This window comes from Calonectris borealis, chromosome 5, assembly GCF_964195595.1.
Source record: "Calonectris borealis chromosome 5, bCalBor7.hap1.2, whole genome shotgun sequence".
In the NCBI taxonomy this organism is placed as follows: domain Eukaryota; kingdom Metazoa; phylum Chordata; class Aves; order Procellariiformes; family Procellariidae; genus Calonectris; species Calonectris borealis.
The window spans coordinates 42,279,572-42,341,650 of NC_134316.1; the positions used below are offsets into that span (position 1 = coordinate 42,279,572).

The following is a 62,079-nucleotide window of genomic DNA, read 5'->3' on the forward strand; positions in this document are numbered from 1 at the left end:
CTTGTTGCTCCATCCTAATCTTACTTCATGCTAAATTTTGACACTCTGCTTTTCCCCATCTTACACACCAGTGGGGCACCTGAACTAACTGAGGTAGCGTCGGTCTCCTGTTGATGCTCACCACACTTTGCAAAGCACTTTTAGATTCATGGTTAAAAAAATCCATATAGAATAAAAGGATCGCGGCTCTTCTGGGGTATAAGCCACAGAAAGAGAGGAGCAAATGCTTTGGCTGGCTGCCTAAGAGAGGTAATGTTAGTAGAGATGGGTAAAGTATACATTGTCATTACTTTCCTCTGTAAACAGCAGTTGTCCTCAGATGTTACATTCACTAGAAAACATTGGGAATTACTGAACAACTTCCCTGACAATAAACCACTGCAGTCAATTCGCATACGCTGCTGGATTATTCAGAGCTCCCGATTTGTACCCGCGTTGCTGGGACGGCACAAGCTAATATTCCTCCTGGGGCTGCAAGGGAGGAGTGCTAAGGCAGGTTGTCACGCTTACACTGTTTGCATTCTTGCTTTCCAGGATAAAGGATTTGATTTATATGCGAAGGCAGAAGACTGGTAAGAGACTTGGCCACTCTTGGAGGCTAATTCATCCTTAGCTGAACTCTCACCCTTGGCTCTTTACTGGGGAGGAGGCACTCACAGTAGGACAGTAGGTTGTGTGACCAAGCAATGTGGAATTCACATGAGCTGAAAGCAAACCGCATGTGTAAAATTAACAGTACATGTAGATAATCCATACTGAGACATGAATAATGAAAAAGATGCATAAAATAGAAGAAATAGTATTACAAGCCAATTATGCTAGTCAGTGTTATGCTCAGCAGAGTCTTTAACCTTTTCTTTAACACTGTATGAGGGTGCAGCTGATCACCTGGTACTGTTGATGACGAAGTAGGTAAACTTTGCTGCCTACTTCAAGACAAATGTGAGAAGTTTTTCCCACAGCTCTCAGTGCACGCTAAAGTATGAGAGAATCCAGATGTCTCAGAAATTATCTGCAGGAACGTCTTCCCTTAGGTTTTCTTTTGATAACTGCTTAGAAATTTAGCAGTCCCTTTTTCTATCATTCTTTCATGCATCATTGTATACCTGCTTGGGAGTGTAGGAAAAGTTCCTCCTGCAAATGCGGTACTTTGTGGATCTGGTTTATTCCTTGTATTGGAAACTCTGAGCTTGTCTACCAATAATAAAATGGAATATTCTTCTTTCCTGATCTCTGCTCCAGCCCGGACCACCTTGATGTGCGTTTAGGGTTTGACCTCTGTGTGCAGGAGCAAGACTTTCTACGCAAAAGGCAGAAGTATGTTGCTCCTGCTCTGAAGAAGGTCCTGCAGCTGGAACAGGATCTGCTGGACCATGAGGTCTGTTGGGCAAACATTCAAAACACCTAATGAGTGCTTAGCAGTGGGGGCATAACAGCACAATATGATCTCTTTTTCTTCCCAGATAATTTTTTTCCTGCTCTTTCCTCATCTTTAAACTTATGTACACTTCCAATACTCCCCCATACCTCTAATCTCACCATGCCGTTTGTGTCCTTTGCAGTTGCTATCCTGAGTTTAACTCTTCTCCTGCTACACCTTCATTGCAAGCCAGGCTAGGTATTCCTTATATAGAAATGGCTTCTTCCACAGTCTTTACCCTATGATTGTTATCCTTGTTGATAATCCTTCCTCCTCTCTTTGACCGGTGAGATGTCTTTCTAATTCCTACCTTTGCAATTGATTTTTTCTCTCTTTGAATTAATGCATTTTCATTTTTTTTTTTACCAAACATTTGTGTTGAACACATTGGAGACAAGTGTCAGTTATCTAAGCAAAAATCGTCATTACTTTTATTCCTGTTCTCCTTTATAAAATAAATGGTATCTTATGTTTCAGTAGAAAGCATTTGGAAAGAAGTCTGTGTCTGGGCACGTGTGGTGGTGTCAGGAGTTGTGTAGTAGGAGGTCTCTGCTGAGAGCCACAGTCAGCCGCAGTCCGCTGTCTGACACCAGCCCTTTCTGTTCCTGTGTTGCACAGACCCCAGTGGTGGCCATCATGACTACGGGAGGGGGGATGAGATCTTTGACCGCGCTGTATGGCAGTCTGCAGGGGCTCAAGAAACTCAATGTCTTGGACTGTGCCACGTACCTGACTGGCTTGTCTGGTACTACATGGTAAGTAGGACTGGGCAGCTCTTGGCTGGAGTCTTCCTGATGACACCGATGCGCTGAAGTAGGGTGGGGCTGACATGCAGTAGTCTACCTATAACACCTTCTCAGCAGTCTTATTTTTTTGATCTTCTTCCAAAATTGACAGAGTAAAGTCTTTCATGAGGTAAAGTCACATAATTTGTAATAGCATGAAAACAAGTGTTTTTCTGAGAACAGTTTACGGAAAATTGCTCAAGCCATTTTGATAGGGACTGTCAATGATGTGACACTGTCAATGACTACGACTTCAAAGGGAACAGGATAGTTTCTTAGGGAATTGAAGACAGGAAACCTTTACTTAATTTCAAATCAAGAACTTAAAATAGAAACATAAAATGTAGCCATTGCCTGCTTCAAACCTTGGTGTGGTTTTTTCCCTCTTCAATATGTATTTCCTCTTCCTAGGACCATGTCAAACTTGTACAGAGATGCTGACTGGTCACAAAAGGATCTCGACAAGCAAATCAGCGAGGCTCGAAAACATATGACAAAATGCAAAATAAATTCCCTTTCCTTGGAGTATTTGAAGTATTACAAAAAGCAGCTGTGTCAACGGAAAAGAGAGGGCCGCAAAACATCTTTTATAGATCTCTGGGGGCTTGTCCTGGAATCTTTGTTGCATGATGGGGTACAGTATGTCATAAAGCAGCGTTTACAGTGGCTTACAATTTTCTGAAAATTAATTTCTGGAGAAGATATTTTTCTGTTTGTTCTGAGAGAAGTAGTTTATTATGAGACTGTGTGTATGCAAATGCACAGCCATTTCCAAAACATTTGATGGCAGTCTTTTAGATATCTAATCATGGTGGAAATCAGCATTCTTGATTGTGCATTTTTGCATATGTTTTTCTGAGAAAACTCCAAGATTAACATTTTGAAAAAGCATTACATTTTAAGATTTTTTTTTGGCATATTCTGCAAGTATTTTATTTAGAAATAGCAAAATTACAGATATTATCTTAATGCCCATAAGAAGTATTAACAAACGGACCTGCAGACTTTTGAAATATGTGAGAGGTCTTACATAAACTTACAGCATAATGCATTAAGCTGGTTTATCTGCTTTTCATCATTTCCTTCCATTTTCATCCTAATGGGTCATCAAATAATCTGGCATCAGATTGGATGCCTGCAGATATTTCATTAACAGAACGTTTACAGGAATTCTGAAAAATATGGAATATTTCAGAATTTAAACCCAGCATGCTTTATACATTAGAGGCAGAAATTTTTCTGCCCTACAAGCTTAGATGCAGAGAAAACATTCCTGTGCTAATTTTCGTCTCAGTGTAACCGTATTTCTGGAATCACAGAAAGACAACCATAGACTCTCTGATCAGCAACGGGCCATTGATCGTGGTCAGAACCCATTGCCTATCTATACTGCAGTCAATGTCAAGAACAACTATAGCACTCTGGATTTCAAAGGTAATTATGAGACTTCTGAGAGTCATTTGTCTTTATATTCAAGTTGGTAAATCCTGGGACAGTCTTTTTAGATAGTCTAAAAAAAACCTTCTCATTTAAAGACCAGAATCTCAGCTGATGTATATTCATATAATGCCCTTGTGGTCAGGTGAAAGTTTGACTGCCTATGCAACAGACTCAGAAATATTCCAAAGACTTTTCATGTTCATGAGTTTTCATTTGTACCATGCTTATAATCAATTGCTATTGGTCTGAAATATTAGACTTAATGCAGAAATTTTTTTAATTTTTAACTTCTTTCATTCCCATGATAGCAACATCATTTTTATCTACAGCTAAGGGGCTGTAGTCAAACATTGTTCTCTTCTTTGTGTTCCTTTTCACAGAATGGGTGGAGTTCACCCCTTATGAGGTGGGATTGCAAAAATATGGAGCTTTTGTTCGCGTTGAGGATTTTGGCAGTGAGTTCTTCATGGGTCGGTTGATGAAGAAGGTCCCAGAATCCCGGATCTGCTTCTTAGAAGGTAAGCTCTTAGAAACATCTGAATGATTTTTTTGTTTGTTTGTTTGTTTTTAATTGTGAGCCATATAAACTAAGCACTAATAAAGCACTGGTGTATGACCGACAGGGCAGTTTCACCAGAAAGGGTAAATATCTCATCACTGAATTAATACTTACTATAATGGGTTCAGTTTACTGCAAAAAAGAAAATTCAAAGTGACAGACAAATAGTAATTTTCATTTTTAAAGCTAGTTTTGAATAAAAACATAGTATCGTTTCCAGTCCAACAATAAAATTCAGGTCCCTGGGAACCCACAGTTCGGCTCATGCTGTTCCAGAAAGCTGAAGTCCAGAGCCTCTTGCCTGTCTCACAGGTAGTCAGTAATTTGTGTGCTTCCTATAGAGAGTTTACATGAGCCTTCATGCTGATTCTCCACTGCATTGGGGTGTGTTTGAGCACGCCAGGTCCCCCCTGCTCCAGAGAGCCTGCTTTGGCCACACGTTGCTGGCTCCAGTTTCCACATTGCCTGGGCAAGCCTGGGGGGAAAACAGCGCAGTCACATCCAGAGGCATTTTTGCTATTGACTGAAGTGGAGCATGGATATGTGTTTTCCAGACAAAGAGACAAGCTGTCAACTTGTGACTGGTTCGAGATGCAAACTTTTTTTCAACTGGCCGTTTCACTTAGAGTGAGGGAGACACTGTACTATTTTAGCCTAAGCCTATGGTGGATGTGCATACATTTGCCCTTCCTGAACCAAAAAACAGCGAGAACTTGTGCCCTAAGGGATAACTGTCCTGGTTCCAGCTGGGACAGGGTTAACTTTCTTCCCAGTAGCTTGGGGGGTGTGCTGTGTTTTGGGTTCGGTGTGAAAGGAGCGTTGATGGCCCATTGATGCTTTGGCTGTTGCTGGGTAATGCTTGCACCGGGAGGGGGGAGCACAGCCGGGGTGGTGGACCCAGCTGGCCAATGGGGTATTCTATACCATGTGACATCATGCTCAGTATAAAAACCAGGTGTGTGGAGGGGGGCCTCGCCCCCCGTTCGTGACACGCGGTCGGCGGTCGGTGAGCGGTTGCGTTGTGCATTGCCTGCTTTGTGTATTCTGTTGTTGTTGTTGTTCTCATTGTTATTATTGCTGTTCTGCTTAGTTTTATTTCAATTATTAAACTGTTTTTATCTCAACCCGGGACCTTTCCTACTTGTGCCCTCCCGATTCTCTCCCCCATCCCACCGGGGGGGGGGGGGTAATCGAGCGGCTGCGTGGCGTTTATTTTTGCTGGCTGGGGTTAAACCACGACAATAACCAAATAAATTGTTTCTCAGGCTCAAAAATGCATGGTCAAAACTGATCCCTCGGTGTGTTAAGAGGCTTATTCTCAAAAAGGGAAACCTGCAAATGCAGAGGCTGTAAGATTACATTGTAGTTAGACCCTTATCAATATAATTCCCCATCAAATCTCTCAGATTGCAAACTTTCATCCTTTCTTTTTATACAAGCCTTGTGAAACTTGGTTTTTTTCCTGAAAATCCAAGCTCCTTAAATCATACTAATTCACAAAAATCTCACAATTTGTTAAAATATATATTCAGCCCTAAGTACCATAAGACAAAAACTGGATACCGAAATAAGGTTTAAAAACCAGCAGCCAAATAAAAATGACACATCATCCATTTAAAACAAACTAAGGAAAAGCATAAACCTTGTGAATTTCATCTCATGATAGCAGTTTTGTGATTCATGGTGTGTGAATGTTTGAGTTTGAAAGCTCTTTCCTTTTACAGGCATATGGAGTAGTTTATTTTCATTGAATGTGTTATATATCTGGAATTTGTCCCATTCATCAGAAGATTTCTGGCACAGGTGGACCCGGGACAAAATTGACAATATAGGTAAATTATCATACTACTTCTTTATTGTGTATTTATTGTTAGATAGAGTTAATGTTAGGTGAACCATCACACCCATCTGCTATGTGAGATGTGCACAATATACTTGGCATTTGGGGGAGTTTTTCTTCAAAGGCCACATTGCCTTTCTGGAATGAATTGGATTCAAAGTCTTATACTGCAAAACATAATCGGATAATTTAAAAACTCTCCAGTCCTATGTGCTCACTGAGGGCTCAACACTGATGGTGGCAGATGAGTAAAATGTTCAGGAATAATAAGATTGATCTGTAAATGATTAATAAAGCAAAAAGATTTTGACTACATTAAGTAGTCAACTGTAGTCTACTGTAGTCTACTACTTGTAGTCAAGTAGTCTACTGTAATACAAGTAAGTACAACAGTTATCCTTTTCCAACGCTTGCATTCAGTCTGTTGCACAAGTGTGCGTATGTCTGGTGCAGATTTTTATTGCTGCCTGATACTGGGTCTTGTTTTTTATCCAAGTTTGGACTGTGTAAGGAAATGGTATTTGGCTGGTAAGAGTAGCGTTTTATTTTCTTTTTCATTTGGTCACTTGTGCTCCTAGAGTTTTTTCATCCTAGGCCTTTTAATAAAGAAAACATTAATTTTTCTTACTTACCTTGACATCTTGGGGGATGACCTTGCTCTAGGCAGGTAGAATTTAACAGCCTTTCCCTGTGCAGAGGAGGAACCCCTCCTACCGCTGAAGCCGCACGAGCTGAGGACTCGCCTGTTCACCCCTCCTGGCCCCCTCGGCAGCGCCCTTCGCGGCGCTCTCACCGACCGCCCCTGCGTTGCCCAGGAGCACAACTTTCTAAAGGGTTTCCAGATGCATAATGACTACCTGAAGAGCAAGCACTTCTGCAGATGGAAAGGTAAGAGAAGACCTGTGTGCCCGGGGAGAGAATAAACAAGCAGAACACAACGAAAACTCAGATTTTATATTAAACCCATTCTCCAAGGTTAGAGGCCATGTTTGAGCAGAATCACTACTAGATCAATCAGTGTGGCACACCGGGATGTAGCACGGCATGGTGGTGAGCTCCATGCCCACGGTTTGCTGGTGGCGCACACCTCCTGAGGCAGGAGCACCAGGTCCTGATGGTGGTGCTCCCTTTCTCTGTTTGAAGACACACTCGGTGGGGAGGTGCAAGAAACCCCCTTCATGAATGTTGCCACTGCAGGTCCAAAACTGCATGTGGCTGGAGTTGGGAGGGCAGAAGAGAATCTCCCTTCCCCGAAGACGGTAACCAGTTAGGGCTTTGTGGCCATGGTGTAAGAGTGGAAGACAGGCTAACCGGTTTTACACTATTGCACTTACAGCAAGAAAAATCTTTCCTTTTAGATACTGTGTTAGACACATTTCCCAACCAGCTGACACAATCAGAGGAATTCCTGTCTCTGGTAGATACGGGATTTTTCATCAATACAAGCATCATGCCACTTTTAAAACCAGAGAGAAAGGTGGACGTCATCCTGCATTTAAATTACAGCGCAGGATCCCAGATACAGGTGAGAGGAATTGAAGCAGTCTCTATTTCTTCTTCAACAGTTGTATACCTGGAAGTTTTTAACACTTAGGTGCTTTCTATATTGCTCCTACTGAAAGTTTTAAACACTAGCATTTTTAGCTTAATGCTGCGGTGTGATTCTTCATTTATAGGCTGTACGTATTCTCATTTGTTTTTCTTGTATGATACAACTGTTCTGTGCTAAGAACTCAGGGAAAACAAAAACCTTCTCTCCAATGACACAGTGCTTTCCAGTAAGGGTTTCGGAGCTTTTACACAGCTAGGTTGGAAAATGCCCCTTTGTTACTGGACTCCAAGAAAACCTGAGCCCTGAAGTCCTCTTTAAATCTTAGTCCTATTCTGTTCATTGATCCAGGCTCTGGACCAGACCTGCAAGTACTGCTCGGAACAGGGAATCCTTTTTCCTAGGGTGGACTTGAGTGAAGACGACAGGAAAAACCTAAAGGAGTGTTACCTCTTTGACGGGGCTGAGACTCCAGGAGCGCCAGTACTGCTATTTTTCCCATTGATTAATGATACCTTCCAAAAATACAAAGCACCAGGTAAGTAACCAAACATGTTAAAAAAAGGTTGACAATCATGGCCAGCCTATTAAAGGGAGTATACTTAATACTCCAACCCTTGAACTTCACTGTTGGCTCATTTCAATACATCAAACCTCTCTGTTTCTTAAAGTTACTTTTTTTGCCACGTCAGATTTGATGCCATGGCTGTGCTGTTTCAATCCCTAAGCTAGTTAGTTTGCAGATAACTTTGATGTACCTACATGAGCTACAGGTACAGCTCAGAACTGGGGTGTAGACCCACGTAAGAGGAATAATAACCATCTTTCCCCCCTCATCATGTGGAGCAGCTGATATCCACCTGAGCCAGGGACTGAGCTGTCAGTTTGAAAAAAAATTATTTGTTTAAAGAAATTTTTTTAAACTCACAAGAGTAATTTAGATGATGAACTCTCTCTGTGGAGAGACATCTCCTTTCCCTGCTCTGTTAAGAGTTTGCTTGCTTATGACCAGAGTGACCCCTATCTCTCAGCAGTGATTTGTCACCCCTTCCTCCTAGGTCAGAAGCGCTCAGAGTCAGAGATGGAAGATGGCAAAGTTGATCTTTATGGCTGCTGTTCCCCTTATTCAACATATTCAATTCAATACACTGAGAAGGCGTATGACCGGCTGGTTCAGCTGGGTGAATACAACATCCTGAATAACAGTGACCTCATTATGCAGGCCTTGCACGCAGCAGTGGCACGGAAAAGGCAAAAAAAGAAATAATGATATCAGACAAGGGAGGATGCTTTTGTGTCCCTTAACCTGCCAAGAGACTGAAGCTCCCTTACGATCAGCCAGCAGGCTTCAAGGGATTCCTGCTCAATCCCGCTAAATGGGAATCTCAGATGAGCAAAGAAGAGACTGAAGAGAAACGTTTTTTCTCCAGAGAATTTCACTGCAGCAATTCATTGCAATTCAGCTACAACAGTGGAGTACAGGTCACTGTACGGTACAGAGGACAGGCAGCCACGAAGAAGAAGGTGCTAAGATGATAATGAGCATGGTGCTTGTTGCCTTGAGAAAGAGTTTGAGATGTTAAGTCTAACATGTTCAGGGCAGACCACATTAAAAGCATATTTTATTAACTTGGTTTGTGTTTTGTGTTTGCGAGGTGGTGGTGAGGCAAGCAGCAGCTTGTGGGCCAGATTTGTGCCTGTGGGACCATGGCACATTGTAGGCAACTGTTTAGAGAAAGAAAGACACGTCATATGGCATCCTGTGAGCACAGATCATCTCCAAGGGAAGCTTTGGACAGAGGCAAAGGAGACACAGGCCATGGGTACCAGATCAATCGAGAAAGCAAGAGAGTGTTGATGAAGTTCTCCACTGCTTGACTGCCAAGCTCCTCCGTGCACTTCCTCACTGCTTCTTGGCTACCCATCTCTCTTCCCACTCCTGGTGTGAGCAGTAGTAGTGTAGTAACTAGAAATACAGGTTGAACAGAATAACACTCTGCTGGCTTTAAATGCCCTCAAAACAAGAACAAGGATTTGCAGGCCCTTGAATTCATCAGCTCCACCTGCCCTTGCTGTTGGCTGGGTCTTGCATGAACTTGGCACCTGCAGAATTAGGAGGCACCCACATGGGGGAGAAAGGGCTTTACATGGTCTCAGTGCAAGAAAGAAGATTTTGTGTTTTGCAGTAGGCATCTAAAGAGGAAATCCTTCTCCAGGAATGTTATTTTTCCCTCTTGAGATAGCAAAAATTTATTTTAACTATAGTGTTCCTGTGAGCTTTGTGCCAGCTGTGAAGAAGACAAGAAAGGTGCAGACCTATAGAGATCCCTGGAAGCTCTGGGAAGGTTTGCTATAGCAAGTACATCCTTCTGCATGGCAAGCCTCCTGAGCTGTAATTTCTCTTGGCCTAGCTCTGCACCAAGCCCAGCACAGACATGAGCACACATGGCATAATTTGCCCATTTGGGCCAAATGTGCTGTGGTGAGAGGTTGTCTAACCTAGACTTCTGTCACTGTTCCAGGAGGGAAGAGACAGAGGAGCGCTTTGCTTGCACCCATAGCAAAGATCCTTCAGCTCCTTTTGCATGCCTCTCACTGCCTGATTTGTTCCCTAGGGTTAAGATGCTTTACTTGGTCATTGAAAAAAAAACAGTAGAGAAATAGCCTCATGAGATTAAAAAACATGCAAACCTGGATCAGACAGTCATAGTAATATGGGAATGCAAGAGTATTGCTTTCCAAACACAGAAATAAGCTTATTTTGATTAAGTTCATTGCAGGTAACCCTTGCTCTAGGTTGAATTAATAACATAAAACACACTAATACTTTATAGATCAAATGAGTTATTTTGTGTTTCTCCCAGAGCATTCAGTTCTCAGTTACTAACAGACGGTAGAAATTCCCTGATTCTTCATAGGTATCTATTTTATTAACCAAAGTAATATTGAAAGCAATAATAAAAATAGGACCATCCTTTTTTTACAGCATGTGACAAATATCTCAAAATAAGTAAAGCCTACTCAACATAAGCATGCATTTTTTTTTTTTTATGCTGTAGTACTTTTAGAAGGTTAGGTTGGAAGATGAAGCTTAGGTTGTGTTGAGTTTCTCAGTGTACGTAACAGCAGAGCATCTACAATTTGTAACCTACTAAAACCACCTGTGGTTACATTTCAGTGTTAAAAATCTTTGGATTGCAGAAAGAATAGAACAGAACAGCATAGGCTATTTCAGTTGGAAGGGACCTACAACGATCATCTAGTCCAACTGCCTGACCACTTCAGGGCTGAACAAAAGTTAAGCATGTCATTAAGGGCATTGTCAAAACGCCTCTTAAACACTGACGGGCTTGGGGCATCGACCACCTCTCTAGGGAGCCTCTCGGTAAAGAAATGCTTCCTCATGTCCAGTCTAACCCTCCCCTGGTGCAGCTCTGAGCCATTCCCAACGTCCTATCACTGGATCCCAGGGAGAAGAGACCAGCACCTCCCTCTCCCCTTCCCCTCCTCAGGGAGCTGTAGAGAGCAATGAGGTTGCCCCTCAGCCTCCTTTTCTCCAAACTAGACAAGCCCAAAGTCCTAGCTGCTCCTCATTCCTTCCAGCCCTTTCACCAGCTTTGTTGCCCTCCTCTGGATGCATTCAAGGACCTTCACATCCTTCTTAAATGGTGGGGCCCAGAACTGCACGCAGAATTCAAGGTGAGGCCGCACCAACGCTGAATACAGCGGGATAATCCCCTCTTTTGACCGGCTGGTTATGCTATTTGATGCACCCCAGATGCGGTTTGCCCTCTGGGCTGCCAGGGCACACTGCTGACTATTGAGCTGGCTGTTGACCAGCACCCCCAGATCCCTTCCTGCAGGGCTGCTCTCCAGCCATTCCTCTCCCAATTTTTACTTGTGCCTGGTGTACAGGACTCTGTACTGGGTTTACATGGTGAGGTTTTGGTAGCAGGGTGGGGTGCTGCTGGGGTGGCCTCTGTAGCTTCCAGCCACATTTCAAGGCTCATATGAAGGATTTTATCTTTACTTTCCAAATGAGTAGATAAAGGTATCCACAGTGTGCTTGGCTGAGTCATGTCACTCTGAAGCTTTAAATAGCATTATCGGAGCCTGGTAGAGGGAGCAGGACACAGTGTTTCTGTAATGACGTGCCAGCCAAGGACAAAAGTGCTCTGTGCAGCTCCCTATTTTAAGATATAGAGGAGGAGGAGTGTCAGTGGCTGGGAGGGGTGTCTGTGAAATGCCTGCCTTGGTCCTGTAAAGGAGCTCTCTGGATATGGTCACGCTTTTATTTCTGTACTGCTGAAAAGTTGTAGCTTTAGGAGTGTGGTTCGTCCAGGGTAGATTCTCAGAAGATATTTTTTGTGAATTATGGACAGGTTCCGGCTCTCAGCTCTTCTTCACTTTGCATTTATCCTTCCAGAATGAAACTCTGAGAGTTGGTCTTCTTGTAGTCAGCCTGGACTTATTTTTCTCATGACCACTTGGCTTTCTTTGCACAGGCAGTGTGAACATCTCACTGTGTTCTTACAGCTACAAACAGGTCAGACGTAATTTCCTGACGGAGTATCACTAGTGCTTCCAGGTTCAACCATTCACACGTCAGTGGGGAACTGATATCTCCCACATGGTTTTGTGCTCGCCTTTTCTTCCCGGATGCCCCCCAAATAGACAGGTTATTTTAAATGACTGTGGTCATTTGCAAACTGTCTCATTTTAGACATTTTCTGGGATATGGTTTTGCTCAGTCAGGCCTAACTCAAGATTCAACAAGCTTTAAGGAGGCTTTTTACACCTTTCACGTGTGAGACCAAAACAAGAGGTTCAGCAAGGAGCAACAGTAGGCTGCAGTAAATAAGACTGGAAGGTCTTAGGAGATGTGAGGAAGGCCTGCAAAGCTCTTGGAGGCTAAAGCTAAGCCTGGAGGAATATTTAGGTTGTTTGCATCCTTTGCCCTTGCAATCCTTGTTTGCAAGTACATAATGATAAGCCTTTAGCAAAACGTTGAGGGACAGTTTTCCAGGGCATGGTTTTCTCACTGTTGCTTACTAAATGGTCCTACCAGCTTGCACTTCTTTAATAAGTCCATTTTATAACTGTACAGAGCTCTTGAATTGTTTAGCTCTGGTTAGCTTCTATTAGGCTGTGGAAGAACAAAGTAAAACAGCAAATAAAGTTTTGTATTTTTACCAGATTATTCATCTTATTTCTTCCCATAGACTTATAAAAGCCAGAAGTACCATCAGATCATCTTGTTAGACTTGTTAGATGTCAGACCTCTTATGTGCCATGCAGTTACATAAATGTTAAACCTGATGACCTGTGGCTGACCAAAGTTCATCTTGAAGAAAAATGACCCCTCTTCTTTTAAAGATATCAGGAATGGTGAAGTCACCACATTTCATGGAAGTATGTTCTAGTGGGTGATCATCTTCCAGCAGTAAGTATGCACCTTGTTTCTAGCCTCATTTAGTTTGGCCAGAGCCCAGACACTAGTTCTTGTTAAATCTTTTCCTAGTAAATTAAAAGCCATTGCATAATCACTGTTTCTTCATTAGGGTCGATTTTATAAAATATACCAAAGTTACATCACAGTCTTCTTTTTGTTAAACCAGTAGATTCAGCCCTTCAAGTTCTCATTATAAAAAAAAAAACTTTATTTGCTATATCCAGCTGTATCTCTGTTCTTGCACTCCCTCCAACTCTTCATTGTCCCTTTATCAAATGCAGACTCCTGTACCCTTCTCGCTATTGCTACACACTGAGATGAACATTGCCTTGTTATACTTATATTCTTACGTATAAATGACTTCCCCGTTTCTATATACAGAATCCAGTTGTCCTCATTTGCCATTAGAGACTTCAGCTGAGTTGTTTGTCTTCCATAAGCTGGTGAGTTAGTGTTTTCCGCACTACAGACTTCCTTTTCATAAGGGGGAGTAAACCATAACATACATTTGTCATTCCTTTAATCATAACTTCACATTTTATTGCGTTAGAATTAACTGTGATTAATCAGGCCAGTTTATCAAGCAGGTCAGATCATCCTGTACGATTGCCCTGTCCTCAATATTACTCAGCACTCCATTAATCTTTGTTCTACTGCAAATCTGGCCAGTCAGGATGTCATGTTTATTTCCAAATCACTCATGAAAATGTTGAATAGAGTTTGAGATCGGTAAACTCTTAAAAACTCCTCAGAAGAAAACTTTTTTCAGTGGTGTTTCTCACTGAGGACTAATTCTGAAATCAGTTAGCTAACAAATTCTTAACCTTAGTAAAACAATACTTTTTTTCAATCTTTGCATAACAAAATCTTACTACCTTTGCACAATAGACTATAAGTAAAAAAACCCTCCAGTTGCAGGGTAGAACAAAATCAGTTTCTTCTTATTTAAAAACCCACTATTTTATGCTGACTGGCTTCCAGAAGGTAGCTCAGGGCTTACCAAAACTGCCCATCACCTTACAGGGAACCTCTGGCTAATGCTAACCCCAGAAAGATTTCTTTTCCATGCAGTCACCTTGCATCACCATTTTACTATCCCATGCACCTTACTGGTGGAACACCCTGTAATTGCTTTGACATCCTTTACAGCTTTATTGCACTCTGGTCACTGAAAGACAGCTCCAGTACCCTGGTTTGCAAGATCAATGCATCCATAGGAACAGCACACTTCAGTTTTGGCAGTACACTGGCATCACCTCTAGTAAATACCTAAGACAAGGAAATTAAAGAAGAATTTCTGTGCGTAATCCAAATATAAGTAAGACTTTTGCAAAGAGTCTTAATAGACTCTTTTGCAAAGAGTTTCTTAATAGAAATAGATTTTTAAAAAAAAGAAAAGAAGAAAAAGAAATGCACAATTATATCTACCTTTATTAAGATCAGCTCCCAACAGCTTTCCTGTCCTTTTTTCCTGTCCTTTTATTTCCCAGCTATATAGTTCTTAAGTTCTTTATCAAACCATATGGCTAGGCATTCAGTTCATATGCAAGTCGGGTAGGTCCCTTATTTCTGCCTTCATGGAAAGGGTTTCAGAAATAATTTTTACTCCAAATCTCCCCAGGTGTTTTTATACATACATATATACACACACACACACACATACACACATATATGCGCATACACACACACACACACACACACACACACATACACATGGAATTTGACTGGGTGGAACCATTTGCTGTCCAGACAGTAAATTGTACTAGTTAATGACTGTCCTAAGGCTAACTAATTACACGTCATCAATCTTTTTTGGGGAAAACACTCCCTTGTGTGGTGGAGTGCAGTTTTCAGTATATAATTGCTTTGTATGCTGAAACTTGTATTTAATATAAACATGCATATATTAACAAATGCTGTACAAAACATATGAAACATAAATGAGAAGAATGTGTGTAACTTTAAACTAACTAGGCATTGCTATTAACTATTTCAGGGATGATGGAGCATTTGGTGTGTATGACTCCCAGCCCACATTTTGAGGAATAGCAAGAAAACCAAGAGTGATAATATATGATAATAGATTTTTAATTAACCAGATAGTGTGCCCACTATTGCAATGGCAGCCAGGGTAACCAATCTACTGGCACCTTACCACATCCCTCTTGCTACTTTTGAAAGTTGGCACAATATTCACTTTCTTTCAATTTCTGCAGTTCTGCAGTATCCCAAGAATTAAAATAGCTGAACCATAGACAGTCAAGAATCCTTCTAGACTACGCTTTTGGAACTAATTGGTAAGAATGATCTCTCTTCTGTCTTAATATGTGTTGTATGGCTATGTGTTGCGAAGCAGTTCATAATATTTGTCGATGAAACATAAAAAGTTTCTTCCTTCCCAACACAGAACACAAGTGTTTTATTAGCATTCCTGCTTTAGCTGCATCATTAATAATTATTTTGCTACTTCTATGAGGTAATAAATCCTTTGATAGGATTTTGTTTTCTCCTCCTACATTTGCTTTATATTTGCATATATACATATGTATATATATGCTTCCTATTGTCGCCCTTGGAAACCATGTTTTTTCTATATTCTGTAAGTTTTCATTTATGTTGAAAGTTTCATATTTCCCATTTTCCCAGGTACTGTGCATTACTTTTTCACATCCAGCTGCTGCCTTCTTATCACCTCTGAAAGAGGTCGGGCTTTCAGCCAAAATTGTGAAATTGGGATAGCTCGTATCATACCACTCAGATTTCCTCAACTGCAGCAGGAACAGATAGTTACACTTCCCGAGACATCTTTTAGGCCACCCTGACCTTTCCCACTGGTTTTTAGTGTGATGCTGCAATGTTGAGCCTCCAAAGCAATAGGGATTTCTCTTTGTCGATCACACAAGTTTTTCTACCAACAGCTCGTCTGACCTTATCATTTTCTTGGACTTGTGGAAATTCAGGGAATAATTAATTTTTCTTTCACGTCATATCTGTGCAATGTGATCTAATTTAGTCATTGCATCACATAGGGTCAAAATATCAAAACCATGTGAGAGTTGCATGCAATAGCTGTTTAGACAAGTTTCCACACGCGTTAGTAACATGTGGCTCCCTTGCATTTATTATAATGGATATTCAACAATGTTTGCCACTATAAATTTGTCTTTCTTTAATCTGTGTTTTCTTCACCTGACCTAAGAGTCACGCTTGTCTTTGATGTCTGTGAGTTTTAACGCAGTATCCTGTTGCAATGGTGATTTAATTTAGCGTGTAATAGGATGTACTTACACAGTTGCCTATCTTGATCTTCTGGAGAAGGTTTCTTTCCTTACGCATTTCTGAAACACTTCCTTAAGATGTTTTGCAATAGTTTCTTTAAAGTCTTTCCATGTGGAGCTGTTAACATAGTTTAATCTTTGTGATCAGCCCTTTTGTGAATAAGTGGCCACACTAGATTCCTGCACAGCTTTGTATTTTGTTCAGCAGGAGTACGTGGAATGATCGCTGGACTCTTTTGCCTACCAGCCCCATCATGTCCCACACTCAGCTCCCCAGACAACTGCAAAGCCTTTTGGGACTCCCTGAGAAATGGTTTTGTTTTGTTAGCAGCTGTGTGAGGACACACACGTAGCATCACTGAGTCCACATCCCATGGGCAGCTGGCACGAGGCATGGATGATAGCTCAATCTCAGATGGCACAAAATGCAGGTTTGTGGGGTGTCTGTGTGACTCCCACCAGAGCCTGGGTTTGTAAGCGCTGCTTACATAACCTGCCAGGTGCCCTGGGAAGGCTGTCACTCCATCCTCCCAGTGACAACACACTCTATATAGGACAAGAGACACTGCCATGCACACCTCTTCAGATTGCACAACGGGTCACAAGTCTTGAAGTCAACATGGCAATGGGAACATGGCTTCTGCACATGTGGAGAGGTACTGGATGCAAGAGCTGCTGCAACAGCTGGGCCTTTCCCACGCAAGAAAACAGCACCAGGAATTCCAGCATTGCAAGATTAGCTGGAGTGAGTGCATCACCTAACCCTGGGCTTCCTCTTCCTCTTCAACCTGCAAGTGGGACGGGAAATGCCCACAGTGCCTGGCAGCCTTTCCTCCTTTGGTACACCTTCCCTAAGGATCTCCTTTCCCCATAGCTTGTGTTTTCTCACCAGGGCTCTCACCAGGCTCTCCGGAGGCAGCCACCCACCCCAGGCTGTGGAGGAGAAGGGAGCTGCGTCCTTTAGGGCAGAATCTCTTGGCTCTTTCTGCCCCTCTCGGTTAATTAGGAGGCAGAGACTTCATTCTCTTGCAGTACTGCATCAGATGTGGGCTCTGGTCTCACAGTGCACTGTCCTATCCTCTTCTGTAACATAGAAAATGACAGAAAAGTTGGGAATGTCATCATACCAAAACTTGAGCCATTGCTCATTGAGAAAAGCAGTCTCGTGATGTCTGCTGAAACACTCTGGCTATGCCGCTCTTGGCTGAAAAAGCAATGCACTCAGAAAGGTGCCATGCTCGCCTTTACACTGAGGAAGTAAAAGGGATCCTGCTTAGCAATGGGTAAGGCTTTGAGGAACTGCCAGAATCAGTTGCAAACCTGCATTGGGGTCCCCTGATCCTGCCTGGGACTCTCAAATAACAGTCCTCATGGGAAACCACATTTCTGTCTCTACAGTCAGCAAACGCACTCCGGTGACCAACAGTTTTACACATGGACTGGATTCTTGTAATGTACTTTATCCCTTGGAGCTAACTGCAATGAACACTGAAAATTTAAAGTTGACGATAGCATATGATGTCCCATATGTTAGACAAGAAAAGGAAACTCAAAGGCATACCCCACCAGCACTTGCTGTTTTTATTAAGATACCAAAATACCGTTAACTTACTACAGCTGAAAAGGTTTAGAAGCCAGTTATTTCAGGATAAGTTGCTTTAGCAGCCCCAAGGTGTTCTAGTGTTTGATGGGAGAGTACAGTGACGCTGGTAAGAACTAGTATCCTATGCAGGGCATGCCTTACAAAAAGAAAGGCTAATTTAAGAACTTCATATATAAGCTCAGTAATAAAAAAATATTGCACTTATGCACATGCAGATCTATCAGAAGAGAGGTTATGTGCTATGTAAGAATAACCAGACCAAATAAGCTTGCAAATCTGAGCTACTGTCAGCATTTGTCCAGGACATTAAGTACTTCTTGGACTGCTTCTGAAGTATTTTCTGAATTTAAGTTTTCTCTGAGTTTGAGTAAAGTTAGTATATATGTAACAAAAAATAACTATACCCCGTATTTGTCATGGGGAGGAGCATACAGAGCCCTCCTAAAAGCAATATAATACTCCTGGTGGACAGAAATACCCCTTTTTCTGCTGAGCTAACTTTATTGTCCAAATTTTCTCAAGCCATTTCACTTTTTCTGTCCTAATGTGTTCATATTTGAATTACAGATAAATATATATATACCTTTCTCATGATGACCAATATATTTATCTTATTAAAATAAAGGGCATATGGGTCACCAGCAGTAATGGTGTGGATCAGGCAAAGTTGCACAGCCACTGCCACATTGAAGCCTGATTCCTGTGAATGATATTTGGCATTGTTGTCATGGAGATTGCTATGATCTCTCGATTTCTGACATGAACTTGAACATTTTTACTTTTATTCAGATGGGTGACCATGTATTATTACTTCTAATATGCCTGAAGCATCATACAATTATGAGTCATATTAGCTGCATCTTCCTGTATCCCTGGGGAGTAGAAGGTGGCTGTTTCTAGTAAAGATACTAATGAGGATTAAACCAGAAGGGCTTTCAGGGAAGCTGGATCCTCCCTTTCTCCTATGTTCAGAAAGGTAGTCTGGGAAATCTGAGGGGAAGAGGTGCTCAAGCAAGAGGGGCTGATGACATTTCTAGGGCATGAGCCCATGATATGGGGATGAGACATAAAGAAGAGTCTGTGGGCTGCAGGGGAGCTGGAAAGGATGGGGAAGAGGCTGAAGAGGGTATCATCAAGAACAATTGAGAAAAGTCAAAAGAAAACACACAACCTAACTGATCTTTTATTTGTCCTTAGCTGTCACTTTAACAAATCTTTGAATAATGAACTCTGATCCAACCCATGTCTTTGAGCATTACTGTTAAAATTGGCCTAGCTCAGTCATAGTTTGTAGTTTTAGATCATTTTGATTATAGTCTTAGACACCATCAGACTAGTCAGGAAAAAGAATAAATTATTACAGAAAAAAACCTCAAATGACAACCAGTTCAAAGCAGAGCAACTCTGAATGATCTGCATCTCGCCAGCAGCTCACCAGCTGACAGACAGACCCCAAAATTGCCATAAGTGTGGGTATCTAAGGGTGGCCTGGCATAGTTTTTCTGCTCCTTGAGCTGCACTAAATGTATTATTTGACCTCTGCTCTGCCCCACAAGTCAGGAGTGCATTACCTTCAGACAGTTGTAGCAGTCCTCTCCTCTCTGTCCTTCCCTCTGACATTCCCCATTTGTCACAAACATGTCTCAGATGCTTATGAAGCAGCTGCTGAACTTCCACAGATTGCAGCCTGGGTTTCACAGAAAACCCAACTTCGTATTTCTCCCTTAGTATGCCTGGGCATGAGGTACCACTGCAGTCCCAAGTCAAGCTGTCCCATTCATGATCACAGGAGCCTTAAGCGATCCCAAACTGGATATGGCAGGAAATTTGTACTCGTACTGGTACTTGCAGCATTGCATTTTGCATTCTCTGCCACCCTGGTTATCAAAAAAACTCCTCTTTGCCACCTGAATCCATGAGAGGATATTTCATTTATATGCTAATAGAGCTTTTGTCCAAGGGCATTTTGCAGCTTCACATTGCGACAGGGTGAATGACGTGTTAACAACACAACCAAGTTCCTCAACGTCAAGTTCCCTCAGCACCAGTAACTTTGGAAACAAGTGATTAAAGGGGATATACTGATTACTCAGGGTGGGATTCACCTCACCTATTTTCAGCCATTCAGACGTTAGGTGTCAAGTATGACCTGGACATTTAGGCTTCTCCAGAAGAATCCAATATAGAGGGGCTTAGTCACTACCTGCAGTTGCCACGCTTGCTTTTTCCTCCATTCAGTACACAGGGAACACAGGCAACCGGCTTCGAGTAGAAGTCTAACTTTTAGATGACTTAATTTAGGTGAGGTCAAGCCTATCCTAAGCGCGTGCCTTGTGAAAAGGCCATGTTTGCCTCAAAAAGAATTGTGCTTCATAACGAAAAGCAATTTGAACTTTGAACTAATTTAGGAAATTCAATGCCAGTGCCAGCTTTGAGTCAAAGGTACCTTTGGCTGCCTCTGACTTGAGCTTAAAGAACAAGTATTTCATATCGGGAAGGCTTGAGTCAGGAAAGAAGGGTTAGTTGTTAGGCAACAAGCAGCTCTTAGTCACCTTCCTAAGGGATGCTGGAGGCTTCTTCCCCCGCCTCATTTCCTTTTGTCTTAAAACCAAAGGTGCAATATGACACATTTTGCTCTCATGCAAAAACCTCACACTCATTAGCTTCCATACATTGCAGAAACAAGACCTGGAGCTGATAAGCTTTGTGGGGCACAATTACAAAGAAATTGTAGCTAACGTTCTCATTCCTCTGTTGTGGTACCGCACCCTGCTAGGCATTTCAGTCAAGGATACAGATAAGCTGGAGCAGAAGAAATAGAAAATGTGTGTGCTTTTGTGTGTACACAAAATTGTTTCTGGTCACCATTTTTACAGAAAAAAGGGGCAGAATCTAAAATTTTTTTTACAGAAGTTCAAGCACTCATACAAAGCAAAGCAACAGCCACAACGTGGGAGAGGCTTGTGACTATCCTTTGCCTATTGCTGTAGTTTATCTAATTCTGGTTTCAATTAAGCAGTTCCTGTTCCATCAAAAAGTTTCAATATGATGAAGGTGAGAAAGGAAGTTCACAGCAAACCTTTCCCTTGCACAATATGATAAAATAAATGTGCTTATTTAATTAAAAAGAAACAGAAAATGTAGGCATAAAATGAAACCTAAGAAATCAAACTTTTGCAAGGATGGAATACTGCAGGTAAGATGATCAAACTGTCTTAACTTGTTCTCCTTGTAACACCAGCTTTTCACCTCTGTGCATATAAGAAAAGTATATAATGAGACTGCTAGAAGTGATTGGGTTTGTGTCTGGTTTCTGTCAGTCAAGGTCCTTGTACAACACTCATTGCCACAGTCAGAGTGGCTGTGATTTCACACTTATGCAGGTCTCTAATAGGAAGCATCATGCTTTGTCATACTCTTAATCTCAAGTCCTTTCATAAGCGCTATTTTTAATCATTTGTGAGGACTTTCAATACACATGTATGTGTGCCTAATAATGCTTGCATAATGGATTAGAATATTTAATCACTGAGCTTCCTAGAGGTGTGCTGAACACATGCAGATCCTCATTGGATAAAAAAATCATAAAATGTACAGGATCAGTCCATTAAATTCCAATAATCTGCTAGTAATGCCCAGCTGGCTGGTGATTTGAATAAAGTTGCTCAGAAGTCTGAATGTTTTTTGCATCAGAAAATGACAGTTCTGAACTGGGAAAAAACGTTAAGAATTAAAATGTCCTAAAACATGAAATTATTTTAGTTTGTTGAAATGTTTCACAATTTTTCAAGGTGAAATCTAATTTAAATTTGTTAAGATGCATACTCTATTAAATGTAAAGCCCAGAAATAAGTAAAACATTTCAAATGGAAAAGCGATACATTGTATTTTAGGAAGCACAGAAATGCTGCTTATGAAATTTCTCCCTTCTTTCATTTCTTTTGAAGTAGAACACTACAATAAAAACAAACATGTATGCACAAATCATGATGCAACAGCACTTTTCAAGGAAAAACATTGCTTCAGAAGAATTCTTAATATCTTCATACAGAAATGTCTTCCTTCTAATGATCATCCCCCCTTTTTTTTTTTTTACTTTTTATTATGGAGGCAATAGTGCGTGGAATTCAGGGTCTTTGCATGGAGACAGTAGGCAGATGTGTCTATTAGGCTATTATTATCATCACTTTTAGATTATTGTTGTAAGGTTACCTCTCATAGACGATCTCAGTCAGATCATCAGTCAGGTTATCGCTGTTATTACACTTCCACGAGCCCCCAGGTGGGAACGATTGGGTGTCTCAGCACGCTCTGCTCAGTCACAAGACATGCAGATATGAACGTTCACACCTTACAACAGACGTGCTCTTTGGACAAGTAATGTGGGTGGGAAATTTTCCTGTTTCAGAAATCATGGAGGGGTGGAGCTCTGACTCAATGTAATAAAACACTTGTTCAGCAACTTCTGACACTCTTCAAGGCTGTAAATTTGTTTCAGGAGGCACTGGCAACTGTGGAACCTCATACTCAGGTGCCATTCACAGCACCTGCTTCTAATGCAGCAGCGATCTTGATGGCATCAACATCTTCCTTCCCTCAGGTAAGTGGAGAAGAGAACAAGCCTGGCAGGAGTCTCCGAGTATTTGATTCAGATTTGTCCCCAGACTATAAACAGGTCAAGTCCACTGTTACCTGTAGGCCATAAATCTCCAAAAAAACAGGATTGTCCTTCCTTGGCTATTTGCAGCTACGAGGACCTGGAGTCAATAGCTTTCCATACATCACCGAAACAGCTGCCACTTTCCTGGCACATTCATTTCATACACCACAAACCATGAGGAGGTGCAAATTGCCCATTCCACATTGCAATTCCACATTGAGGAGTTGAAATAAGTAGAAAAATTGATCTTTACTCTCTTTTCCATCCCTTGTTCTCCCTCCCTCAACAGCATGCAAGCAGCAAATCAAGCACCTTGGAAAATGAAGAAAGAAAATGGATGTTGCACTACATAGCCCCGAGCGACGTTGATGCTAAGGTACCAACTTCAGCAAACTAAAAATAGGTGGGACTAAACCAATATTTTTTTGAGAAGGGTAGGATCTTTTTTTTTTTCCTGAAATTTGGTTATTAAAGATTCACATGCTTATTTAGCGATAGGAACATTTCCTGAAAGAAAATTTTCCTCCCGTGGAACATCTGCATTCCATTATTTTTTTATTCCATTTCTTTACCTAGTTACACAAAGTGTGTTATTTTCATGGTTTTATTCCTTAGAGAAATTCCTTAGGGAAAATGTTCTCAATTTACTGTTGAAATGGGACTGACTTTGGCCTTCTTTTAATGTTATCTAACCCTATTGCCTTTAATGGAGTTTTAGCCCAGCATGAATGGAGAACATTGCCAGTGTTGGAAAGTTAGAGCATGATTGACGGCGATCCTTTGGGTTTTGGTCATTAATGCCAGTTTTCAGAACAAATGCCCACTTTGATCACTGTGCAACTCATCACAACAAAAGAACGACTCTAGCAACCTTTGCAGGGCCTGTGACAGAGATATATTTGCATCAAACACGCAGCAGCTGTATCAGTGATGATCTTTCTCTCCACTCTTGGCTAGCTTGCAGCTGCCTACACTTTGTGTCAAGCCGCCTCAAAGTAAAACAGGGTGGCTCCAAACAAAAAGCTAACTTTCTTTTGATGATACCTTAAATGGCCTGTGATTCAAGTGTCTATAGCTCATAGGAAACCTGTACATTTAATTTCTTGTTTGCACAACCAGCCTTCCAAATCAATAGAAAACTACAAACATTGTTTTGCTTATGTGTGTCACAACCTTATGAAACTGATTGATCAAACTGATCTCTTGTTAGGAGCATTCTGGCAGCTCCTACAGATGGAAATTAGTGTACAAAAAGGGTGACAAACTATCAGTGGGCTGTGAAACTTCATGTAAATGGCAAAGCAGCATAACCAAAACCGATATGGCATTTAGGTGTTCATAATTTGCTCTGTGTGTGTGCTAAAGCTCAGCAAGGGAATGTACTAAAGCAGGAAAAGTAACTATTGGGGAGTGCCATGACCCGATCTCCGTAGCATTTTTGTAATGATTTACTGTATTTATACTGAAGTTGTGTTTTGGTTTAGAATATCCATGCCTAAAAGCATCCAACCCTTCTTTACCACTGAGGTACTTACATGCATATAAAGATTGTTAGAATCCAGCACATGTTTTTGAATGTACATAAAGTAATATTAAAAAAATCCTGTGGCCATAAACCAGTGCATATAGGGGCTATGGGACCCTTTCCACAGCTTTAATTCGGTGTTCTTGTCATAATTTCTCCTTATCAAATGAACCTCCGAAAGTTCTGTTTGCTATCCATAGGTGTTTAACAACCAAGACATGCTCAGACATTCTTTATTTGCCTCCTGGCTTTTGAATATGTCTTCACTCCTCTGTAATAAAGCTTGGCAGAAAACTGGCATTAAAGGCACAGACTTGTGCAAGCTGGCCAATTTCTGCCTCTTACTGGTACGGGGTTTCCTGGGCAGCTTTTGGTAATTCCCTTGATTTTTGCAAGCCATAGCTTGCCATCTGCAACAGGAGGATAATCATTACTAGAGAGGCGTTATAAAGGATAACATGCTTGTAGCAGATCTTGAGTCCCAGAACAAGTAAACAGGTGCAAAGCTTTCCTTAATGCTAATGCTCAAATATTTGCCCAAGTACTTGCTTCAGTTTGAGAGGACTTTGCGTAGCTGCGTGATAAACTGAATAGTTACTGGATTGGGTTTAGAAAAACATGCTCAGGGGCTGTGCGTGGAATTCAGCTGTGTTGCCTACCTACAATGCAAAGCCAAATATGGCCCCCTGCTAAATTTTCAGGAAAATGTAACAACCTTGTGAAATCCTCTTCATATTTTAAAATGGATAGGAGCATCAAGAGAGCATCTCTTCAGCTGTTTTAGGGAGTCCTGAGTTGACAGTTTGCCTTCTAGTACCTTACACATGAATACAGGAAAGACGAAACATACTAAAGGAAGATCATAAATAGTTGTGGGTAAGGTAGCCCATAATTAAGTAAATCTAGAAAATTTATCGCTGGATATTATTTCTTAGTGCATTGTCTTATAGAGAATAAATTGTTATTTCAAAAAAAAAGAAACCCAAAAATTGCTCCGGGCTTAACATGGAATGCAAATTTTGTGCTGAAAATGGCTGTTTATGACAATTAGTCACTCATAGATAGTTGATTACATCACCAACTCCCTGAACTAACCATTTTTTAATGTAACATAAATTATAATCATCAGCAGCAACACACTTGCTTTTTAGTTTCTTAGCGTTGTTCAATGTATTATTGCAATGAAATGATGACTAGAGGGAAAGACGATTAGTTGCATGACTTCTATTGAAGGCACCAGGGAATTGAGCTTCAGTTATAAGAAAATGTTATTCAAATCTTTGAATTTTCTGGAGTAGTTTTCATGTCTGGCATTTGGCCATCAGAAAAGTATTATATGAAGTAATTTTTCATTAACTGCCTTCTCTAAGGAGGATAGCTCTCATTTTCTTTTGTCTCAGAGATATGCTTTATAATTAATAGCTCGCTTAATAGTTAGCAGTTCTCTTCAAAGGTGTCTCAAATTATTATGATGACAATGATCACTGAATATTGTTCCTCCTTTAATGCCCTAAGGAGGGGATGAAAATGTTTTCTAGAACAAATTGGTTATTTTCTGAAAGGCTTTGATTTAGGTGATATGGTCATCTAAGTGTTATACTGACAGAAAGCGAGAGGGGTTCAGAGTACAGACCGGTTCTGAGTGCTGTGAAAATCCTTTTCTAACTGGTAAAAAAGTTGAGAATATGGAGATAAAACTACCATTTTCATTATTCCTTCAAATTTAAAGTAATCATTATTCTTGGGGACAGGCTAATATCAGAAGGGATTTTGCTAATAAACCCTGCTGACCCAATGAATAGACCCAGGGAGTGAGGCTCCGGCTGAGGGAAGCTCAGCCGTGACTTGCCTGGCTGCATGTTCTCTGCCACCAGACCCACCTACTGAATGCACCTCTCAGGTTCACATCAGTAGCTCTTTCCGCTGTTGTTTTTTCCTTGAGTCTCTTTTCCCATCCTCTCTCTTCTGGTCTTTGTTCCATAGCTGAATGCTGGGTGTGCTCTGGCCTGACATAGCCTGTATCTTGCTATCTTATAGGACTCAGATTTCTCAGGTAATACGGTGAGATTTTCTCCTGGTACGCAGAGTTTCCATGCACAGCTCACTGGCTTTTCTCTTACACAGCCCCTACTCAGGGCTCTCCTCCTGGAGGTGGGAAATAGTTCTTGCTTCTCATTCAATCAAATTTCTAATCTGTACATTATGGCTGATCGGGTACTCTGCCCTATTGCTCCCTTGGAAAGCTCTTCAAATTTAAATAAACTCCTGCTTTTTGCACCAAGTCATCTTCCCGTGATACCAAATATCCCCATCCTCTTTGTTCCCATGACTCTACATGAAATCAGGTGCTTGGACCCTTGCATAATCTTTGACACTATCTAATCTGTGTAGTGTCTTACTGTTCTTCATGGAAACACTGGGTATGTTCTATTGTTTTGGTTTTTTTTTTTCCTTCCTAATATAGCCCTTCCATACTCTAAGTCTCTTATCAGTTTGTCTTCATTTGCATGCGAAGTATGAGGTTCCTGTGATGCATTCTTCACATAACCTCTATTCTAGTCTGCTGCAATGGCACCCGGGAACGAGGGCACAACCGGTGCTTGGTGTAAACCTGTCTTCGCAGAACCCACGCTTGTTTCTGTTTCTGTCATTCTACTTCTTAAAAAGTCATACACATCTCTGAGAATCTTTAAAAACATGTGTTCCAAAATGCTGGCTGAAGGACTGGTGCCATTAAAGAAGGCTAAGAGAGCACCAACATTAAATGCAATTCCTTTAACTCTTTCCTTTATTTCTCCTGAAATATGTCTGCTGAAGTTTTTATGTACTTCTCTAGTTTAAGTACTATTTTTGAGAAAGGTATAGAAACAAATGGACAAACCAAGTGAGTGTTTGTTCTTTAAGAACAAAACAGGTTGAGGTAAGAAGACACAGAGTTATTCCTTGCTGATGAAAAAGGAATGGTCTAACAATATTGGTTGAAACAATAGTGTGGAGCTGGCTCAGTCCAGATTCTGAGAATGATGAGATCTTACCTCCCCTGTTTAGCACAAACAGCCCTATAAAATATCCTGTGCCCTACATACGACTTTAAGCAACAGTGATTAATTTCCTATTTAGGTTTGGAATACACCCATCCAGAAGCCAAGATCATCTACTCCTTGTAGCCTGAAAAAGAGAATGCATTTGTTCGGCACTTAATAGCCCTCTTGGTGTTTTGGGTGTGCTGCTTCTATACCTCACAGAAAAAAGTATTAGCATTGCAACTAATCAACTTATTGAAAATATTCTGACATTACGATTCCTGGTTATAAGCTTGAGCTCACGGGCAAAGCTTTATGGTTATTTTAGGCACTGGTTAACCTGTATTTAATATGCCTTTAAATTACCCAGCATTTTGGCAAAAATTCATTCTTGCCATTTCATTGGATAACTTCATAGCTTGAGAATTACTGCAATTTTTTTGCAAATTCCTTTTATGACCTTCATGTCTTTCATCCTCATAGAGATGGAAATGATTTGGGAGGTTAAGTTAAATTTTGTCATGATGAATTCCCCGTGGTCCAATGCTTTACACACTTCAGCTGATGTACTGTCTTGTCTCACTGATTTCTTATACTTCGACCTTTTTAGCAGTCTTTGACTTTTGTCACAGTAGCAGCACCTGTGAATGTGCTTTCTCTTATTTCACTCGAGAGTTTCTCCCTGTTATTTTAATTGAAGTTTCTCAGAAAATAGATAACATCTCCTAATTATTTCATCATCTTCCACCAGCACGCCTCCATTTTCACTTTGGATAATCTTTTCAAACTTTTGGTCATTAGCTTTCACAACAGCTTCTTACTTTGGCTGCCTTGTGGTGATGGTGTTTCGTGAGGTGACTTTACTAAGAATTACTGATCTATTTGTCTTCTGCCATTATCTCAACTCCTCCTTGAGCTCTTCCTGAATATCAGTGACCACCATCAGGCCTCCACATCACCGAATTGGCCACGTACTGCTTGACCCCAATACATACTGTGCCTTCAGTGTTATTTGGCTGAATATCTGTCTGCAAATCTACAAGTGTCATCATAATTAGTTTGGTCATTTTATAACTTCCACAGACCCTTGCTATAAGAACTGCAAACTAACACTTCCCTATTCCCAAATCTACCTCATTGTAATGCTACAATATTTTGGTTTTATTGATGCTTTACTCAGAAGTCCTTAAAAAAATCATTATTATTCCATAACCTGACTCTCTCAAGGTCACTTTTTAATATATATGTTATACTATTTATATCTTCCCCTCTTATTGGAGATAGCCAGTTAAGAATCTGCTGATAACATCTTTGTATGCAGTCAGCCCTCAGGATTTGACAGACTTTGAAAGAGTACTTTCTTTCCTGTGCAGACTCTCGTCCTCTGGCATTCACTGCAGTCTTACTGTGTTACCCCAACCAGCTAACGAGAGCTGTTCCTATTATAAACATACATTAGTCTGGGAATTTATTACTCAATATAGTCTGAAATTTCTGAAATTCCTCCTTTTCTTCTGCTTGTGTTCCTAAACTATGATACAGGTAGCCATCCCCAGTGCTAATTCACCCTTTTCATTCAGTCTTTTGTGTACAACCATGGTGCAACTCTCTTTCCTTTCTACGAACTTCAGCTATTTTGACAAATTTTCCACAACTGTTCCCACAGTCAGGGAATCCAGACAGCCATCTGTGCTGCAGCCATCGTAAGCTTTGCCCATTTTCTGCATCTTTCTGCTGATACCCTAGTTGTTCTAGCTGCTGCTGCTGGACATGATGGACATGTTCTCTGAGGATGTAAAATCCCTAAAGCACACGTGATTGGCACAACTTTTACAGACCCAGTTGGTCAGGCCTGGCATCTTCCACACGGAATTGGAGATAGCCTTCTTTGAGACGGATTGTAGTCAAAGCCATGTACTTTGTTATACTACTCCATGTCTATCAATCAGATAACCACATTTGGTAAGGAAAACTTCTGTTCCCACAAAACAGTCTAGGAATGTTTGTCCAAAGCTGTGTATTGCCCTGGTGGCCTGAGACATTCCCTAAGGTGCTAATACTAATCCTTAGACACCTCTCCATCACAAAAATTATTCTTTTAAAAACAAGTGAGAAAACCTAAAAAGATGCCTCTTTTTTTTTTAACCAAAATTGGAACATTTCTGATTTGTGATTCACTGAATTTTGTGTTGTCGTATTGGGTGCTGACGACCGTGTGTATGATTTAATGTAGCTGGCTAACTGAACTTTCTCAGCTTATTTACCTCCTGTCTCCACTTTCCTATTCATTCTCTCCTTCCACACTATCTGTTTGAATGCTTAGCTGACTGCAGACATTAGGGGCTGATGAAGTTTGTGGAGAAAGTGCATTTTGTGGCCTATTGCATTTTTGCTGTGATGCCAAGTGGAAGAGATGGCTTCAGCAGAATCTGGGTTCCTTTCAGTGTTTGGTTGTCATTACAATAAATACACGTATCCCAGTCTTTAAAGCACATCTCCTTTGTTATTTTTTTCAGCAGGAAGAAATGTCACCTTACTCCCTGCTCACTGTAAGAATCATAAAGTTGAGAAATGCTCATCAGGCAGATTTTTGTAAGTACCTGATTTTCTTACTGACATTATACAGTCCTAAAATTACTGGATCAGCCCCTGCTTGTGCTAGCCACTGCACAAATGCAAAACACAGAAATCATACCAGCTAAGAAAGCACAATCAAAGCCTATTTCTGCCACAGAACATCTATTTACAATTTCAAAGGTTTTTTGTTGTTTAGGTTTTTTTTTAAGAATTCAGCAACAGGTCAATGCCAGGTAGGGTATTGACTAAATCTTTAAGACTTTCATCAGTCAGCAAAGCACAGACAAGTTGGCTATTTCAGAGGTGTGAAAATATCTTAACACCAGTTTTAATACCCAGGTGTTTATATCCCATGTCTATAACAAATACATAGAATACAGGGCTGAAATCTTTACACATCAGTCGCTCTTAATTCTTTGCTCTAAAGAGCCCCACCACATCTCAGAAGTTCAGTGAGGTGTATAGTGTACACGTCCTGAGCAGCCACGTTGTTATGGATGTTTCTGGTTCTTGCCCCCCACTGAAAGATGTATAACAGAAATCTTCTGGGGACTGTGGTACATGGTACGTTACAGCTTACATGCAAAGTGTTCTGAAAATGTGTGATATTTGGCCAGCCCTTACCCGGTGCTCCACTTCCACAGAGATTTTTCTCTGGAGAATTTTCTCCTGCCATTCCTACATGTGCCTCATGAACATGGCAGGTCAGTAATAACTCCAGTTTTGCATATCCCTTTACCATACTATTCTTCCTCCTTTTGCTGTGCATTTTCTTTCCTTTTTGGGAGATTGTCCTGAAGTTTAACACCACAGCCTCTCCACTGCCCAATATTTCACATAACATGTTACCTCACTCCTCTGTCTTCCCACTTTTTAATATTTTTAATACAGCTAGAGGATCCATCAAAGTGAAAAGTCATTTACAATTGCTGTTTGCACAGACCAAGAGTCAATTCTTTAGCTATGGTACTCCAAAATGTGGTGGTTTCAGTGCAGTAACCAAAGTTGTCAGAGGAAATGTTGTACATCGCATGTCAGGGACTCTCAGATTGTCTTGATAGGCTCCCTGAAGTTAGAAACTCAGACAAGATCTATGACAGGCACAACTTTTCCAAAGAAATGAGCTGAGGCGCCCCATGCTGCCAGTAAACCAGCAGCCCTTCTCCAGATTACTTTGGCCTGGAAACCCTAACAGTAGAAGACTACTTTGGACTAGACTCCTCACTAGTGGACAGGCAGCTCTATAAGTCCATCTTTCCATGAGGCAGCAAGTCATCAGACAGACTTTGAGGAAGGCTAAGGACATGGCAGGATACCTTCTTGTTTTCTCCGAGTGAGCACTACTTGACTTCCACTGGATAATTGAGAGACGGCAACATTTTCACCCCAAACACTACCATTTGTTTTTATCTTCATCTTCTGATGGAACAATATTCTACAAAGAAAATTTCACACAATCTCTTTGTATTCCACTCACTCCCGTGTTTCAAGAACATGGATGTGAGCATTGTCAATTTTCCAACCAAACGGAGAGAAGTGTTCTGTAATTCTGTAATTACATGTTCTGTAATACTGGGTTGCAGAGAACAGAAGAAATATCATAGGATAGCAAAGAAGGTCAAATTAATTTCTATTCTTTTCACAGCTATGAAACACTGCACATATGTGCAAGACCTCACCTTCATTCCTTTGAAGTGCTGATTTAATTTCTTTTAGTATCACTTCTGATCTAGAATGGAAATTGAATGACAAGATAAGAACCATGATTCACCGGCTTGTGCAAAGGGATTGCACAAAGTAAAATGATGCTGCATTCTCAGAAAATAGTGTTACTGTTATGACCTTGTTCTCCATCCTGAGGACAGTGGGATTTCAGAAGAAGTCTTGCATAATGAGACGCAGACATTTAGAAAATTCCCATTATCACCAAAATGTACATCTCTGGAGTAGGGATCAAGATGTGTGGGCTCAGTTTTTAGCTCTGCCAACAGACTTACTGTATAAGTTTAGGCAAGTCATCCAAACACTCTGTGCTTCTGTTGCCCTATCTATAAAACATGGATAACAATATCTTCTCCCACACATTTTCTCTCTCTTGTCTATTTAGATGATGTGCTCATTTTGAAAGGGGTTATCTCTTATTATGTGTAGAGGGATCCTAATTTAAGATGCGAGGTAAGTCCTAGAAACAGTGCGAAGTATCTTCAGATTCCTTTGCTAATTACCAGTAAACCCCAAGATTTGGGGACCAGCCGGTGAAGAAAAGGATGTCTTTCTCCCCTTTCAGTTGGTGATTCCCCAGGTACTCTGTCACTTTGGGCCTGTTTCTTAAGGATGTCATATTGAAGTGGAGCACTGTAAACCAGCATGCCGCTGAACAAGGAAGATAAATAAACATTAAATAGCTCTTTGTTGATAGAGCAGCAACCTGCCTGTGCTCTCAAAGAAGCTGGAGTCTCCCAGGAAAAATAGTGTGATACCACGTGATTTAAAACATTCAGTACAATGCAAAAAGATACCTTGTAATTTTTAAGTGCTTGATTTTGCACTGTTGTTGATGTCCTTTTAGCTTAATGTTTTGGTTTTAACATTTGAAAGTATTTGAAGTATCAGAAAAGTAAAATAGCTACATATGCTAACGTGTGCTGATGAGAATTGGAAAATGATGTTTACCTGGCCTTGTCTCATCAATATGATCTTTTTCCCTGGAAAATGGATTATAAGCAGCTGATACAGGTGCTATCTGACTGTGAGATATCAGTGGAAGGCTAACAATTTTTGTGATAACATATTTCAGATTTCTCTAGATTTTCATTTTCCAAGTAACAAATCCAGGAACAAGCCACGTTTCCAACCAAATGCAGCAGCTTCTATGACTTGCTTTTTCTGCCCACATGCTGACTTCCCGTCTTTCTAAGCATGCACAGTTATCTGCTTGCTTGAATTTCTGTTCACCTCCACTCGACTAAAACATACTCCATTTCCCTGATTTTCTCTCAGTTCGTTGCAAGTGCAGTCACGCCAGGTCCTTTGACCATTAGAGTTTTTATATTTTTCCTTGACTTACTTGCCAAATCCTGGCTTCAGAGAACGTCACTTTCTATATACTTCCACTGACATTCCTATCGTGCACACCCAACTTGATCCTGGGTGTTTTTTAAACACACATCTCAAGACCTGTGGGATGTGTGTTTCGCAAGCCTGGGATGGAGTCCCAGCTTACCTTGAAATCTGATGTTACACCTTTGCCTGTAGACAAGGCATGCTGGTGGAGCTTGGCAATGATTGCATCTGTTTTCACACAAAGAAAAAAATTAAAACAAAAAGGAAGCACCCTGCTCCTCCTCAATGGATCAATTAGCCCTTTTCATATACCTACAGTCGCTTCACCACTTCTGCGGGCTCCCCTATACTGAGGTTATGTTCAACTCCGACATTTGCTTCATACTTCATACAACTGGTTTCTGTCTTATCTTATCATGCAAATGCTCTTGACAGACCTGAGTTAATTAGTTTTCACTGTATTCTTAACTGACCTTTATGCCAATTTGTAATCGTGGGTCAGACTCAAACACACGTTTCTGGCACTCCTTGATCTCACCGTGGGCACTAGAGAGGCTGGCACCCAGATAAGATCACTTACACTCATCCTGCTGCCCTGCAGGTGCTGAGTGTCAACACCAGGCTCCAGTGCTCGTACACACTTAGGCTGGGGAGGCGCTGGGCATGCTAGAAAGGAAGCAATTCTAGTGAAGTTTATTGGACTCTTACAGTCTGGCACCTGCTTTGCAGTGGTATTCCCCTCCTCAGTCCGAGACTGCAGACAGTCTTGGGTAAAAGAATGACTTTTTTGGTCTTTGGTGTGTTTATTTGCTCCTCCTCAGCTGGAGGTTAGTGCCAGAAGTTTTTACAAAAGCTCATGTTTCCTGACTCTATTAATGGTGTCACTTCTCCTAGAGATTCCCCACGTGCAGGAAGAATATCTGGCCAGGATGAGGTGATGGGCAAAACGGTGTGTTAGCTCCTTTCCTCGCTGCTAACACCCCTTCCAGTGACTCTGTTTCAGAAAGGAGCCAGGAGTTGGGAGAGGAGAACCGTGGTGGCACAGGCTCTCCAACACCTTCCAGCTGCTCTCCTTAAACAAATGAGTTATTGGGTGGCCACACAGAGCTGCACCAACCTCCCAGCCTGGCCCACCTTCACCATCGTTAGTGTTTACTTGCTGGTTTATGGCAGCCCCTAAAGCCCACAGCCGGAGCTGACTCCCTTACCCCACTCCCATGGACAAACAGGCAATCAGTGAGGGGATCTGCCTCATCTGGCACAAAGGGAATTGCCCTGAGGTGCCACGAGTGGAAGCAGACCTCTCCCAGGTCCTTGGGCAACGCCGGTGACACAGACCTGCAGCGATGTGGCCCTCCCCGCTACGATTTAGTGCAACGTGAAAGAGCGAAACTCTCTCGGACTCCACCGGATCTCTCATAACCCTGAAGACCCGAGTAAAGCGGGCTCTGCGAGAGGCTGCTCTCTGAGACCATGGCAGCCTATGTGGGTACCAGCTGATACCACGTACCCAGAGCTGACCTTTGCTGCTGGAGAGCATGTTCGGGCTCATTAACGCAGCAGGGGTGAAGAGGAGGGGTGTCAGGTCTGGCTTGACATACTTGGCCTCACTGGTGCTGGATGTTTGCAACACTCTGCCTGGACTGCAGAAGTGAATTTGAGCTGTGTGTCCCAGTAAGAAATCACTTGGAGTGAGATTCAGGCTGACAGGTGATTTCTTCCCAGAGACAGAAATGTCTCTGCTGGGTGTTGTCCTGCCAGTTCAAGAGGCTGTGGGTAGGGGGATCCCTGTGATGCAGTTGTCAGAGCTGAGGTAGGACAAGATGAAATCTTGGGGGGGTTGAAATGTGACTGTGATTATCAGGTGTATTTTCTAACTATAGAAATCAGGTGCATGTGGAAGCTGTCTCAGCTGTGGAAGGAAACATTTTGGTTTTGGACCTTCCTTTCATTTTCGGATCTTCCTTTCGTTTTTCATCTTTGGATGAAGAGAGACCTTGCATACTTATAAAAGAGGAGCTCAGAGCCTTTCTCCTCTCCCAGCTTATGAAATTATAGTGTGGAAGCTCTTTTATCGCTTCAGAATAAATGAGTCAGTTCTGGGGTGATACATCTGGAGTCTTTGCAAATTAGAGTGGTTCTCCAAAGACATCAGCGGTTATTTTTGCTACGGAAAATAAATGCAAGCAAATTAGGGAGAATACACCTAGTGCAGGTGATACTCATGGTCCTGCCCCAAGAATGCAAGCGGTGCCGTTGGCGCTGGAGGTGGAAGCGACCCAGGGTGCGAAAGCTTTGCTCTGTGACTGCAGCAGGTACTGCACCCACTGAGTCTCTGCTCCAGGGAGCAAATCCTATTTTGCCACTCGACTCAATGGCTGGACAGGGTGGAGGGCTCATTCACACGTGACTCTGTCCATTCCTGGTAAAGGACATCACTGGTTAAGTACGGTAGATCTATGAGTCTTTGTTATTTCCACAAGCGAGATACAGAGAGTAATATTACGCTTACAGATGAGTGTTGCGTCTGGGTACTTTAGAGGACAGAGTTCAGTTCAAATCAGCTCTCAGATAGACAGCAGCTGGAGGTAACTTCTTAATATTGTTTGCATCATACTGTGCTGGTGAGCGAAAATGACCCCGGCGACCATGTCCCATGATTGAGAAATGGGAGCGGCTCTCCTCCTTCTTTTAGGCGAATTGTAATAAACTCGGATTCAAGGGGAACCTGTCTGTGCAGGTGGAGAGGACTTCACTAGGAGAAAATTAGTTCTTCTTTTTGGCGTTATGAAATGCAGTAACAGGCAGGTGGGTTTTTATAGTTTACATTCATTGCTCTTATGAGACTAGTTTTTCTTATATGCTTTGGTTTTCAGTGCTGTAATTTTCTTCTTAGTTGTGATGGAGATGAATGATTTTAACACGTGACGGTTCATTTCAGGAACATGTCACAGGACTGTACTCTCACAGAGCAGCAAACTTCTGGCTGCAGTTCTGAACTTCCCGGCTCAGTCCTGAATTTTTAGCTCACCTTGAAGACGGAGATGAGAAATAGCCCCACCGACACACAAATGTAATTGAATCAGAAGAAATTAAAAATTGGGAAAGGATATCAGGGTCACTTAGTGCTGACTTCCAAAGTGACTGAGTTCGGATGTCTCAGCATCCACATGGGGTGACATTATGCCATCAGGGAATGAAGTTGCAACATGTGCACTGAGGTAAGGGCCTGGCATGGCATGAAATTGCTAATGACGCCCAGCAATTGCATTAAAATTAGAGCATGAAGAAAATGCAAATATAATTTTTTGTATTAGCTCCCAGGTAGCAATGAACAAACTGGAAGATTTTCAGCAGCTTTTTTGTATACTTTTTTCAGGGATAAGAGGGAGCAAAAAAATAATGAGGGTATCATAGTCTTCATAGTATTCAGCAGACATCCAACTACCCTGTTATTTTTGATTTGTCCCACTGTTTGCCTCACAGCTTAGCCTGGCTTCGAACTGCCACTTCTACAGAAATACATAAGCTCAGTTAGAGTCACAGCATGGGGAATAGCTAATACTGCCTGTACAATTCAAGGAAAATATAGAAAATCACAGGAATTTTATGGGAAACAATAACCTCTCTCCATCAGCAGGGAATGTAGATAAACTGTGGCAAAACCACATATGGCATAGTTCCCTTTCTCCATGGGAAGAGGACGTGCTTTATCCTAGTGGTTTCACCTCACCTCATCTTCAAGGTCAAATTTGACTCAGTAGTTACTAACAATTATATGTAATTTGTCTGTGACCAGCTAGCCTTGATACTGCAGAATCACAGAGTGGCTGAGGTGTGAAGGCACCTCTGGAGATCGCCTAGTCCAGCCCCCTGCTCAAAGCAGGGTCAGCTACAGCAGGTTGCTCAGAGCCATGTCCAGTCGGGTTTTGAACATCTCCAAAGATAGACACTTCACAACCTCTCTGGGCAACCTGTGCCAATGTTTGACCACCTTCATGGTAAAAAAAGTTTTTTCTTATGTCTAAATGGGATTTCCTGTATTTTGGTTTGTGTCCATTGCCTCTTACCTTTCACTGGGCACCATTGTGAAGAGTGTAACTCTGACTTCTTTATGTCCCCCTCCCCTGCCCCCCCCCAATCAGGTATTTACATGCTGAAGAGTCCCAGCTCTCTCAGCCTCTCCCCGTACGGCAGATGCTTCAATCTCCCCGTCTTCTTTGTGGACTTTTGCTAGACTCACTCCAGTATGTCCTTACCTCTCTTCTACTGGGGAACCGAGAAATGTGGCCTTGCCAGTGCTGAGTAGAGAGGAGGGATCACCCTCCACCTGCTGGCAACTCTCCTCCTAATGCAGCCCAGGAGGCTGTTGGCCTTGTTTGCCACAAGGGCACATTGCTGGCTCATGTTCAACCTGGTGTCCACCAAAATGCACAGGTCCTTCTCTGCAGAGCTGCTTTCCAGCCAGTCAGCCCCCAGCCTGTCCTGGTGCATGGGTTTATTCCTCCTCATGTGCAGGACTTTCATTTCCCGTGCAGAACTTCATGAAGCTCATGTTGGCCCAGTTCTCCAGCCTGTCCAGGTCCCTCTGGTGTGTCAATTGCTCCTCCCAGTTTTGTACCACCTGCAGACTTGCTGAAGGTGCACTCTGTCCCATCACCCACGTTGTTAATAAAGATGTTAAAGAGCATTGGCCCCAGTATCAGCCCCTGGGGTACACGACTAGTGACTGGCCTCCAGCTGGACTCTGGGCTGCTGATCACAATCCTCTGAGCCTGGCAGTTCAGCCAGTTTTTAATCTACCTCACTGTCCATTTATCTAGCCTGTACTTCATCAGTTTGACAAAGAATTGTCAATAGCTTGTTTTAAGTAAATATTTATGAAAGCAACATACATATGGAAAAATAATTTTAGAAAGTAGCCTCATGAAAATGTTTTGTCAAAGAAAACACTCCAGCAAATCAGCAAATTCCAGATAAAACAGTAACAAAAGACATTCATAAATGCTGCGGCTGTTCATTCATGCTTGGCTCAGAGTTTTAGCACTGCCAGCTTTCTCAGTTCTATCACGAGTCTTGTTTTATACACTGTGTGGTTGAAAGCTGGAATTTAAAAAAAGATAGAGCATCTCGGTTTTCATTAAGAAGAAGAAAGGAAAAGAAAAGAATTGGCCTTTGCAACTACAGCAAACATGCAGAAATGTGTCCTTCCTGCACCCTATGACAGCCAGAAGCCAAAAAGGAGAGAAATTATGACTCAGATCAGTTTAACATTTCTGAAGTACATCCCATCTCAGCCACTTTGGCCATTTTGGGGATACTGGACTCATGTTTTCAGAACACTCAAGATCAGCAGTGATAAGTGCATTAATGAGAGGAGGGATGGTCTAGATGGCCTGAAGCCACGTTTGGTTCTTGGCTTTTGTACAGGCTTCCTATGTGCTCTTGAGAAACTCTGTAGACGAGAGCCAGCAATACCACTTATCAGGATGTGTACGTCACAGCTCGGCAGGCCGTCAGACAGCACGGTGAGGGGAGATGTGCCGGTTATCAGACAGATCGGTAATCACAGCCCTCCCGCGTGTGGTAAATTGAATCTTACACTGGTAATTGCCAAAGTCAATACATTATCCTGTCACTTCGATTATGTAAAAATCTGAGATGCTGAAATGTTGCCTGTGGAAATGATTTCAAAGGCAGAAAGGCAAACCTACATCATTCACGAGGGAAAACTCCTCGCAGTGTCAAGAAATTCCTTCAGATTCAGCATGATGGGTTACCTGGAAATCTCCCTGCCTGACAGGCATCGTCCTCTGGGCATGTCCCACTCCCAGGGCCTCTGGATTTCAGGCAACACCTTATATTTAGGCAAAATATCCCAAATATCTGATATCCTGAGCAAAGACACCAGGCCAAAGTCTCTTTTAACCTTGAGGAACTGACTCAAGACCTGTGCCATGCTTACAGATAATAAGTGTTCGTCTCTCTGCTCATGAGGTAGTTATCTCTACTGACTGCCACGGGACCAGACTTCTCCCCTTCTCCTCTTTTCTCACCAAAGCCTGTGTTTACACAACAGGATGGATCAGCCCTTCCCATTGCCTCTGGAAAAGTTCCTGTCCAAGGTCTGAGAATCTCTTTGGTGTTTGCTTGGTTCATGATCTATGGGAGATGATCCCTTATAGTAAGTGCAGGCTCACTCCCTTCATCCACAAGATCCAAATCCTTTCTGCCACTTCGTTTTTCCTGGGAAGAGATGTGGAATAGGAAATAGCCTCCAGGTCTTTCAGGCACCAACAAACACCAGGAAAAGGCTCCAGCTACCTACTGACCTCCTGAAGAAGCAATTGTACTGCTGGTAGGCCTCTCCCTTCCTACCCCACCTCAGCAGACAATGCTCTAGGTAGCTGGAATAATTAATTTTCCATCGTGAAGCGTTAATAACCAGGTATGCCAGACATTTATTATCTGAAGCAGGCTCAAACCTGATTCTTTTAAGATTTCTCACAAAGCTACAGTGCCACAGAGATAATTTACGCTCAATCTCCCTCAGGGTCTGAGGCTCACTCTCTGCTGCATCGGTTACAGTTTCTCCTCCTGCCAAAATTGCAGAGAGCTGAAACAATATTTGTAAGGGGCAATATAAGACTCCTGGCTATTCATATTCTATCCACTGGCTAGGACTGTTTTTTTTTTAAATGTGTAGGATTGTGCATAGTTATTTGAATACACTCTTATTAAAAATAGTGTTGTAATGAACAACAAATTCATTTTATGCAGCTGTGTGATTTCTATTCTCCTGGTTTAGCCGATGTATATCAGAAAGAACTGGCCATCTCTCATCCATGTTCAAGCAACAGAGCATTTCAATGCCTCCACTTCTTGTGTTGTGCTTCCACTGCCAGATATTTTGTGCCTATGTTTCTATAGTAAGCCAATCTGATTGCTACGTGAGCCTCTGGTTGCCAACTGCTTCAGATGAAAAATTCCACACCAAAACCATCAAAAACTGCAGAAATCCTGTGTGGAATGAAACTTTCTACTTCCGGATACAGAGACAAGTCAAGGTACACAAACCAAAAACTCTCCTCTTCATCTCATCTCTATGCAGCTTCTTTCGGTTTAGCCCAAAACAGGATGTCCTGTCTTCTAATGCCTTTCTGAGTTTACTTAAAATTCCCCTAGCAAGCTGGAGCAAAACAATTCTGGCTTTTGCTGGAATCCACTTCTCTCCTAACAGATAATTATTATTTATATATCTGTAAAGTGAGCCTGATCTCCTTGGAGAAGGCCAATGGGACCAATGACAGGGTGACAACACAGACAAACAATGAAATGAAAATATAAAGCAACACTACAACAGAAAAACACATCTTTCCCTGAGAGGCCATGAAATAATGGCATATCAATGCCAGGAAGCTGCTACATTCTAGTATGATTAAGATCTTTACTTAGTTTGCTGCTGATAGTTACACTACCTTCAAATACCTATGAACAGGTGGCTGAAAGTGGAAAGCCCAAGGACATAGAAAGGTGGTTATTGATATGAAGTGACCTCTATTGCCCCCGTTGATAAGGGGCAATATAGGACTTCTGCCTATCTCATACTCCTTCCTAAAAGATTGCATTTTTGGTGAGAGCTACTTAAAAGCATAAAAGGTGACCCAAGAGAAATCTCAGTTCGGCCTTAATTGATGAGACTAGAAGCTGTTTCTTATAAAGGAGATTATACTAATTTTCTTACTCTTCCCTGTGACACTTTGTCATCAATACTTTTCCATTTCCTCTCTGTAAAGCAGGCACTGAACCTGGAAGAGCTGCAGAATGTTGTACTTTTTGAGTACATGCTAACGGATTGGACATTTTTAATTTCTTTTCCCAGAATATTCTGGAAATTACTGTTTCTGATGATGACATCATTCATGATGATGACCATGCAATTGTGCTTTTTGATGTAGCTAAAATCCCCCTTGGGGAAAGCGTGTTTATGGCATTCCCACTAAATCCACAGGTAAGAGCTTGGTCAGACATTTAGTATGTCTTGACGTCCATTCTCTCCCCTCTGATTAAAGAGGTGTGCTGTCTCGTCTGTCTTTTAACACCAGGACCAGCTTGGTGGTGAAAATGTAACAAACTTTATTAAAATCTTGGAAATTGCACACCAGTGACAAAATAGATGGCCTTCTCAAATTCCTGTCGGTTTCCTCTGGCACAGATTACGGCCAAATTCCCAAGCCCAGAGCAGGGGCAATTTTAGGGAAGCTTTGCACTTTTAATAGTCTGACAGAAAATGACAGAGTTTATCTAATCCTCACAAAGATTATAAAAAGAAAAATGATACAAGGACAGGGAAATGGCCTGTTTCCACAATATTTTACTAAACACTAAGTCTTAGCATATTGTGTTCAGCACATGGAAGCTGGCAGGGAAGAAAGTGTGAAAAACAAAGGTTTGCTAGGGAGACATGTAAGCACCAAACACCCTTTGTTCTGCTAATACAATTGAGATCTTCTTTTCCTTGGGGAAGAAAAAGCTGCTTCTGTCCTCTAATGCTGACAACAGCAAGCACGAAACAGAATATTGTTATTTATTAAAGCATAAAGGAAACTGTGCTTGCAGAAATGAAGGTCACTTTGCAAACCTCTGCACATGCTAATCGAGACTGCTTTTTTTTTTCCTCTTTCATTTTCAGAGGAGGGAGGAGCTGGAAGTTGAGTTTGTATTGGAGAGCATGTGAGTAAAACACCATTATTATGGGAGCAGCAGCTTGGAGTGGTGCATCAGTGCAGGGAAATCTTCTGTACACCCAGTATCATCTTAATAGCCAGATTCACCCTTTTTCCAAACTTAATGTGTGCATCAGCAAATCATTGTAAGAAAAGAAAATGCCACAGTGTGGAGAATGAGTTCAGAATTTTTAATTCTGTGACTTTCTCTTAAAATTTATATATTGCTTACATAGTTCTGAGTTGGTTTTCTGGGGCTGGTAAATCCCACTGCAGTAAGTCTATAGATATTCTGGAGAAGATTCTCTGGGCAGCTCACGGCTGAGGAGAATGTTGCTACCCAATCCATGAGATACCTGTGCTATTAAAGCTGTTACCAGCACCTTCCAGGTGCTTTATTGCAATTGAATCATTTCTGCTAGGTAGTTATGTGGCATCTGGTGAAAAGGGAGCGTACCTCTACAAACAATAGGAAGGAGCAAATAAAAAAAAAATTAAGAGAAAAATGCGTCCTGTTCAGGACAGTATCCAGATTATATTGTTTATAAAATACATATTATTTGGTCTTGTTTTCTAGCCGGGGTCCTCCTGAAACCATCATCACAAACGGGGCAATAGTGGTAAAATATTATTTGCTTTGTTCTCTTGTGTTCTTTCCCACGTCATTCCTTACCTTAGCTGACTATGATAGCAGTGAGGGAAACATTGCAAGTCTTCATTCTTTAATGATACTTTTTCTCTTAGGAGCTTTATCTTTGAGGAGGCCAGCATGATCTCAGGGGAGCCTTCAGATTGCTATCATTTTCCCCTGTTTTGTCTGCATCCATTGAAAATTAGAACGTTAGTTTAGCATAGCACCATCTTCCCAAGTGATGATGAAGTTAACTCTCACTTCCACTGGCTCTGGCAGAAGTCTCCAACACAGTTGGCCCCCACATTCAAGCAGTGACCCTTCCTACAATGACCCTTCCAACGTCTGCCAGCACTGGTGGTGAGATGGCTGGATGAGTAATCTAATTCTCTGTCCCCATCACGTCTATTCTAGTGTCGTGAAGTAGCCTGTTTGGAAGTTCACTTGGACAGCAGGATGAAAAAGAAGCATTTTTCAGGTAAGCTTATTAATTCTTTAACAGAATATGAGTGATTTTACCCTCTCTAACAATGCCTAGAAATTGCATCATCCAAATACTAAGGCTTTAATTGACCACATCTAAGGCGATTTGTAAAAACTTTGCAGTAGGGAACATCACCCGTTCTGCAGCAGGTGTAGGTTCAGGGTTCTGACTTCACGAGGAGCCTTGTGCCAGACTAGAAACAACACCAGATGCTTGTACAGAAGGTATCTAAACCCCAAGCTGCGATGCTGAAAACCTCTGCAGTAGTACTGTTAAACTCTGAAGCAGCTTACTTCCTTAGGGCAATAGTCCATGGCCTTAACTTTCCTCAGGATCTCTGACAGTTCGACTTCTGCATACGCACAGAAACACCTCATTTTTTGCAGGGGTTAGCCGCTCAGCAGCTGGCTCCCGCCTGACCCTGATCAAGATCCAGAATCTAGAAGTTCCTCTGCCCACATCCCCTGAGGGGCTGGATCTGGTAGGCAATCTCAGAGCATGCGTAGCACACACCGGCAGGATTAGCTGATCTCTTCATCTAAATAGGGTCATCTGCTGCAGAATCAGATCTTATTTTAGGAGACTGAGAACTTCTGTTGCTCATTATTTGGCCTGGGATGAGGGTGATTTACAATGCAAAGTACCTGGTTGCATTCACTGTCATGATGCAACTGCAGTAGAAATGCAGCAGTGTAAAATTCAGTGCCATTCACATCACACTCCCATCCGGCTTCTTGTTCAGCCCATTATAAAGACACAACCACCTGTAATTTTTGTGTCTTGGATCACTTGCAGAAGACAGCTTTCCAAATACAAAGGAAGAGGAGAAGGGATTTGTTCAAAGCTACCTTTTGCTTCTTTTTTTCCCTTTCTCTCTTTTTTGCAATTAGAAGTAACTTTTTGTGTGCATTTTATCTCATTGTTTTAGAGAATGAGCTAACATTTACAGTGAGAGGATCCTTTGAAGAAACCCAGAGAGTTTCAATGGGCTGTGACTCCCGCTCCCCTCTTCCAGATCCCACTTTCTTCCACTATGCCAAATACAAGCAACCCTCCCTGGATGTTGTACTCACAAAGAAGAGGAGGCTTCCCACCTTTGTACGTTACCCCAGAACATGGTAGACAACACAGACAGTCCTACGATCTGACCTTTACGTGTGAGTAGGCAGCAAGAGTAGAACATTTCTGTCTTAACCAAAAAGCGCTCCGTGCTCCTTTTCAGTGTGCTTGCATGTCATGCGGAGCAAGAAGGAGCAGAGGCATCCCCCTGACTCTCCCTCTGAAGTCGCTCCCCTCTGAGCGGGCAGTAGTCGGCGAGGTAAGTGTCCACTGGCCATGGGGAATCCTTTGCAACCTTCTAAAAATTGTTGCTGGTTCCCAAGAAGGAGAAACCGAAGACCACCTCTCTTTATACAGAGCCAGTTGTTTTCTAACCTCCCTCGAATCTAGGGCAATGCATAATGAAGTAAATTATTTGGAGCAAAATAAAATGGGAAATCCAGGGGAGAAGGAGGAAGAAGAAAAATGTCTAAGCTGTTGCTCATGCTCCTTCTATTTTCCATGTCCTTAACCAGCCTGGAGGTCACTGGGTGCCACCGGAACGGAGGGGTGAGGCTGCAGCCTGGCACACCACCACGGGAGGCAAACCCATGCCATACTTACGGGGTGCTCAGCCTCTTTGGCTTCCCCTTGTGTCTCACATTGTTGTGTGACAGACTTTAGTTTCAAGACCCGTGTTTAATGGTGGACCCTCCCAGGGAGGTGAGGTGTAGCACTGCAGTTCTTCTGCTATTTATTTGTGTAGCTAAGTAGTACCAGCGCAAGTTACACCTGAGTTTCACAACAGAGAGAAGATGCAGACTACGATGATAATACCAAAGTCGTAATGTATTAAATCGGTGCACATCTCTGGGTACATTGAGACATGAACATTGAGAGGACAGTCTGCCTCCCAATCTCAGTTTACTGAAGTTCAGAGCTTTGTAGATGTAATGATGACCCCAAAGAGCTATGTCTCATTCTGAGTGGGGGAAAAGGACTGTTCCAAATAAAATATCAATATTCATAATTTTACCTTTTTAATTTTCAGCACAGAAAATTTGATTTGCACTTTAAGGTGAAAAAATGGTAAGTTACCTTATTTATCTTCCTTCTGTGTTTTTCCCCTCAGCTCTTTGAATTTGGATAGTTATCAATCAAGTTCCAATCCCTTTGTTACCACCTGCATCCTGAATGCTGTCTCATGCTCATTTCAGACTTTCAAATAAAATGGACTCAGTACACAGTACAGAGATTTTCAGTGGCTGTGAGTTTGTGTAATAGGACTATACAGTGAGTTAAGAAAAGGTTTTATAAAGAATACACCAATTTTCTATTGATATTTTGCTGCAATCAAACTTATGTGCTAAAGGCCGCTGTAGACATTCTTTGTTACCTCTACAAATTATTGCCAAATGCAGATTTTCAATAAAAGCAGCATTTCAAAACTAATTGAAAAAACCTTTCTGTTTCCCGAGGTCAGAGAAAAAAAAAGAAAGTCCAAAGTCAGAGTGCCTGGTCACTCTAGGATATGAAAAAACTGAAATAATAAATGCACCTGCATTTATTTTTTTAATGTCTACTCAAAGACATAAATGCAAATTAACTCAATCAAGTGATGGCTTGTTTCTAAATAAGGAAAACACATTGTGTATGTTGAGATATTGTTAAGGCCTTAGTAAAATTTATAAGATGAATGTGTAACACTATGTAGGAAATATTCCCTTACAAAAGCAGGTGCATCTTCTATCGTGCTGTTTATTTTCAGTAAATATGCTATGAGATAAACATACAGTTTACAGCTGTCATTTAAAAACTTCTTCCTTACCACACCTAAGGAAGATTTTCACAGCAGCTTCCAAACTGCAACTGTAGTACTTATAAATATCCATAAATGACTGTCGTGGTTTAACCCGGCAGGCAGCCAAACCCCACGCAGCCACTCGCTCACTCCACAGCCCCCCCCGGTGGGACGGGGAGAGAATTGGAAGGGTAAGAGTGAGAAAAACTCATGGATTGAGATAAAGACAGTTTAATAGAACAGAAAAGGAAGGGAAAAAAAAAAAAGATAGAATATACAAAATGAGTGATGCACAATGCAATTGCTCACCACCCGCGCTGACCGATAACCAAATAGCGATCGCTACTTCATGGATCACGCTTACCATTCATATACTGAGCATGATGTCACGTGGTATGGAATACCCTGTTGGACAGCTGGGCCAGCTGTCCCGGCTATGCTCCCTCCTCCCAGCCTCTGCTTGGTAGAGCATGGAAGCTGTCCTTGACAGGGTACTAGCAACAACTGAAAACATCAGTGTGTTATCAACATTCTTCTCATACTAAATCCAAAACACAGCACTAGGACGAAATTTAACTCTATCCCAGCCGAAACCAGGACACCCACACACAAAAACACATCCAAACATGAAAGTCCACAACTTCACTCCACCATTTGCAGGTATGAGTGGAAGTTTGTACAACTTTTGAAGGTGTGTTTAAAAGCCACTTTTAAAACACTGCCCTCTGCAGGCTTTTGGCTTTATGTCTGAAAGGGAAGAATTCTGTTACTTGTAGCTGTATTTAATTTCAGGCATCTTCAGCAAGGAGAAAAAAAAAGAAACTCTCTCAGTCCAAAAGAAGACGCACTGTTGCTCTCCAGAACAAACTAAAACATTTCATCTCTTCCTGCTTTGCTTTATATAGACCTGATGGTGAAAGCATGTCTATTTATGAAGTAGAAGCAACTAAAATGCTGAATTAGACTATAAATGTGATGTGAGATACCTGATCCTGTGTTCCAGCCAGGAAGACCTAGATGTACGCCTGGGGTTTGACCTGTGTGCCCAGGAACAGGATTTCATTCGCAAGAGGAAGAAGGTGGTTGCAGCTGCTCTGAAGGACATTCTTCAGCTGGAGGAGGACTTGCAAGACAATGAGGTATCTGAGACATAATTATTCTCTGCTTTCTCCACAGCTGAGTGTCAAAATGGAGCACTTTGTTCAACTCCCATTTTCCTGGAAACAGTGTAAAGTTTCATGTGCAAGCTATGGCTGACTTCTTTTCTCTCTTCTAGGGAAGACATGAGTACTCAGAGGGAACATTAATAAAAACCTGTAGGCCTATTGCTACAGGATCTAGCTTTGTGTTGAGTAGCAGTGTGCACAATAATGCAGAGGAGGGCTAGGTGCTCTCAGGACCAAAGCCAAAGCTTCTTTAGGCCTCACAGTCATCTCGGCCAGATCTAAACCATTGATTTAGCACTTCTTTCCCTCAAGGTTCATACTGGACTTTATTTTGTTGTGCCTTTTGTGCCGGCATTTAGGCTCCCATTGTGCGAGCACAGCACGCTGCCTGTCTGACTTCATCATCTGCTGCAGCTAGAGCGTGTCCTTGCTTGGCAAACGGGAATGATAACAAGGGGTCCAAGGTAGGGAAAAATCAGGTTTCTCTTTTTTAATTATACTCCCACGACTGCAGTGTAAAGCCTGCACTCAGATGCAGAGATGACAAATTTTCCACGTTTTGCTCTAAACTGAGGTCAGCAGGTTTTTTGCACAGCTGGACCTTTCACACTCAAGACCTTGCCTTTAAATGCCAGCACTAAGCCGCGGGCCATTTCCTTCCCCTCAGATGTAGAGGCACCCATACTTCCCTGCAGAACAATCTCCCTAGGGTTTCCTGATGATTTGCACAAGAGACGAATTCACCCCAATGCATGGTAGCTCTCTCTACTGTTAACGGAGCCAATTCATATTTACCGATTAATCCTTCTTCTAAGACTACCAGATCCTGGATTTCTGTACCATCACAGACAGAAGTAATTGCAGCTCATAGTATTGTATGTACATACGTGGTAGGTGGAGTGAGTATAGTTTCTTTTTCCCCCAGCAACTGTAAAAGGGGATGGTGTCACCAGCCTCTGGTCTCAGGGGATCTGAACTGGTTTGTGCTCTTAAACCCATCACTCATGATACATCTAGTATGGCCTGTGAAATAACTATACAATGGTAGAAATCGGCTTTAGCAAACTTCAGTAATGCAGAGGTTATTACTACTCATTATCACATGGAAACTGTGAGACAGCACCTATGTTTTCTGGTCATTGCATCTGATAAAAATCTGGTTCAGATGGCAGGAGGTACCCTTCCCTCTAGTTTTCTGCTGGTCTGTGTTACTGGTTTTGCAATAGAGCACTGAAAATGTGATGTTTGAGATGATGGATTTCATGTCCTAATGCACAGCTGCTTGGCAGAGGAAACATGAAGTATTTCTTACTCCTTCTATGCCCCATTATTAATTCAGGTTTTTCTTCTCCTTGCAGACTGGTGGTATGCAGCATCTTTATTACTTTATCAGTGCTGTAACTTTTTCTTTTCTAATCAATGATGTCTCTCTCCCTTCTCAGACCATGTCACTAAATGCATGTATTTTGGGATTGAACAGGTACCTGTGGTGGCAATCATGACAACGGGTGGTGGAACCAGAGCTCTGACGGCCATGTACGCTCACCTTCTCAGTGTGCAGGAACTGAATGTCTTGGACTGTGTCTCATACATCACTGGTTTATCTGGCACAACATGGTAAGACCAAGATAAGCAAAGTCTTCATAGGAATTTTCTATATGTGATGTCAAGAAGTGATCTGAAGAGTTGTATCATCTTTACTATCACAAAAGGACTTTCTTTTTCTGCTGTGGCTTTTTCTTATTTCCTTTGGTGGGTATTTGCCAGCATTTGGAATTAATTCAATCCTGATTAAACATGGGGATGGTACCACACACACATGTGCTTTTCATGTAAATCAAGGCATGATAACTTCCCAAAGCTCTGCTTCAGAACTCACATTTTTCCTTGTGTTTCTTTTCGTCTTTTTTTTTAGGACCATGTCAAACTTGTATGAAGATCCTGACTGGTCCCAAAAGGATCTTAAGGAAACGCTCAATGATGCCCGAAAGCATGTGCTCAAAAATAAGTTCTTTACTTGTTTTGCCCCTGATCGTCTGAAATACTATTTGAAAGAGTTGTACCAGAGGGAACAGGAAGGACATCAGATATGTTTCACAGATCTATGGGGACTCATCATCGAAACCATGTTACATGAAAAGGTACAATAGCAGCACCTTTCTCTTCAGATTTGCATATTTAGTGAATATAGAGGTGAAGGCAGGCAGTAAATCAAAAAATGGTTGAGATTGGAAGGGACCTCTGGAAGTCATCTTGTCCAACAGCCCTGCTCAAGGAGGGTCAGCCAGAGCCGGCTGCCCTGAACCATGGGCTTTTGAATATCTCCCCAGGTGAAGACTCCACAACTTCTCTGGGCAACATATGCCAGTGTTTGACCGCTCTTACAGAAAAGGGGTTTTTCGCTTCTTTGTTTTTCAGGTAGATGCCTAAAGCATGTGCCTTGGCGGTATCATTCTTTGTGTTTGTTGGCTGTATTATGCAGATCTTAACATCACGCCTGGTACAGAAAGGGTGGGAATAAAGAGAAATAACGGGAAACTTATAGTATGAACAACTTTAAAATGAATTCACGTGTAAATATTTAAATGAAAATCCTGCTGTTCTTTTAAAAGAGCTGCACAATGGGACAAGGCAAAGAAAAATCACAAACACAGACCCAAAGACAGTATCTCTGAGTTGCTAATGGGATTACGTCACCCTGTAAACATTTCCACCAAAAGGCAATGATCAGGCTCTATTTTAGTATTCGTGAATGTTTCCTTCCCAATAGACTATTTATATTTAAGAAAGAGAAAACATTCCGCCTGTAATACAAATAACTCCACACACATCCAAATTTCTACTGCCTGAGCACAGCACAGCCTGAGAGGCTCCCTGGGGGTGGCTCAGCGGGGAGCTGTGAGCGTCCCTGCAGTGCCACAGCCCTGTCCTCTGGACCGGCACCACCCGAGTGAAGCCCAGGGACACAGCCACCCCCCCAAGGGCTGCTCCAGCAAGGGGGAGCACCTGCAGCTCTCCTTCGAGGAGGATCTGAACTCAGCACCCTCTCAAGCCTTGGCACAGCTGCCAAACCGTCCTGCCCGTTCCAGCCTGCCTGACTATGCAAGATGCTCCGCAGCAGAAGCAGTGGTCAAGGCTCACTGAATATTAGCTCTGTCTGAGGCTTGGCTCTGTCACAGGTCTGAGGAAAAGATGATTTTCTGGGCAGTCAGGGCAGGGCTTACTCTTTCTAAATGAAATGTTTCATGCCAAGAGTGCTTTTCAAATATTTCCAGACATTTTCCTGAAATAAATAATGTGAATAACAACATTTTCTTCCTACCATTGAAATCTCAGGGTTTTTTCAGCATATGAATTTAACTTAGGTCTACTTGTGTGCTGAAGTGGTGGGGCTGGGAGGGTCAGAGATAGGGACGGTAGCACCTCTCTGAACTAAACTGGTGGGAAACATCCTAGGGAGTCTGGTATGCACTGTGTTGTCAGAGCCCGGGCAGAGGTGAAGTGGGAGGCTCTTTGTGTCATCTAACTGTCCTCAGCTACTGTCCTTCTTCAAAACAGGAGGACTCCCATAAGCTCACAGATCAGCAGCAGGCACTAAATCAGGGTCAGAATCCCCTGCCCATCTACCTCTCTCTCAATGTGAAGGATAAAATCAGCGACCAGGATTTTAGAGGTAATAATACTCCAGAATTGCACTTAACGTTTAATCCCAATAGGGGTCAATTTGGACTAGGTGAAGAAATCAGTTCAATGCACAAATCCTCTAAAGGGCCAATCCAGAATTTTAATAGTTAAATTTTTGAATGTCTTAGTATATTCAGCTGTATTCAGGATCAAAAGCAGGATGATGGAGGACATTATCACAAAATTACCTGCTAGATTGCCTCAGAAATCTAAAGCTTGTAGAGAAATCTAGATGTAAGAGGACAATTCACTCTTCACGTTCAACACTGTGAAATGTACGGTGAATAAATGTCTGTTTGCAAAGTGTGTTCGTTAGAAATCAGTCTGCCTTAACCTGGCCAGTATCATATGTTTTATTCAACTAATTTGTGCCTCTGCTGCTGTAATCAGTCTGTCTTGTGTTTTTTCTTTCAGAATGGGTGGAATTCACCCCTTACGAGGTAGGATTTCCGAAATATGGCACCTTCATTCGTGCAGAAGATTTTGGTAGTGAGTTCTTCATGGGTCGCCTGATGAAGAAAATCCCAGAATCCAGAATCTGCTTTTTGGAAGGTAATTTGTTGCTCCATGGAAATGTAATGCAATATAATATAATCCACTCCTGTGCAAACCCCTCTTCTGAAATGAAGCACTTGTTAGTATATTTTTAACTGCCAGGAGCAGTATATGGTAAAATATTAGAACTGGTAACAGGTCACTATCTGCAGGCTTTTTTATTTTCTCTGCAATTTTATTCAGCTGAACAGATTTATTTGATTTCATATGTGGTTATGCTTACTGACATGAGGCGTTCACAATACTTCTATGTCTTTGTCAGCAACAAAAGTTGTGTAACATTGCCGCTAAGTTAGATCATTAGTCTCTTCTGCAACCTGAGTCTCTAAAATGCAGGCTTTTATCTACAATGTTCCTGCCACAGCTAACTCTGATGAATCCTCCAGGATAACACTTCCATTTCGGAGCGCAAATAGGTCATAATATTTACCTTTTTTCCCTCTTGCACAAGAACAGCAAAAGCACTAAGGAAATCTTTTTTTCCCTTTGCGAAAGCAACCTCTTGCCTCATTGTTCTTCCTACTTCCACCAATTGCATAAACGAAGTTTCAGGGGCTTTTTTGAGAAGTTAAGACTATTTGCCGGTGTGGAGATTTCACTACAGCTATGGTGAGGTGTAAGGAAGCAGTCAGAATCTCCCCGTCCCTGGCTGCAACATCAAACAAGATGCCCAGGTCTCCCCTTCTGTGGTCAGAAATGCCAGCAGGTCGCCAGCCCCCTTCCTACACCTCCCACCTTGGCACGTTCTTCTTCCCTTCTCTAGAGCGATGCTGAGACATTTGTGTCCCTGTTCCCTGCCAATGACCCAGAGTCCCCTCATTCAGGCAGTGTTACTTACTTCAGTGACACAGTTATTTGAAAGGTTTGCAGCAAACTCCTTCGCACCCCAGCCCCCGAACAGAGCAGGGACTGACTACACAGGTCCTGCAGCTCTTTCCTGCGCGGCCGAGCCCGTCCCTCCGGCTGCAGGCTGGCACTGCTGGGTCAGGCGATCGATCGCCAGGCTGCTCCGGCGCAGCCTCTTCTCTCCATCACTCGGTTCCTCCCCGGAGCGCCAGGTTTAGTTCTGCAGTTTGGAGGGTTCAGGAAGGCACCGGTGCACACCCGGCACATCTAACCATACCAGGTAACGGTGTTTTCTCAGCCTGAAAGATGATTGCAGGTAGGTGGCAGTCTGGGCTGCCATCAAGTTTGCTACATCTGTTACTAGAGGAACCTGAAAATGTAAGCCAGGTATGCCTTAAACCCTCAAAATTCAGAAGGCAAATCAAAAGACTTATACATTTACACTTTCTATTTTCAAAACTTTTAAGTCAGCTTCCTCATGCTAAGGGATATTAGTGTATGAATCTTGAATGTTTTGCGGTTGACAGTTCTGCATGATAACTGCGTACCTGTAACAGGATTATGCTAGAAATAAATGAAACCTTTAGAATTACAAATGCTGAGAACTTGGGGAACAAGAAATGTTGAGGACAGGTGAAAAATGTTAAGGACAGGTGGAAAATGTTAAGATGTACTTGACAAAACGTTATTTGCCACATAACAAAAATGAATGTATTAGCAGCTATATTGAAAATACTACCAGCCCTCTTCATATATCCCAATAAATTAGATTCTTTGTATACATTATGGATTCATATACCAATTCATAAAGACATTCCTTTTATTTGTGCACTAAGATAATATAATGAATAAAGTTTGCTGGAGAATGCAGAAGGTACTGAAGAGCATTGTGAATGAAAATGCTTCCAGGACTTACCGGTTTACTTTCTGTCAAATATACCCTATGCCACAGGGATCTGGAGCAGCGTGTTTTCCTTGAATCTTATGGATGCTTGGTATATATCTGTTCATTCAGAAGACTTCTGGCACAAATGGACCCAAGACAAAATTACTGATATAGGTGGGTTATTCTTATGCCGTTATGTTACTTTATTGTCTCTTTTTTTTCCTTTCTTTTTCTTTCTTTTACCCTCTGTGCTGCTATTCTCTCACTGAATTTTTCAAAGCCATTTTGGAATTCCCTCGTCAGGGCTTCCTGTAATCCATACGGAAACCAGGAGGAAATTCATGCCATGTATTGCAGTATGGCAATCATTTCAGTTGTGTGAGAAAAGAACCCACGGGATCTGTCACAGGAAAAAAAAGAGAGAACGGCCCCCCATTTTCAGAGCACAAGGGTAAAACTGGAGAAAAATATCCCTGTAGACTAGGAGAGGCTGGAGGCCTCCCCTAGCAATCCACAGACTTCCAGTTTCTCTCCTGGAAGTTGGAGTATGGCATGAGGCTTCACGGAAACAAGAGCAATCACCATCCCTGCCTCTCTGGAGTCTACAAAGCACAGTAGTATTGCCAGTCATTCCAAACTAGTCCTAAGGATGAGATTTGCAAAACACGCTACCAAATTAAGAAAGATCTGCAGGGTCAGATTTCAAGGAGAAACACCCAAGATAGATGTGCTACAGAGAAAAAAGATGAGCAGGAAGATGTAGCAAAAAGAGTGATTTATTTTACCTTCTTGCACTTGTAGGGGGTAGTTTCTGGTTGTTAAAACAAGGAGCTTGCCTTTGCTGGTAAGGAACATTAATTATGTTTGTGTGGCCGAGAGATTGTGATTGTGTGGCTTTTTAATGTGTGTGGCTGAGAGATAAACTGTAACACGGAGTAGCAAAGGAAGACAGGATAAGTGCAGGATATTGTAGTGGATAAAATCATAGAAAAGCAAAAGAAGTTATAGTAGATGAGATGGATTAATTTACAGTACAAACAAGGCCTTTATCACTGTGGACTGAGAAGAAGAAATGGATTTTTTCAAAGCTTAGCTGAAAAACTGTGAGATTTGTGGAGATCCTGGAAATAAAAAGAGAAAGAAGTCCAAGTTTTGCCAAACATGTTAAAACAAGTCATGACTGCACAGATTAACCTCAACAATGAGACCACATACAAGAACTGTTACTCTTTCTTCTGCAGATGATGAAGCCCTATTCCCTGCAAGACCAAATGAGCTGGAAACTCGAGTGGTTTGTCCCACTGACAGCTTTTCAGACATTTTCCGGGATGTTGCCATGTTACGTCCAGCAGCTTCAGAAATCCATAACTTCCTGAAGGGCCTCCAGATGAACAACAACTACCTAGAGAGCGAGTTTTCCAAATGGAAAGGTACGGTAATAGCACCCTGATTTTAGTTACATTTTAAAGCATCCTTGTGAAAAAGAAACAATGCTTAAAAGATTATCAAGCCGACTACCTTTTCATTCTGTTCCCATCCTCTGATAATATTTGAAACTGTTTGTTCCCAAAAGCTGAAACTAGCTAGCAGGAGAGGCTTCAAAAACAAGTTCTTAAAAATTTCATGAAGACTGGCAACCGATAGATGAGAAATCTATCAATTAATCTTTGATTAATCAACCAGCATATGTCTGCTGACGTGACAGCCAGCCAGCCTGCACGCTTGTGGTATGGCACTGGTGTCATCATATGCTGTCTCTTGCCTGCCCAGCACTCAAGGGATGTGTGAGGGAGCCCTGCTTCATTTTACTGTTTTACTTATAAGTAAGATATAACCTTTGTAAGAGTATTGCCTGTTACACAGTGTGGGAATTAGTGCTCAGTCTGGTACCAGGTCCTCCATGTTGCACACGGGGTTATGCCTGCCTCGGCTGCGTACCTTTGTAGCTGTGTGCCTGTTCTCGTAGCGTGCAAGGCACCAAACATCTTTAATCTTTAGTATGTTGAGACAATGAGGTGCCATTTTAATTTATTCCATATTAAAAAAAAAAAATCGACCTGATCAGAGTCACACACAAAACCAGGGGATGGAATTAACTCTGTTCTCCTGAGCCCCAAGTTAATCCCTTTTAATTAGAGGAAAGCCGAAGAAATTGCAGAGTAAATAGTGAAAAGAGGAAGCCAGATGAGGAACTGAGAAATGACTGAACTGCAGCTATCAGCTATGTAGGTAGGTCTAAGACCCAAGAAAAGCTGAATTCTGTTTTTGTTAACAATTGACTCTGTCAGCACATCTCTTGTATTGAGCACCATCCTTGGAAAAAAAACATGCTTCTTTTCTAGACTGCGAGCTTGACTCTCAGCCCAACCACCTGACAGCAGCAACAGACTACCTCATCCTGATTGATACGGCATTTGCCTTTGCTACCAGCTACCCACCCCTTATGAGGCCAGAAAGGAAAGTGGATGTCATTTTGCATTTCAACTACAGTTCAGGTTCCCAAACAGGGGTGAGCCTCCTACATTCTTCTTTACTGATATCTCTATTTCATCACTGACTTCCCAGAATGGCTGATCCTCTACTCATAGAAACTTTTTTTTCTCAGTATCTGGGAAGTGTAAATAAGCTAACAGTTTACCAGCTACCACATACCTTTATTGAACAGTACAAGTGTTATCAGTAAGTAAGCATTTAGTAAACTGAATCTGCCCATTTTATGTGTAAATGTGTTTTAGCTGATTTGAAGGCAGTCAGATGTTAAATGAATAAAGCTAAATGTATTTTAAAATCGCCTAAGACTTCTCAATCCAATCATAAATATTCTTAAGCATGGGAAAACGTACATTCGGGGCAATACAATCGTAAAATAGAAAGGTTTGATGCAGAAGGCCAGGTATGCAAATAAATGCAAGCACAGGTTGTATTTAGGAACTTTAAAAACATTTGAAATAAAAAGTCGTCTAAAGGCAGCATTTTTAATACCCAAATATGGGATGTAGATTCTCAAAGACAGGCATGTGGACTCACATCCATCCCATTTAACTCTGGCCTTTCAGATCTTGGCTCCATATGCAGTCTACAACACCTAAGCTGGGTACGTGCCATAATCTGTCAGAACTTGGCCCTTACCCCATAAACATTCCCAGTGAAATTGGGGTTTGGTCAAATTCAATCTCAGTGCTTCCCACAAGTTCTGATGTTTTCTTCTGTTTTGTTTTTCTATTGTGGCAACTAGCCTCTGAAAGAAGCCTCTAAATACTTTGCAAAACAGGGGATTCCCTTCCCTACAAAGGTGCCAGATGATCAGGAAACTCCACATCTGAAAGAATGCTACATCCTTGGTGACAAAGAGAGCCCAGAAACACCTATTGTCATATTTTTCCCTCTGGTAAATGACACCTTCAGGGACTACAAAGCACCTGGTAAGTTTACAGCTACCCCTCACATTAACAGAGGCAGTGGCTGCCTTCTTTCTCTTTTTTATAGTGCAGTATCTGTTTTTCAGATCGTCCTGAAAACACAGATTCAGACTCCCTTTGCTTAGATATGAACCCTATCAAGAAGCTTAAAATACGTACATTTTCCTAAAGAGTAGAGCAGCAGCTGGGACCAGCCTTTGACACATATGCCCCTCTTCAGATTGTTTTGGGGCTTTTCATAGCTAGATTGTAGAGTTTACTGATGAAAAGTATATTCTGTTTATCTGCAATGGCAGAAGTTAGCAGGGTTATTTCCTCTCATACTTGTCATCCTTTCCTGTTAGAGAATGCTCTGGGGAATCTAAGGATTTCATTGTTTAAAATCATTTCCAGGCTTACAGTTAAGCAGATATAACCTTGAAAACAAAAGTGTGAATTAGCAAAGTGATGAAAATATAACACTGAGCCATGCTGACAGCTTCTGTTCACTTCAGTGAGTCCTACTTTGAAATTTAAGATGAGTTTCAATAGCAATGTTGCCAGTCACTTCAAAACAGATGATTTCTAAGTCCTGGTACCATATCCCACGACTCCATACTACCTCTGTTGGTGCCAGAAGTCTCAGTTACTCCTTCTCCAGATGATAAAATTCCTAACTGATGCTATGAGAACACTTATTTTTTAATCACTTCAAAGCCCCCACAGTATACTGAAAACCAGAAGTTCAGGGCTTGTATACTGTACATCAAATTTAATAACAAAACAAGTGCAGAAACTACTGTCCCAATTTTATTAATTCTTTTCCTTCTTTTTTTAAAAACAAGTCGTAAAAAATCATACAGTACTTTTGCTTTGTAGGTATTCTGGATTGAGTTCATTGCACATTTCAGGTATGCAACTGGGGTTTTGAACAGGATTCAAATAGTCTAAGGGTATTTACGCAGGTACACACACCATTCTACTCCAGCTCTTAACACAGATCAGATAACTGAAAGGTTGGTTTTTATAGTTGCCCTTGGTAGAAAGAACTAGAGAAAGGAGAAAAGGAGAACGAACTAGAACTGGAACTGAGAACTAGCTTCTGTACTGCTCTGTGAGGGAGTTTGCCTCCCCTCTCCCCCTCAATAATTTCCAGAACCCAGGGATGTTATTCCTAACTCAGCTGTCTAATATCAGGTGAGCATCAGATGACGTGCAGATGCCACATGTCAAAGTAAGTTATCAGGGAATCTAAAAAGGGGTGTTATTAGGTATGTAGAAGTTGTATATGAAGACCTGCATGACATCTGCGTATTGAGGCAAGCCTGTGCTGCCCGACCGGTTCAGCTGGTAGCTCCAAGCTGAGACTAAACAAAAAAAGAGAGAATGGGTCCTTCTGAGACAGGTGAAGTCTCAGGCGAGCTGACCTGGAAGGGCTCGGCCCATGCAGGTTTCTGGGAGGGCTGCCACCTCTCAGCTGAGAGCCAACCTCCACGGTGGCAGGACAGATACTGCAGAAAGGCCTGGAGGCTGGGCATGGATGTCTGCCCTTTGTTAGTGACAGGCAGAGATCAGCTTCATTTATAGCGCTTCAGTACCATGCCCTAGCCCAGATCTAGAGTGCACAGCATCTGAAATATTAGTTCAACCACATGAATGGGCAGTTTTTCCATAGCCAGTTCATCCATCAGCTCATTCAGCAAAGGGAATATACAGCCTGGGCAGTAAATGAGTAGAACTTACATATTCAAACTGGGTTACTCCTGCACTGGTTAGATTATTCCACAACTGGAGTAGAAAGGGGAAATCCTTTGTGTGAGGTGGCTTAGACTGCTTCACTCACACAGCACCAGTTGCTTGTAACTCTCTCTGCAAAGCCGGGAGGAGTACATCTATCAGACTTGGAGAGACCCTTCCAGGAAAATCAGAACCCTTTTCATCAATGTTGTTAGATCAATGTTAGAGAAGATCCCCCAAATGCCTGTGGTCCTGTCAGTAAGAGATGCTGACTTTTCAGAAAGCCTAGTGCCCTGCTTTGGTACAGGTGGTGCAGGCATCTGTGACTGTGGAGGTGGATATTTTGCTACGGTAACAATCTCCTGCCAATGTGATGGTCTCACTAGAGGCTGACAGAAAAATTCTCCTGTCTCTGATGCTCTCTTATCTGCGATGAGGGGGGATCAAGCATTATACTTCCTGCCTGTGTTAACCTGATAGTATTATCATTACTGCCCATTTTGGGGTTGTTACTGCTCTCTTTCCCTCACGCCAGCTGTTAGAAAATCAAGAGGTCCGTGGGAATGATGGGGAAGAAAAAAACATGTGTGAGCCCTCATGTCAGGCGTACAGGCTAGCGCACAGCAGTGGATCTCCACATCTTCAGGTATCTGGTCCAGGGGTGGGAGCCTCAGATGTCCTTTAGCAGTCAAAGGCATATACTGGAGCCCAGGAATCTGCAGAATCTAACCAAATTAATTGACTTTTTCCTTTCCAAGAACCTGTCTATTCTATGTACTAAGAGGTAGATATAAGTTCAGCCTGCTCATATGCTGTGTCCCATCAGTGCAGTGTCAAGCCAAAACTAATATGGCCAAGTGGGCTTCTTACACTCTCTGAGCGCAGGCAATGATTGCTCACTTTTGCCAAGTTCAGGAAGGGCAAGTTTGCCTATACCATCAGCTCCGAGGGTGCATGTTGCATCTACTGAGTTTAGTGTACAGATGTATTTCCACCAACTCAGTAAGTTATGGCATGTCCAAAATAGCAGCTAAATCAAAAACACTCCTGATGTCACTGTCTAGAGCAGATGGCCAGGTTGAAGCTGACATCAGCTATTATTTCGAATCACAGGTGACTTATAAAGGTCCTAGAAAAAAAAGTGAGGAGATGTGTTTTACATCTCCTGCATCCATGAGTTTGTTGAGATTTGCAATTCCCATGGTAAGCCTTGGGTATTTTTCTCCCTGTACCAGCAACCTACTGTGGAGGTCCTATGAATAATTTCTCTGCCTGCAAATAAACTTCTGCATTAGCTTTGGATCTGGTTTCTACTGTCAAATGAATTAAAACAAATAATTTAACTTGTCTTCAGATTAGAAGATACGATGGATGTAATATTTCCAGAGATGACACTTGTGGGACTACTTGCCTAATTATTTTGCCTGGATCTGTGATGCACATGTTGATTATCCTGGGATGATGAAAAGGGCATGAAAAGCTCTTTCAGTATCCCTGTCAAATCTTAGTGATAAAGGGAATATCAGGTTAACTCTCACTGTTGAGGTTACTTAAAGAGTGTAGCTTTTTATAGTAGTAAGTAGCTCAAGGAAATGACAATAAATATTTGTGCCATCTGCTTCCGGGATATGTCCAGATAATGGCTCTGTGAAGTCTTTCAGTTTAGATAATATAATCTAGTTTTTTAGGTCTGTTTTCTGTATTTTTTGATAATTCTTCCCAGTAGGAACCAAGAGCAGATTGTGCTAGGGGATGTGCTAGGCTGTGCTGGCTGAAAGAATATTTGTCAGGTCGTTGAGAAGGCCGGTGTGCTTTTGGAAAGCTTGAATCACTGAAATACATGGATTTCCAGCAGCCTATTTCTGAAGGCATGAAAGCATAGTGGTGAGGAAAATAAAAGATGTAGAGTCAAAGATGGAAGGCACAGAAAGTGGCAGTGGCTGCAGGCCCATCACCTGCAAATAAACCATGCTGTTATGAGGTCTTTGCTGTAGTTGTCTGCTTTGGGAGAAGGGGAGGAAAGAGAAAAAGAGTAGTTGCCATTTACTTGCACCTTGGCTAGAAGTGTAGGTGCTGCGATGGCTGGGAGACAACAGCAAGATGGGGGCCGGGGCTGGGAGAGCATCAGTGCTGAGAGGGACTTGGGGACCATGCTGACGGCTCACCCCAGAGCTAGAGGAGGAGGTAGGGAGTCTCACACTCCTGTGCTCAAAAGAAGAGCTACTCTACTTGTTTTGGCATTTCCAAGAGTACCCAGGACAATCCCTACTCCCCTCACCACCACCAGCTTCTCCACTCCCTGCTGCCAACCAAATATCCCAGCAATCAAATGCCTGTGGAGGGAAAATTTTGGGTTGTGATCCACTGTGTGTGCATGCCTGAGAAACACCCAGACCCTCATCGCTTTTTGCTAATTAACCGAGTCGTTGTTTGTCCCTTAGGTGTGAAACGTAGTCCCTCAGAGATGGCAGAGGGTGATGTTGATGTTGCCAATACCTGTGGTCCATATTACATAAACAATCTGAGTTATTCAGAGGAAGATTTTGACAAACTGGTGAACCTAAGTTATTACAACGTCCAGAACAATAAAGATTTGATTCTTCAGGCCTTGCATACTGCCGTGGAGCGGAAAAAGCAGCATAAAAAAAAGCAACCACTGCAAAAACCACCCAGTGGGGATGGTATGTATGTGCTCGGTAGAGAGGGAACCCAGCATTTGGCCGACTGCCCAGCACTAGGGAATATGAAATAAAACATCTATGAATCCTGTTAATGAAGAAAAAAAGGAATTTGATTAGGAAGTGAAGAAAAGCCAAAGAATGCTAAGAATAGCACTTTGTCATCGAAAATGCTAAAGCCTGTCTGTCAGTGAAGGGAATAAACACAAAAAACAGAGCTCTTCCTTAATGAATTAATGTGCTTCCCTCGTTGACAACCTCAGGAGCGTGACTAGGTGAGGCCGTGCTCCGCTTGTGTTTGCAGGAGTGACCTTTCAGGCCAAGGCCGAAATGCGTGGACAAGGAAGCACGAGGAAGTTTACGTTGACCGTGTTTGTGCTCTACCTGTGCTATAAAAAGAGAGGATCGTCAGTCCAGAAATGCAGCAGAGAACAAAATCTGTTGTCTCTAAAACAAAACCAAGAAGCCCATTTGTGAACTAAGGAGTCTTTATGTGAATGTAAATAAATATTAATCTTTGTATAATAAAACACTTTTTTGGAGTCAGAGTTACAGCAAATAAATGTTTTTCATGGCAAATACATGTTAAAGCCATTTTTTTTAGGTGCTTCTTCCTCTACTAGCAAGACAATTAAAGACAACATGCAGACTTATTTCACAGCTACTGAAAAATAAGTGAAGAAGAAATTATACCTGCTCCAGACCTAGATGTGAACTGCCCCAGGATCCTGGGACCCCTTGAGTTTAGGATTACATTTAAGACCCATGTCTACAAGAACAAACTCATTTTATTAAGATGGATTTAAATGTTATTGATATATATGAAAGCTTTAAAGATTTTGAAAATATTACAGCTGAAAAGACACAAGAAACATAGACAAATCAGATCTAAAATTGTATACCTAATATCACTCGCCCAAATGCGATTTTTTTTAACTTGCTGTAGAGTATTGCAACTGAAGTTAACAGAACATTAACTTTCAACTTTCTGACATTTTGGTCATCACATTAACATGGCTCCTTTCAAGCAAGCGGTCTGTTTTTTTGACAGATGGAATCTCGGGTCTCTATTTATTCTTTTTCTAAATTAACTTTTATTCAATGCTATTGATTTATTTATTTATTAGATGTCTTCTATCTACAAGCCCATGTTTCCTACAGGGCTTCTCTCCTCCTCAGTTCTGCTGTAGTATTTTTTGTCAAGAGATCCTGTTATTGTGGGCCAGAAATGGAAGCCTTACAAATCCCTTTGCTCTCAAGGTGGTGGAAACATAATCCTTCTGCTCACCACTTAGGTCAGTGAAAACTTACCTGTGGTGCATACTACAGGAGCCCATACAGCTCCTGTACGGGCTATATGCCCAGGGTTTACCTTCCATGGAAACAAGAGAGCAAAGACGGCAGTTGTGCTGATGCATGCTGGATCTCATCGCAATATAGGACGGGATATAGCCAGAGGGCACAGCCAGACCTGGGAATTTGGAAGCGCTCCCAGGTTCCCGTATACAGTTAGAGCTTTATTGTCTGAAGGGCAAAAATTATCCCACTGACAGCAGGAAGCATCTAGGCAGGAAGTCTGGAGAGAAGCAGAATGAGGTGTGTGAGTGCAAACACTGCCCTGCCCTTCCTGCAGCTTTCCAGCAGCCACGAAGGGGTCACGGAGAACAATGAACAC

General features: G+C 42.0%; 2 protein-coding genes across 2 annotated transcripts in view; both read left to right on the forward strand.

Annotated features, from left to right (window-relative positions):
* Positions 1-8,860, forward strand: part of LOC142083208 (cytosolic phospholipase A2 epsilon-like) — an 18,766-nt gene extending 9,906 nt beyond the window's left edge. The window contains exons 12-22 of the mRNA XM_075152446.1: positions 535-572; positions 1,243-1,378; positions 2,039-2,175; positions 2,617-2,839; positions 3,525-3,639; positions 4,026-4,163; positions 5,929-6,036; positions 6,741-6,932; positions 7,403-7,569; positions 7,945-8,131; positions 8,652-8,860. Coding sequence (XP_075008547.1) covers positions 535-572; positions 1,243-1,378; positions 2,039-2,175; positions 2,617-2,839; positions 3,525-3,639; positions 4,026-4,163; positions 5,929-6,036; positions 6,741-6,932; positions 7,403-7,569; positions 7,945-8,131; positions 8,652-8,860 — 1,650 coding nt within the window. The remainder of the gene's footprint in view (positions 1-534; positions 573-1,242; positions 1,379-2,038; positions 2,176-2,616; positions 2,840-3,524; positions 3,640-4,025; positions 4,164-5,928; positions 6,037-6,740; positions 6,933-7,402; positions 7,570-7,944; positions 8,132-8,651) is intronic.
* An 8,096-nt stretch (positions 8,861-16,956) lies between these two features.
* Positions 16,957-60,582, forward strand: LOC142083209 (cytosolic phospholipase A2 epsilon-like). The gene is made up of 23 exons (XM_075152447.1): positions 16,957-17,068; positions 20,946-20,980; positions 22,335-22,526; positions 22,876-22,962; positions 29,651-29,726; positions 39,705-39,841; positions 40,657-40,785; positions 41,467-41,507; positions 42,078-42,120; positions 42,546-42,609; positions 43,544-43,713; positions 43,838-43,933; positions 44,705-44,742; positions 46,458-46,593; positions 48,101-48,237; positions 48,536-48,761; positions 50,179-50,293; positions 50,719-50,856; positions 52,658-52,765; positions 53,833-54,021; positions 54,934-55,100; positions 55,827-56,013; positions 60,168-60,582. Exons 1-23 carry the CDS (start codon positions 16,957-16,959, stop codon positions 60,476-60,478), a joined length of 2,934 nt encoding a protein of 977 aa, XP_075008548.1. The 3' UTR covers positions 60,479-60,582.
* The last annotated feature ends 1,497 nt before the right edge of the window (positions 60,583-62,079 follow it).

What these genes read in the sequence shown, in the direction of transcription:
- LOC142083209 (XM_075152447.1), top strand. Translation starts at nt 16,957, where the DNA reads ATGGCTTCTGCACATGTGGAGAGGTACTGGATGCAAGAGCTGCTGCAA. An exon ending in CACTTTAAGGTGAAAAAATG is followed by an intron (nt 44,743 to 46,457) that starts GTAAGTTACCTT and finishes CCTGTGTTCCAG; the next exon opens with CCAGGAAGACCTAGATGTAC. An exon ending in CAGGGACTACAAAGCACCTG is followed by an intron (nt 56,014 to 60,167) that starts GTAAGTTTACAG and finishes TTTGTCCCTTAG; the next exon opens with GTGTGAAACGTAGTCCCTCA.